The sequence below is a fragment of the Magnolia sinica genome, chromosome 17 (assembly GCF_029962835.1).
Source record: "Magnolia sinica isolate HGM2019 chromosome 17, MsV1, whole genome shotgun sequence".
Lineage (NCBI taxonomy): Eukaryota > Viridiplantae > Streptophyta > Magnoliopsida > Magnoliales > Magnoliaceae > Magnolia > Magnolia sinica.
The window spans coordinates 54,724,998-54,797,086 of NC_080589.1; the positions used below are offsets into that span (position 1 = coordinate 54,724,998).

Below are 72,089 nucleotides of genomic sequence, written 5' to 3' on the forward strand. Positions count from 1 at the left end.
ATTGCTTGGATGATGCACTTGGAGAATCTAGACAAAACCTAGGAAGGGCCCCTCCTTTGATCATATTGATTCACATGGAATAGTTATGAAATGTTGTTGCCTTTCATATGATGGGTACAAATGGATGATTGCATGTACATGTCTTGTTTGGTTTCCTTGTGATGTTGCCCTAAAGTATTTATGATTCATTAACTCTTGTGCATTTTGATTTTATGTGTTATATGAAGTGCTTAGCTATCTCACTAATCCACACAACACACATGCACATTTATTTCATGATGTGGTTAGCCTTGTTTATTAGGAAAATCTAAATGGTATGTTGAGAAATGTGAAAACATGATATTGTTTATATAAGTTAATAACCCTGCTAGTTGGCATGTTATGGATCACCATCCAAACCCTTGGGTTGGCCAGGAATATGAGGAGAGCAAAGGTAGTCTCATTGATAGGACTATCCTGAGGCTAAACCCATGGGTTTGGGTGAGGGCGTGTGGGCGATAGTAGTTAGACTACATGGGTCGTTCATACCTGATGCCATCTGTCATGTGCTCGTCTGAACTCATGCGGTCTAGTCCACTTACTGACTGACCTTTTCTGTTAACCCTGTTTGCTCACATATGTATGGAACCTGGAATACCCTTCAACCATTGTAGTCCATTGATAATCAAATTGAAATCGATCCGCCGCCTCATGAGTCGGGCATGGTGGAATAGGACACTGTGACCGAGTTGTCGGCCTGCGCTGGGGAGACGAGCCTCCCCGTAGTGACCGCGAGCAATCCCTTTTCTCAGCACTCCCCATGTGCTTGAAGTCGGGGATGGAGAACCCGACGGGATTAAGGATCGCGGGGTCTTGGCCTTACATGTTGGGGGCCTTGGCCTCGCAACTAGTTAAGGGTATTGATATCGTGGGGTGTACTAGTTTCACCAACCTACTGGATGAATAGAATTAATTAAGAACTTGGCTAACACTAGCATCGCAACGCACTAGTTAGGTTGGCGACTCAGCAGTCAAGGTCGCGCTGAGGGAGTGTTGGTCATGCGCGATCATTAGACGGAGTCGCTTAAGGGAGTGTCGTGGCGAGGGCATACATCATATTATTTTTCATGCACGTGCATTAACAAGATTAGTTAGGTGTTTATGAATGCTTGTCTTTCATTAAATTCGTAATATAATTGATGCCTGTTATAACTTAAGACTAATAGCACCCACTGAGTTGTTCACTCACTCCCACTCTGGGACGGTGTTTTAAAACACCAACCAGACTCTCTCATAGACATAAGTGATGCAGAGTATGAGGAGCCTGGCGGCATGAGCCTTGAGGAGGAGGACAAGCTGTCCTATTTCCAGTTAATGGACGGCTCCCCGTCAGCCCAGTAGATAGGATTTGGATCGCTGAGCAGTGGACTTAGTTCTTTCTTTTAGACATGATATTCTTTTTTTTGGAATTTTATCGGGCAACGCCTTGTGTGACCCGTTTATATTCTTTTGGACCTGTATATATTGATCTCTTTTCATTTCAGCAAGATTAGTCATGATTGTGCTTCATGTTCCAAGTAATTCCACACTGCACATTTACATCTGATTAAACGCAAATTAAATAAAATCGGTTATAAGTGATACCCGGGAACTTGAGAGTCGAGTATATGAACGACCCCCAAATTTCAAGGCGTTACACATAAAATCTTCAATTTTTCAGACTTTGAAAGGTGGACTAAGGAACTATAGTTTCAAATATCGATCAATGGTTTACTTGAAGGCATATCTACAGTTTGTGTTGGAGAAATTAGTATTTTAGCAATAATGAAATATGAAAACATATGATAAAAATGAAATATGAGGTATAAAAACAATAATGAAATATGACATATAAAAGTAATAATGAAATATGAATTATAATATCAACAAAAGCATGATATGAAAATAAAATAAAAGTCATTGATGCATTGCACTTATAACATCCATCAACATAACATAAAAAAAAAGTACACATTACATCATTTTCATGTTTCATGAAATTAACAATAAATATTAACCTAACTTCATTCATGTGGAAGAAACATATTTGTTGTGGGATATTTATTTTGAGAAATATATTTCTTCCTTAAAATCAAAACTATTACCTCCTCAAATCGGACGCAACCAATCTTATATATAAATTAATGCTTTAACTATATTTGGTAGAAGGGAGATTCGATTCTTGCTTATGACCCTACCCCATGTACTAAAAGTAAATTTTGATGCTACCATTAAAATAGGAATTGACAATATGTCACGTACCATCACCGATAGTGTAAAGTATTTTCCTTCACTAACTCTTATTTTTCATCACTCTAAAACATCGAAGTCTGAATCATGTTGCTTTACGATTGACTCTTCGAGATACAAGTCTAATTCTAATTCTTTCGTTTCATTGTTTGTTTCTTCTTATACTAAGAAAGACATGTATTCATAATTGTCGAGCATAATGTTATCGCTTGTAGAAACAACATGAACTTTAACTTCTTTATCACTTGATGTAGACCGTGTGGTTGTGTACGTATTGTATAACTCTTCGATTGCGTCACGAACCGTCGAGGTTTCAGTTATTGCCATTTTATCAAAATAAATCTTCATAAAGATGAACTTAACATATCTCATCTTGTACTGATGACACTTTTTTTAGGGCTTCATTAATCTTTCAAATAATTGAAATAAACATATTTGTTGTAGGATACTTATTTTTAAAAAATATCTTTGTGTAGTTATAAAAAAAACTTTGAGAAACTTGTGAACTTTTTTCACTTTGCTCCAATCTTCTTCATTAGGCAACCAAATATACGTTGTATCACGCGTTGCATATTTAGGAAAAGCAAGTTCTAATTCCACAATCGAATCTAACATTTTAAAAGTCGAATTCCAACGTGTGCATATATCTAACTTCAACATTTTTTGAGACTTGACATTTGAACGTTGGACTGTGTCACTCTATATATGCAATCTTGAATGTGTGCCCCTTACGTATTTTACACATTCCCTCATATTCTCTATAGTTTGGCCAATTATTTTTAAACCTTATTGTACAATTAGGTTTAGTATGTGGGCACAAGACCGAACTTTTTTTTCCTCAAAAAATAAATTGTTGATTACCTTGAAGTACTGTTTACATAAGAATGATATTATATTGTCATTTGTTAAAGCGTTATCTAAAGTTATTGAAGAGACTTTATTTGCTCCAAGGCTCCCATATTTAATTCCTTGAATCAATTCCTCCATTTATTACTTTCATCCATTTTTTAGATTCTTCGAAATTCAGAGCTCAATATAATTAGTTCGGTCATCAACCTCATCTGTATCAATGGAGTCACCTAGCTGCTTACTCAAGTGTACATAAAGTCATTTAGGTACTACATGAGAGCTCTTGATGTCTATCATCCACTCATCATAAGATGGACTTGTGTCTGAACATTTATAAGCTGTTCACCTACTAATTCACTATTTACAAGCCATTGATCATCCTCCCTAATCACCTTTAGAGGTTTGGTATTATCTAGTGTATTAGTTTCATTGAGTTCTTCCATTAACTCAACATCTATATTTTCTATTCAGCTCTTTTTTTCATAGTAAAACATCCACCGTATTTTTCATTAAGGTAACCTATGAAAATACTCCTATCAATCTTGAGTCTCAAATTTTCAACAATCATTGGGTTAGATCAACCTGAACCATTAATCATGCAAGGCCCACCTAATAGATGTCTTATAGTCTTCCACCTGAGCAACAATGATCAGTATCAATTTTTTTAATCTTTTATAAAACATATTTGTTTGCAACCTCATAATAAGTACCCACTATATTTTGAAATCACTATCATTTGATGATATGAATAACATTTGTTAAATATGATCCATCAAGGTTATTAATATTAGACCATGGTCATCGTCATACAATTAATCTTTTTAAAGTAGGATGAATAATGGTTATTATTATTTATTTATTTTTACACACACAGCCACACCCCACACGCTCACACACCCATGCACACCACATGGGCACTCGATCCTCGGTCTCAGTGTTGAAACATAGTTCGTCTACACTGAGCCATGGAGCTTGACCTGAATGAATAATGGTCATGAATACTAGAAACCCCCAACGGAATAGATCAAATAGATGCAAGTCTGGTATGGAGATTGCATGCTTAATGTGAATACAAGTGCCTATTTTCAGGTGGTCCAATTATCTCTCTTTAGAGTTCCATATGTCTTCAATGAGATCCAAAACTTTAGCTTACGTATAAAAATGTTCATGCATATAAATGGTAGCTATTTGAAATTGGAATGGCTGTTGACATGACACGTGTACCTATTTGAGAGGGCAATAGGTCCTTCCTATATATGGGGATTCGTCCTCATATTCCTGGATTCCCGTGGAAAATGAATTTAACAAACATCGGCAAGCTTTTTAGGTAGTAGAAAATGAATTTAACAAACATTGACAAGCTTTTTATGTACTTAAATCTTGCTTGGACACAATTATGCTTGAAACCAAATGGCCCGGGGCCACCATGATGTATGGATTTGATCCACACCACCATGATGCATCGATTTGATCCACACTATCCATCTATTTTTCCTAATTGTTTTAGGTCATGGGCCCAAAAATGAGGCAGATCCAAGGCTCAAGAAGATCACACTACAGCAGCAGTGCTAATGAGGCCCATAATTGAAACCTTCCTAGGCCCAACGTGGCGTTTATTTGCCATCCAACCTGTTCATAAGGTCACATAGACCTGGATGAAGGGAAAGCAGTTATATCATATTGTTCCGAAACTTTTGTAGCCCCCAAGAGGTTTTCAACGGTAGCCATTTAATTCTCATTGTGTGGTCCACTTGAGTCTTGGATCCGCCTCATTTTTAGGTTTATAACCGAAAATGATATATAAAAAAAAAATGGATAGACGGTGTGGATAAAACCCATACATCATGCACGATGGCCCCTCAGAGCCCCAGCCTGTCCCGAGCTCAGGACGGTCGCGGGTAGAATACCCAAACCACGTCCAAATATAAGTGATCTAAGCCATCGCCTCCCAACCGCAACTATATCATCCACTTCGTCCATCCTACACTTCATAGGCAACCATGGAATGTAACACTGCTGGATGAACCTATCCATCCAAAGTTACTGTTCATTTTTCAAGCAATTGGATTAGATGGTTAGGATAGTCTGATCAAAGTCTTTCTGATTCGATGACGGCCCATAAGGTTCAAATCGTTAGTCAGTCCTATTTTGTACATAAATCTTGGCATTTTGTAGGCTATAATTTTGGGGCCAATAGAATGTCCCCGGTGGTTTTTGTACGTTTCCAGACGAGTACATGGAGTGGGCTGGATCGGATGGACGGTATAGATTGACAGATTGGATCAAATGTCTGCAGGAGTATCTACAAACAGTACTCCTAATTGGGTTCCCTTGATTTGGATGGTTGGGTTAGAACAGCATAAGTGCCACATGTACGGTGAATGTGTGCAATAGTAAGATGTTCCATGCTATATATGCTAGTGTATGGTTCAATAATAAAAATAAGGGTGTTTTAAAAAAAATAATAATAATAATAATTAATATATAATTTGCATTTCCATACCCTTTTCAAAAATATTTTAAATAAGCTACCTCATTACTAATTTATTATCATTCCACTGCCTTTGGTTAAAAATTTCAAGGCATCTGAATAAAGGTGAAAGTTATTTGGTGGGCCTAACCATGATGTTTATGTGAAATTCACCCCAAAAATCAGGTGTGTCATCCAATATTAGGCCTACTACCTAAAAATAGCCCCATTCATGATTTAAGTGAGCTAAATAATAAGAAACAATATATAGAAAAACACTCACTCTCCAAATTGTTTCCATCTATATGTCTCACAGGATCTACGGTTAGCCTGAGTTTTTGGCCCAAAGCCTATATTTTGGTGTTTCATCTAATTTTTGGAGTGAATTTTATATAACCATAAAGGTGGGTCCAATAAAAATCTAGGGTGGATTCTTGCTCACAATTATTTCCTTTGAGGTAGTTCACTTAAATTACAAGTCAATCTTGATGTTTTGTCTCTGCGCCTGACATAGGATTAAATATCCAACTGTCGGAGTGGATCTCACATGCACACCAAGGTGGGCTCCATAAAAATCAGAGGGTGTTTTATAAATTTTTAAATATATCTTATGTTTTTTTAAGCAGTTGGGAGAGCTCACATGCCTTAGATTTTCGGCAGGCTTACCATGATATGTATATGAAATCTAATCTGGCCACTAGATATATAATCCCACCTTAAGCCAAAGGCCAACAAAACAAGCTGATTGTGATTCCTGTGAACCACACAAAAGGAAACAATAAGGAGTGAGATGTCCAACTTTATTTTTATGTGGCCCGCCTAGATGATTGTATGAAATCCAATCATACCATCATGTCACACCAAAATTTAGGTCTACGGCCCCAAAGTTCAATCTCATCTATGATTCAGGTGGGTCACACCAAGGAAACAGTTTAGAGGGTGAACATTGCACTATATACACTATTTCTAATTGTGTAGTCCATCTAAATCGTGGATGGGGCTGATTTTTTGGACCTTCGTTTAACCTAGGGTGATGCACCTCATAATCGGAGTGGATTTTACATAAACATCACGGTGAGGCCCACTCAAGCTCCAAGACATCCCATTTGCTCGGACAAACATACCTAATTAATTGCCACCAAGAAATCTACCAGAAGATAGTGAACTGATACCTTTTTTAACATGTACAGATATATAAATTCTATATTAAGTAGGTAATGGTTTTTTTTTTTTTTTTAGAATTCCAAATGAAATTCAAATCCACTCGTAAACTTGGAACGATTATTAAAGATAACAAGGGCATGTTTGAACGCACTCTCCAGAGGGGCATTTCAGACCTAAATGCCACTTTGATTCAAACAGCAGTTGATGTTAGATGCACTTTGCTAAACTCCATATCTAATTTCACAGTCTATTAAATAGCTTGAAAATACCAAAAGAAAAAAAAAATACTCATTTTTCAAAAATACCCTTTATAAAAAATGCTTCCGAATTTGCCCTAATTGAAGCAAAGTTGTTGATGTTTTATCCCTTCTCATCTTTTAATGAAGGGCTTGGAGGAAATCTCTTTATTCGCAATCTTGGAGATTTCCTAGCTTGACTGAATGTTTGGTTTATGTAATATCAAAATCGAGAAGATGGTTTGTTCTCCACATATTCATGATCCTGAGATTAATGGTCTGAAATTAATTCTATTCGCTATGAGAAAAGACACTTAACGAAATTTGGCGATTCCAGAGGAATATGGATGGTACAACGATTGGAAAGACGTCTCACACCATCCATGCGCCTTTGCATGGGTGGGCCCCAACTGCCTAAATGTTCTTACCAAACCAAGAAAGAACAAACCACACACAAATCTATGGCTGAGTGGGTTTCCACCATATGTTATAAATAACACGAGCCATTCTGAAATAAGCATCAGTCACAATAATCTCTCCATTCAATCATTTTCCAATTCATTTGGCATTGCTAAAACAACAATGAGCTGGATTAAGAAAGCCAGTATTCTCAAGTTGGCCTCAAGGAAGCCACGAACCGTTCTCTCCAAATCCAGAAGTCCATCCCTTGACGGGAACGCATCGGATAATGAAGATATTGAAGATATTCGCCGCAATTTGGCTGTCCCAAGAGCTGTGAAGGAGGGCCATGTTGGAGTAATGGCCGTTGGTGGCGGTCATCATAAGAGATTCGTTGTCCCGCTGAACTATCTCTCCCGTCCAGAATTCTTGAGGCTTTTAGATCAGGCTGAAGAGGAGTTTGGATTGAGTCAGGAAGGAACTCTCACTCTTCCTTGTCGACCCAGTGAGATTGAGAGAATGCTAAAAGGAAAATGCTGAAACATGACGCACGCCTCAATCTCTTGATTTTTCTGGCCCACATTTCAGCAGGAAATCTGTTTCCTAATTCCATCTATCCATGGAAAGCCTGTTTTTTCCACTAGTTAATCATGTATGTTTCTCTATCATTTAGATTGTAATTATTTCATATTTGAGTATAATGGTCCACAGCCGACTAGTCGAGCATTTGAGCATGTGCCATATATGTAACTCAAATTAAACCATCCATGTTATTTAATCCATTTGTAAAATTGGTTTTCCACCAAATTGATGAATTGGAGCATCTATACAGTCTAGTTTTTGGTTTGTGACCCATCTGAAGTGATGTCCTATGGGGATAGGATATAATTCGAGTTGCATTAGCATATCTACAATTCCTACAAAATTCGATAAACAAGGAAGTGGATTGGCTGGTGTACCGCACACCATCCATATGGCTGGTGTGAGTATGTGTCGTGCATAGCAGCATTGCAGCTCCTTTAGCTCAAGTTGTACGAACCATTACTCTCCGAGCCAAAACTTGGGGTAGAGTTGTTGCTGTATTTAGCTGCATAGCCTACGAACCATTACTCTCCAAGCCAAAACTTGGGGAAGAGTTGTTGCTGTATTTAGCTGCATCGCCTACAACAATCAATTCAAATCTAGTCCGAAAAGGAGGCGTTCAACGACCATTCTATTACGTGAGTAAAGCCATAGTTGATGCAGAAATGCTGCGTTATCTAGAAATAGAAAATCTAGCTCTATCATTGATCGTATCGTCCCGACACCTCCAACCGTACTTCCAAGATCACACCATCATGGTCCTGACCAATCCGCCACTCCGTCAAATACTGCAGAAACTTGAGGTGTCAGGACAACTCATCAAATTGGCGATTAAGCTAGGTAAATTCGACATTGTATACCGACTAAGAGCGGCGATCAAAGAACAAGCCATCACCGACTTTATTGTAGAATTCACTCACACCTCACTCCAACAACAGATAGAAGTCAAGTAAAATGAAGGATCACAGGCGTGGACCCTCCACGTAATTGGGTCATCAAAAACTTAGGGAAGTAGAACGGGATTGATCATGACTTCACCCAACCAAGCGAAGGTCGAGTATACCCTGCGATTTGGCTTCCAAGCCTCTAACAACGAGGCTAAATATGTACCACTCCTTGGCACCTTGATATTAGCCAAGGTGATGGAAGCCAGGACATTAAAAATCTAGAGTGATTCCCAACTAGTGGTTAAACAAGTCACTGCAAAGTACCAGGCTAGAGGAGAGAAAATAATTGCTTATATAAAGAAAGCCCAAGAATTACCTGTAGGAGTTGACAAGTACGAGATCATACTAGTCCCTATATCAGAGAACTCTAATGCCGACTCTTTAGCTAAGTTGGCCTCAACTCTCGACGACGACCTCGCTAAAACTGTACAAATCGAATTGCTGCCCATGCCAAGTATTGTCAAGCCCGACCAAAGAGAAGCCCTCCCAATCGACCGTCTACCAAGTTGGATGGACCGAATCACGCGTTAGCTACAACAAACTAAGTTACCTAAGGACAAATTGGAGGCTCGAAAGATCAGGTACCGATCTGCTGAGTATACGATATTGAGAGATGTCCTGTACAAAAAGGATTTCTCACTACCATTCCTAAGATGCCTATGGTTGGATGAAGTTGAATATGTATTATGGGAGATCCACAAAAGCATATGTGGAAATCATTCAGGCTGAAGAGCCTTAGCTCATAAAGTAATCCGATAAGGATACCAGCGGCTCACGATGCATGAAGACGCGATGCAGTTCATAAGGAAGTGCGATAAGTGCCAAAGTTTCGCAATAGTACCGCAAAGGGCCACCTGACCAAATGACCCCAATGAGGGCCATGACCTTTTGCACAATGGGGGGTTGATATTATAGGGCCCTTGCCAACGGGTAAGGGACGGACCAAGTTTGCCATCGTCGCTGTCAAGTACTTCACTAAGTGGGCCGAGACTGAGCCTTTAGCTCGAATCACTGAACAGAAAATGACCGACTTTGTTTGGAAAAATATTGTTTGCAAGTTCGGCATTCCATACACCATCGTTACTCACAATGGCAGGTAGTTTGACAATGCCATGTTCCGAGGATTGTGTGAAAATCTCGGCATTCGCACTTGTAACGTCCTGGATTTTCACTTTTTTGATTTCCAAAATTCCTTAAATTTTTTTAATGTAATTAACTTATATTATCACTATAAACCCATCTTTGGGTCAATCCGAATTCACAATTCCAACAATCTCCTCTCCATCTTATTCTTCTTCACTATTTTCGTTTTTGGAAGGTTTTTTTGAAAGATAAAATTTTTAGGTACTAAATTGTAAATAATTTTTAGGCAGTAAATTACAAATAGTTTTCAGGGGGTAAATTGTAACAGCACAGAAGTTAGGGTTGTACGGTGTACAAGTGTGTTTGGGGTGCGATTTTTCGGTTTTGTAGGTCGAAAACCACATTTCTCCGGTCTTGGAGAAGAGGCTTATTGTATCCTGAAGGCGGATTTGCTGTAACCCTATTACAAATTGGTTTAATCACCAGTATGGTGCGAATATCACCTTAAAGATAGCAACATCGTAACGCGCCTTAAACCTATCTTTAAGTGATTCATTTTCTATTTATCCACCTTCAAAAATTAACAATTTTAAGGTGATATTATGGTCTCTTCTATGGGTTATCCTGACTTTGTTCGAATTACGCCGTTTGACGGCTCAAATTTTCTTCGATGGTAATCAAGGGTCCATCTCTTCCTCAGATCACTTAAGTTGGATCATGTGCTCACTTAAGATCCTTCTTCACTACCATCTGACAATGATATGTTAGAACAAATTCAAAAGAAACAAAGTTGGGAGTGTAACGACTACGTATGTAAAGGTTATATCTTCAACTCTCTTTCTAATTCATTATACGTTGTTTACCATCAAAAGAAGACTGTTAAGGATTTGTGGCATACGTTGCTCACCAAATACACATCAAAGGATAAAGGTAAAAAAAAAAAATATTTCTCATGAGTCAGTTTTTAGAATTTAAAATGTTGGATGAAAAACTTATCCTTGATCAAGTACATAAATTACAGGTCATCATCCAACAGATTATTGCCGATGGTATTAATTTCGACGAATCCTTCCAGGTATCCACCATTATTGCTAAACTTTCATCAAAATAAAAGGATACTAGAAAATCATTGAAATAGAAAAAAGAGAAAATGTCCTTAAAAGACCTCCTAATGTTTCTTCGAATAAAAGAAGAATCTAAGCTCCATGATAAAAATTAAGAACAATAGGAGACCCTAAGTAACCCTAAGATAGTCGAGAATAGTGTGAATCAGGAATTAGAGAAGTCACCTTTTAAGAAAGATGATAAGCTCAAATCTAATAACCAAGTGTTCAAAAAGAACACATCCAAGAAGGGTCCATTCTTCTTTTGTAAAATCCCTGGTCATTTTAAGACAGACTGCCCAAAAATATAAAAAATAAAAATAAAATGCAAGAAAAGAAACGGCAAGTCAATATGATGGAAGACATGAATCTGACAGTTGTCGTCTTTGAAGTTAATATGTTAAATGAGGATGTTGAATGGTGAGTAGATTCTAGCACTATCAGACATGTCTGTAGAAATTACAACATGTTCAATTCCTACAAATTAGTGGGGGCTAATCAAGAACTATATATGGGGAATGCCTCCACATGCATGGTTGTAGGAAAAGGGAAGGTATGTCTTAATCTAACTTTTGGAAAAGTCCTTACTCTGATCAATATTCTGCATGTACCGGATATTAGGAGAAATCTTATATCAACTAATCCACTGATTAAGTTTGGATTTAGACTCTTATTGGAATTTGATAAATTGATTGTGTCTAAAAATGGAGTATATAGGGAAGGACTATGTATCCAATGGAATGTTCAAATTGAACCTTATAAATGAAAATTCTTCTCCCGTTTATATGCTTGATTCACATGATGTTTGGCATGTTAGATTAGGACATATTAATTATTGTAGAATGGATAATATATATAATATTAATCTAATTCCTAAGTATACAAAACCTAATAACAAATGTAGTATTTGTGTACAATCCAAAATAACTAGAAAACTGTTTCCAAGAGTGGAAAGAGAATCACAACTCCTAGACCTAGTTCATAGTAACATATGTGAAATGAGTGGTTTAATAACAAGTGGGGGAAAGAAGTACGTCATAACCTTTATAGATGATTTCTTCCATTATACCTTACTATGCCTATTGAAGAATAAAAATGAGGCACCACAAAAATTCAAGATATACAAGGTAGAAGTTGAGAACCAATTAGACTGAAAGATTAAAATTATAAGGTTAGACAGGAGAGGAGAATATATATCTTTAGAATTCTCGGAGTTTTGCATAACTCATGGTAAAATTCACCAAATTACAGCTCCCTATTCACCCCAAGAAAATGAAATAGCAGAATGGAAAAACAGGTCTCTCATATACATGGTAAAATCTGTGCTCAATAATGCAGGTTTAAGTTCAGGATTTTGGGGAGAAGCCCTATTGACTGTCTATTATCTTTAGTAGGATACGTCACTCTAAGACTTGTAAGACTCCATATGAACTATGGAAGAATAGGATTCCTAACATCTCATACTTTAAGGTATGAAGTTGTAGAGCCTTAATTAGGCTTACTGATCCTAAAAGGCCCAAGATAGGGTTGAGATCTCTTGAATGTATTTTCATAGGATATGCACAAAATAGTAAGACTTATAGGTTTCTAGTTATAGAGTCTAATCATACTATCCCGATAAACACTATAATATAATCTAGAGATGCCGAGTTTTATGAAAATTTATTCTCTTCTATAACTAGAAAAGAGACAAGACCTCAAGATCTTAGTACAAGCAGTAGTTCTCAAATACCTAATCAAAATATCAGCAGTCTTGATAAAGAGGATATAGAACCTATAAGACCAAGAGGATCAGAAAAGGTACATCTTTCGGACCCAACTTTTATCTTCTGCTAATAGAAGGAGATAAAGATAACATAACAAAAGAAATCATGTTGGTTTGTAACATAAAAAATGATCCAGTAACAATAGATAATGCCCTTAAATCTCAAGATGCTTCCTTTTAGAATGAAGCTATAAACGTGAGATGGATTCTATATTATAAAATGGAACATGAAAACTTATGGATCTACTCTCAGGATCAAAACCAATAAGCTATAAATGGATTTTCAAAAGAAAATTAAGCCCAGATGGAATTATAGAAAAGTTTAAGGCTAGATTAGTAGCTAGAGGATTTACACAAAAAGAATATATTGATTTTTTCGATACTTATGGTCCAGTAGCAAGGATATCAACTATTCGAGTTTTAGTTGCTCTAGCATCCATTCATAAGTTAGAAATCCATCAGATGGATGTGAAGACAGATTTTTTTTTTTTAAATGGTGACCTCGATGAAGAAATTTATATGGAGCAACCAGAAGGTTTTATAATTCTAAGACAGGAAAATAAAGTGTGTAAATTGATCAAGTCGTTATATAGACTTAAACAAGCACTTAAGCAATGGAATGAAAAATTAGATAAAGTAGTCACCTCATATGACTTTAAGTTAATGAATCTGATAAATGTATATATTCAAAATTCTCTGATAATAAAGGAGTAATTATATGTCTCTATGTAGATGATATGCTAATTTTTGGTACATGTTTAGAAGTTATAAATAACACTAAAAGATTCTTATCATCTAATTTTAACATGAAAGATATAGGTGAAGCTAATGTAATTTTAGGTATCAAGCTATTAAGAAACAATGATGATATAACTTTGTCTCAATCACATTATATTGAAAAAATACTTAAAAAGTTTGATCACTATGATAAAAATCCAGTTTCTACTCCTTTTGATTCTAATATCAAGTTAATTAAAAATGAAGGTCGTAGTGTATCTTAATTAGAGTATTCCAAGGTGATTGACAGTCTTATGTATGCTATGATTTCTACTCGACCTGATTTTTCTTTTGCAATAGGTAAATTGAGTAGGTTTACAAGTAATCTAAGTTTAGATCATTGGAATATTATTTCTAGAGTACTCAAATACTTGAGAAAAACTATTAACTATGGTTTACATTTTTCTGGTTACCTTAGTGTACTTGAAGGGTATAGTGATGCAAGTTGGGTCACTGATTCTAATGAATCCAAATCTACCAGTGGATGAATTTTTACATTTGGAGGAGCTGCCATTTCTTGGGGATCCAAGAAGCAAGCTTACATATCTCACTCTACCCTGGAATCTGAATTCATAGCTTTGACATCTAGTAGTAAAGAGGTAGAATGGTTAAGAAACCTATTATTAGAAATACCATTATTGGGAAGGTTTTTACTATCCGTCTTTATCTACTGTGATAGTGAAGCGATACTATCAAAGGCATATAACAAGACTTATAATGAAAAATCTAAACATATTAGTACAAGGCATAGTTTTGTGCGGTAACTACTTGATGACAGTACTATAACAACACAATATGTACGATCTATCCAGAATCTAGCGTACCCGTTCACCAAGGGACTGTCAAAGGATGTTGTCAATAGAACACTAAGAAGAATGAGACTTAGCCAATTTCACAGACACCAGATGAGGAAAACTCAACCTAAGTTAATAGGTTCAATGTGCAAAATACCTCACAAGAAGTGACTGAAGCAGCACTGTACGTTTTCTATTTGTCTCATTCTTGAATGTATGTATAGTGCTGGGTACCTGCAATGATAAAATGGAGGATGAGTTGCTGCTCTTAATGAGTTCTTTCAAGGGTGCTATAGTTACAGGGGCATTCATAAGGACTCACCTATATGAGTATTGGAAGTGGGACCACTTCCTGATGTTCGAGAGTTTTTGGATACTCTCATGAACTCATGAATCTAGGACAGCACAAGGCCGTTAATGTGCTATAATGTTAAAATACATGACAATTGAAATATATGTGTGTGTAACATGTTCGGTTGTGTCATATAGAATACTTAATTCAAGACATAGTCACTAAGGATTCTAATTCAACTTTGGTTTGTTCACACTAAGTGAAGGTTCAAGTTCATAAGACACATTCTCCTATGTACATATTTTTCTTACGTACCTTAATCTATGTATTTTGAAAAATAGTGGGGGATTGTTGGGTAACTTGGGTTTTTTCAAAATAAGAAGAAAATGAATTTTATTTTTGGAAAAAGAATGGTTGTGACTTTGGTGATTGTTAGTGTGAATGGTGATACCTCTTAGTGAAGGGAGCATCTTTTGAATTTGAAATGGAGGATGCCATTGTTGGAAAGACACCACCATTGATGAAAAGACATCATGGAAGAAGATGTCTTTTCATGAAAAGGGCCTTAAGCATCTCTTGTGATTCTATATAAACCCATCTTTGGGTCAATCCAAATTCACAATTCCAACAATCTCCTCTCTATCTTCTTCTTTTTCACCATTTTCATTTTTGGAAAGTTTTTTGAAAGATACAGTTTTTTAGGTGCTAAATTGTAAATAATTTTCAGGAAGTAAATTATAAATAATTTTCAAGGGATAAATTGTAATAGTACAGAAGTCAGGGTTGTATGCTGTAAAAGTGTCTTTGGGGTGCGGTTTTTCGGTTTTGCAGGCTAAAACCCACATTTTTTCAGTTTTGGAGAAGAGGCTTATTGTATCTTGGAGGCGAATTTACTCTAACCCTCTTGCAAATTGGTTTAATCACTAGTAAGGTGCGAATATCTCCTTAAAGATAGCGACATCGTAACGCGCCTTAAGCCTATCCTTAAGTGATTCATTTTTTATTTTTTCACCTTCAAAAATTAACACCACGTGTTCCCTGAGGACCATCTGAATCACCTCCAACTATCGGATCGAAAGATATCTCGATGGCCGACAATCTGCCATTAACGATTAGTATTTTGGTTCAGGATCAATTTTAAACCGTTTCTGATTGCACACGGTTCCAAGTGTAGGCATAAATCGCTATTCCACGATATTAGGGCTCTTTACTCCCATTTTCTTCAATCTTGTATCGTCTCTCTCTCTCTCTCTCTCTCTCTCTCTCTCTCTCAACGACGTCCGTCCTCCAGTCAGCCAATAACCACCCAAACGGTAGAACCATCTCAGATGGAAATCTCCCTCTTAAATGGAGATCTGGCATTTTTGTGCACGATTCATGAAGGAAGAAGTTGGAACCCTAGGGTCCATCTCTCTCTCTCTCTCTGATCACCTTGGAATCTTCTTCTCATTGCAATCCTCAGACCAGGTACCTGTTTACAATCCGGGTCATTTGATTTTACCAAAAAACCCGCTCCGATTTTCCTCTCTTGCAACTACTACCATCTCTTTCTGAGATTTTCTTTTCAAATCCTCTATTTTCTGGAGAGAAATGGCGGTTTCTTCCAAAGGAAGAACAGAACTTCCATTTCCGAAGAAATGGAAAGAAAGGGAAGAGACGAGAGACGAGTCCTAAAAGGACAAAGGTGTGGACAGAGCCGAAGCCGAAGAAGATCGAAAGGAAAGTCGCAGCTGTTTATTATCTCTGCAGGAATGGCCATCTTGAACATCTTCATTTCATGGAGGCTCCTCTCTCTTCTACCGACGGTATCTACCTCAGAGGTAAAAACCAAAGAAATTACCAAAACACCCATATTTTCAGTCTAAGGACCGTGAACTATCTCCCTGCTCTGTTAATTCATTCTAAAACTCCCTAATTACAAAAGCCCTGTCTTTTGGAGTTAGTCCACTACTGAAACATGGTTGTGGAGAGTTCATCAGGTCAGCATTACTGTAGATGGGGTTTTGGTCTAGAACTTAAAAATCAGGGGGGTTTTTTTGCAGAAAACTACATGTTTGAAGAAATGCTTCAACGAAGAATCTTCTTGCAAGGAGTGAATTGAGGAGAGATAAATGGTGGGGATTTCAGTGTTCGTGTCTATCCGACTCGCAAGCCCTGTCCTGAACCCAGCCCATCAACAGCCCTAAGCATCCATCCACTATTTGATGGGGCCCATTCACAGCTGTGGTTGGGAGATTGGAGCTACCCATCTACTAGGCACAATGCAGATGGGCCTTGCTCTAGATAACGCAATGCGTGATCGACACTGTTAATTGGCAGCAGAGAAACACTGCAGAGGAAATATGCGTGGGAAGACATGGTAAAACTAAGTTAATTCATTGTAAATGCATCAAATTATGTTATTCATGACAAGAATTCAGTTCAGTTTTTTAATTTTCTATAGCAATTTGTTTAACGAGCTCTACTACCATGCAGTTTTGTTCTTTAACTGAAATACTTGCATTCTGTTTCCAATGATAGTTTGTTGCAGCATGCAAGAAGCCCCCAGTGTTCTGCATCATCACCGAGTATTTGGCAGGGGGTTCTCTGAGACAGTATCTCCACAGATAGGAGCCTCATTCTCTTCCACTAGATCTGGTTTTGATATTGGCGCTTGATATTGCACGTGGGATGCATTATCTTGATTCTCAGGGAATTCTTCATAGGGACCTCAAATCAGAAAATCTACTTCTTGGGGAAGATGTGTGTGAAAGTAGCGGATTTTGGAATCTCATGTTTAGAATCTCAGTGTGAAAGTAGAGAAGGAATCATGGGCACTTACCGATGGATGGCACCAGAAATGATTAAAGAAAAACATCATACTAGGAAAGTTGATGTATACAGTTTTGGCATAGTCCTTTGGGAGCTCTTTAGTGCATTGATACCATTCTATGACATGACTCCAGAACAGGCTGCTTTTGCAATCTCCCAGAAGGTATGCTTGCATTGTTACTCCTGTTCCATGTAAATTCCTTCTGCCATTCCCCATACGCATATATAAATTTATTATCTAGAATGTAAATGTGCCAATCAATGAGTATATATATGCATGTGTAAGCATATGTCATATGTCATTTTAATTTCATAGTTGTGGAGTACCAATGAGTGTATCCAAATTTATCTGCCTAAACAGCTGCTGGTAGGCTAAAATTTTCACTGTCATATGTCATTTTAATTTCATAGTTGTGGAGAACCTCTTTCTCATAGTTGCCATACCTGGAAATGTATGCCAAACGATTCAAATAAAACAGACACATTGGAGCTCCCTAGATGAATGATTAGTTTTTGAAACATGTTTTTGGAGTAAAAGAAAAGATTGGAGAACAATGTTCTCTAAAGCTAATTTTTGGTGAATTCATAGCTTTTTAAAATTATTTTACACCATTTACTTTGGTGTGGCCCACCTGAGTCTTTTATCTGCATAAATCTCAGTATCTAGGGTGAAAATGAGGTTGCACACCTGATTGACCTGGATCTCTGTCACCATATGTTTTTCTTCCTATCTACGAAACACAGCACTGATTTGGGCACTGGTCGGTGCTAGAAAAGTTCTGTTGCCCAGCCATGATGTACATGTTTTATCCACTCCATTCATCCATTTTACCAGCTCATTTTAGGACGTAACCTCAATATAGGCAGGTCCAATTCTCAAATAGACCACACCATATGAAACAATGGTAAATGCAGCTCACCATTAAACTTCTCTTGGGCCTACAAAAGTTTTGGATCAAGTTGATATTTGTTTTTTCCGTTCATCCGTCCTTAAAAACGTAAGGGCTACAAAAGTTTTGGATCGAGTTAAAATTTGTGTTTTTATTTCATTCAAATTTGTTTCCTATAACATGGTCTATCTGAGAATTGAATTTCCTTTATTTTTTAGCCCATGCCTCTAAATGAGCTGACAAAATGATGAAATTGGATTAAACACATACATCCTGGCGGGGTTCACATAGCTTTTCCAACACCATATGCTATCGACATCTCTGCTCTACTTTGTGCTTCACTAAATCGGAGTCTCCTGTCTCTCTCTTTGTGATTACATAAGGCTCATGAGGCCTTATAGAGGTTGTTAAGTGGAAACCTAATACTCACTCCTTTGCAAGGAGCCCTTTTAAAAAATTTTAAAAAAAAAAAAAAAAAAGAAAGAAAGAAAGAAAGAAAAAAAAAACAAAACAAAACAAAACATCTCTCCAAGTCTTGTTATAGGAGTTGAATTTAACATTTTATCAGAGAACCCATTACTGGAGCTCTTTTTATCACTTGCTAGGCTCTCAGATTAACTCATGCAATCTAGCAATATCCTTGGTCTTCGAAACATCCATTCCTCCTAACCAAGAATAGCTCATAGTGATATAAAAATACTCAAATCATCGATACCGAGTCTGTAAGTGCATTCAATTGTGATGTTTCTCCCTCCAGGATTCACCAAATTGTGACATTCACATTTTCTGTAGTGTGCTATTTCAGTTCTTAGAAAGACATTGAAAACTAAGATAACTCTGAACTGGGCATTAGTACTGGTCAAGTGACTCAAACCCAAGACTGGTGGATGCAACTGCAATAGCTTGGCTATTGTGTTCAGTGAATTCGTTTTCTCTTTAGGAAGACTTTTGCACTAATAACTTCATATATGTTTTTTTGTATCCTTATCAGATTTTACAAGTTTTAAAGAACTGTCTAACTTTTAAGTGGGAGCAGAAAATCAGTTGAGTTTGTTGTCCTGGTGTACTTTAAAAAGGAAAAAAAAATAAAAATAAAGGTTGGATTGTCAAAAAGAAATGAGTCATCTGATGTGTATTGTAATCTGCCTGTAGCACCGGATTTGTGTTGATCTTTATTGAATAATAATAATAATCTATTTTTCCATCATGAGCAGGGATTTTGATGTCTACATTTGACATGAAGGATGAATCCAAGGGCCATCTCATTCCAAAAGCATGGTTGATTATTTCTGCGGTTCCCTTTATTCTTCTTTTGGCATGGTCACATCCACATAATCCATGCCCATGTAATGAAAAATACTCCTCAATAATGTTTGACTGACTGTTTTATGAACCTGCAGGAAGTGATTTGGCAAGGTGAGATTGCTGGAGTAGATGTGGCTTTGGATACATTCAAGGCCGAAAAGGCATTTCCTATGTGCAAACTCACACATTTGTTGCATGATTCATTGGGTGGGAGGACTACGACATGTATAATTGGTGGGCCTGTCAAAATTGGACTGGGCCTGTCCTGTTCATTAGGTGGACTTAAAAATAGGCCTGTGTTTGACCTGCAGGCCTAAAATCAGATCAAGTTGGGACCATGGGGGCCAGGTCTGTATAGGACTTGTCTCCATGGGAACTGCGCCAAAATATACGAATTTACTCTTCCTTTTTTTTATTTATTTTCTTGGTGATTTTTATTTTCTCAGTTCTCATTTATTGGATATGTTCATTTGAATCCTTTTCTTACGTATATAAGTGTATATATTCCATGTTTATGGTGGAGATTGTTGGAGACTAGCAATCCTTGATCTCTAAGGAGACTCGTGGGGCTTCAAACCTTTTCTCGACAAACCTTCTTTTGCTACTGTAAAATTCATGCTACTTGGTTAGAGCTGAAGACCACCCTTTTTTCTTTCCTTTTTTTTTTTTTTTTTTTTTTTTTTTTTTTTGATCGACGAATGCATCATATTGCATTTGCACCATCAGGTTTGTTCATTCAGAACTTGCACCATGCTGATCAGCTGCTGGAATGATCTCTTTTTGATTATTTTTATCATTGTCATATTTCCAAGTTTTAAGTCCTTGACTTAATTTCATATGATCAAATGTTGGTAGTGGGAGGAATGCTAATACTGGAAAGGATAATGGGGTCAATCAAAGCACCGACAGAGGCCTTACATCCACTTCTTCACCAGTTTTGCAGGACACAGAAAATAAGGCAACCATTCCAACCATGAGGTAAACTTCATTTATAGATTTTTCTGATCATGGGACCGCCAGCCTTTGTGGATTTTCAGCCCGTGTGATTTTTTATTTTTTTTTAATTTCTAACGCACGCGCACACACCCCACACACACGCCATAGTGGGTTTTCACCACCTATGGATACTCGAACGCTTGACCGGGTGTTAAAACTCCCAAGAGTCTACCACCCGAGCAAGAGTATAGTTTCTATTTGAACTAGTGAATATCTGATTCAAGTGTCATTTAATGTTTATTAAGCCACTGAAATTCGATTGTTGAATGTTGTCATATTGCTTTGTGTTTGTTGATGGTGTTCAAGGCGCTAATTTCCAGCACCTTTATGGTGTGTGCACATTTGGATGATCTATCCAATTGAATTGAATACTAATTTAATAAAGATGGAATGATCCAATTGCAATTAATTTCCTTTATGATACCGAGGAATCAGAGGAACACCACTTGCAGCTTTTTTTTCTATTTCTTTTTATTTTTTCTATTTATTTGTTTTTTTTAGGTTGTTACAGCTTCATCTTCCCATGAATCAATCCCTACTGTAGATTGGATTGGCCATTGAAAGTCACCGGATATGCCCCATGTAAGTTTTGGATTGGAATTTGACCATGTTGCTTATAGTGAATGGGCCCCTCCTTTCATTGACTTGTATGAGAAGGAACGTGTTCTTACTGAGGCGTTGATTGTCATAGGATATGCAATCCAAATGACATGAAATAGTTGAAATGTAATTAATTTTATTATTATTATTTTGTCTTGCAGGTTGCAGGCCCAGATAGATGATATGTGGCTGTTAGGAGAAAACCTTATTATGTCTTGTACGTATAGTTTGTTTATTTACCATCCATATATTAATTCATTTTGAGTTGTTTCATCTTTCTACATTTTGTGTTCGTCGTGTTCTCAGCATCTTCATATAACTGAATGGACGTGTTAGAGGATCAAGTTTACTGGTCCTTTTATGTGACTCCTTGTAACCATTTCCAACACCAACTTGTGTCCACATGTTTAAGTCTGATAGCTTTTAGTCATGTTTGCTAATGCCTGGCTTACCGTATGTGTTCTTGAAGAGTATCTATGGAGCTTTTGAACAAAATGCATTACTTCAGTTCAGTCATAAACACCGTCAATGCTTTCTGTTTTTCACCTCACATCCATGGACCTGTGATCCTGATTTATTCTGTTTTTGTAATTCATGCATACATATTTATGAATCTGTATAGCTTTAGAAGAATGTTGAGCTGACCTTTTTTCCAGCACAATGCTTATATCCTTCCAGTCCATCTTTCTCTGGTAATTCTGAATTCTCTCTCTTTGTTCACAAAAAGGGCAGGCTGTTATTACAGAAAAATATGGCTCAGCTGGATGCAATGTTGGTGATGATGGTGGATTTGCTCCAAATATCTCGAGGCATGTTATTTTCTTTCTTACACTATTATATGCATTCTCAAATTTGTGTTCTTGTTTATGGTTTTTTCATCTTCATTGAGGACCTACGAATGGAATATTTTGGCTTGAGATATAACCATATTCCTTTTTCTTTCCTTTTTTTTTTTTCTTTTTTTCTTTTTTTTTGTATTGGGCTGCAGTACAAATAAATAAGATTATATTTGGTTGTTGTCATCATTAAGATGTACTGTTGCACAAGATCATGAATTTGATAGTATCGTGGAAAACTAATTGAAACAATGAAGTTGCTTCTACTTACTATATCATTGTTTTACTTCCTGTTCACAGTTTCACCGAAGGCTTGGATATCGTAAAGGAGGCAATCGACGGAGCAGGATATAACAATAGAATTAAGATTGGCTTGCAGGCATCCAGAAGAAGGTATTTGATGTCCTCTACCAGATAGCAGACATTCCCTTCTTGGAAGCATATAAGATCAAGATCATTGATGTCATCGAGAAAGGAAAGACGCAATTATGGTTTGATTAGTTCCACTTTTTAAGGCTAGTCTTTGTAATTAACTATATGGTGCATAGCTAAGATTGATTGTGAAATTAGAAGCATAGCTAAGATGCAATGACGGACCAATGGAATCCCAAGTCTTAGGGTTGGCTCCGTCTTCAAAAATGTTCATATTACTCGCTTGGCTCTTGGAAATCCATTGAAAAACTAACATTGAATAATGAGGGAATGGAAAACTAGAGATTTCATTAGTTAATCCGCTCTACTTTCCAGTCCATGAATTTGTCTTTTTTTTTTTTTTTTTTTTTTGGTTTTACGAAATTTTGATCCTTTCCACACTTATAACCATATGTTGCATCTGTCTACAATACTTGCCAGATTGCATTCATGGTATTGAGGTAGGGATGATCCTCTAATACTGGATTTACCAGACATTCTCTTTCAGCATTGCATTTCGATATGTGGATTGGGTATGCCAAAAGTTCATCTAAGCAGCAAAGTAATCCTTATTTTTAATCAATTTGCACCTTCTTGTTGTTTCAGTTTGCTGAAGCCCATTTTCCTGTATGAAGAATGAGTTTTTAGTTCATGGTTTTCCATGAAATGAAATACATGTTGTTTAGATTAGTAGAGTAAGGAGCATTGTTGTCATTCTAGCAGTTGACCTATTGCTAGAAATAGCAATTGACCTACCGTTTATATGTCTATTACACCTGATTTTTTTGCTCATGTTTCTTGAATTGTTGGATTTCAGGTGAAGTGATCAAAGGATGGGATGATGGGATTGCCACCATGAGAAAGGGTGAGAGAGCGATCTTCACCATTCCTCCGAATTTGGCTTATGGGGAGGCGGGTGGTCTACTCATCCCTCCTAATTCAACACTTGTTTTCGACGTGGGGTTATTGTCTTGGAACACTGTTCAGCAACAATTTCTGTCATTTCTATCATTTCAAATTCGTTCTCGGTTGAAGATCAGATATTTACTTTTGATTCTGCAGTTGATTCGGATTTTACCCAGGTTCGGAGCTCAGATCATACACAGTCAACTAAAGTTCTGCATTTAGCTTTATAAAAATTTAGACTATTTAAATTTGAATTTGAATTTGTTTATGGATTCTTTAAATATTTTCACGCTTTTAATTGGATAGTCTTCTGTTTGTTTAATTCATTTCAAGGTTTTTGAGACTGATCAGGTTATTAGCTTTGAAAGAATTCCAAGTATGCTACATTAGCTTTTTTGTTTTTCCTTTATCAGGAATACATGGACTTCAACTCAAGAATACACATGATATACTCATGTATTCAGTTTATAGTAGTGAGATCCATGATTCATTTACACAGAGCATCAGTCTCAGCTTGGAAGGAGGGGAAAACGAAGGTGGGTGACCCAACTGGAAAATGATTCATTTATACCCATTTTTTTGCTTTCACATGGCCTTTACTGTTATGCAACTGTAACACCAGCCAGCTTTTATGTGGTCACAATTCCATTTGCTGATGGGAACATTGTCTCCTGATATGTGCCAATTGACTGGCCTATGGTACTTGTACGGTAGATACTAATGGAACCTGCATTAATGGTTGTCTGGGAATTTATATTTGAGATTTTGTTCATACCCTTGTTTGAACCATCTCTACCGGTGTTGTTGCAGTGATGTGAGGGGCAATAACCTCTCAGGAACCATACCAGATAACATTGGGAATTGTACAAGCTACGAAATCCAGTAAGATAGCTGGCACTCCTTTTGGTGTGGGTGTTGTTCTCGTTCTTTCTTCAATTGTTTATGGTCTATTGACTGTTATGACTTCCAGGGATATTTCTTACAATCAAATCACTGGAGAGATTCCTTAAAACATTGGTTTCCTGCAAGTAGCTACATTGTATGTTTCCATCTCTCAAAAGCTCTGCTGTATCTCTTTTCATCTGCAAATAACTATTCGTTTCATCTACTAATCAACCAACTAGAATCATTCAGCTACTGATATTTTCGAACTCTTCTAGTTAAACTGCTTGCTGTAGTATACTCCATTGAATCTCTATTGCAGCTGATAATTTGCAACTTTTTTCCTTTTATTTTTTGCTCCAGTTGTCATCCATTCTTGTTGCATTTAATTAGGCTGTTTTTCTTGATAATGGTGTGCTGACCCTCATGAAAAAAAACTCTATTATTAGGTCTCTTCAGGGAAATAGGCTTACTAGGAAGATTCTAGAAGTGATAGGACTCATGCAAGCTCCTGCTGTTTTGTGAGTTTTGTACCATCTTCTCAAATTCTTTTCATTTTTTTTTTCAAAATTTCTTTTCTTCTGAAATAACTGCATGCATCTTTTCTTGTGCTGTGAAGAAAACATTTCCAGCAGGTGCCACTTTTGTATTAGTATTAACCTTCAATGTTGGCTTTCCATTAAACTGTCATCATCTTAAGCTTTCATGTAGCAATTTGGGTTGTTCTTTAAATGGTTGGCAGAAGTCCTATGATATGTCTGCTGACCATACCACGCGCTCTCATTTACCTGGCATTGGAATTGGCCATGGCAGAGGTGCATGCCCATGACACAGTGTTATAGATTGAGCTGGGCACTAGGGCTGCAGTCAAGATAGACTTGACCTAACCAGACTTGAAGCCCGAACACTAATGACATGGACTCCGCTGAGCATGACCACTAATGGGAATATCAGATTTTTAGACCCCTCCCAAGATAGTAGAACAACCGGCCAATGAACCCACCTACGCTCAGGAGATTCAATGGTTTGGATTGATGCTATGATCATTCCTACACAAGAACACTATTTCGCTTTTCTTTTATCTAACAGATTGTCCACAATTTGTTATGAATTTAGATCATAGACTTTAGATCTAAAAATTTGTTATGACTTTAGATCATTTCTTTTTATCATTTCTTTTCTTGTAATAAATTCAAATTCAAAATAAATAAATAAATCCATCTATAACATCTCTGTCAGCTTTTCTTCTTAAATGCATCAAAATGTTTTAGAGGCTGCAGCCTGAAAGTGTGACCAGCGGTACTAGAACGGTTTAAAACCGTTCCTAACATTTCGTTTCTAAAATTTCAAATGGTACCCAACGGTTCTGAACCGTTCCTGTTTTTCTGTGATACCTCCTTTGGGAGCGGTTAGAAATTGCTCTTGAAGAATTTAGGAACGGTTTGAAACCGTTCCTAAATGACAAATTGATCTAATCAGACAATGGCCCAACCAAAACCGACACAACTTCCAACGGTAGTGAGAAAGAATCCTATTGGAAGTATGTCCACGTAGCCACCAACTAACACTGGCATTGTTGGTCTTTACACGTTGCAGACAGCGCACAAAATGTGCAGGAAACAAAGCTGCGTAATGGGAGCTACGCCAGAAGAATCTGGAAGCCTTTTACGCCTATAAATACCTTGCATCCGACTGAGGAGAGAAAGAAAGAAAGGGAGGAGAGAAACGAGGGAGAGGGACAGAGACAGAGAAAGGGAGAAAGAAAGAGAAGAAACAAGGAGAGAGAGAGAGAGAGAGAGAGAGAGAGAGAGCAACGTTCTGCTCCCTGCTGGATGGAGCAACCAAAAAAGAAAGGAAAAGAAAGAAAAGAAAATAAGAGAGAGAGGAGAAAGGCTGAGCGTTGGGTACGGTGCATTAACTCGCTGTGTCACGGGTCTGAGTCCAGGTTCAAATTAGTTTTCTAGAGGTAAGTAGGTTACACATAGCAATCTCTCTTTATAATCCTTATAATTCAAGTTTGAATTGTAGAAATCAGTACATAGTTCTGCCGAGTCAAACTAAGTTGACTCAGAAAGAGAGTTTACAAAACTAATAATTGGTCGGGCCAAGAATAGTTGCTAAACAAGGTAAGCCTCTGTCCAGACGCCATTTAAATTTAAGTTTTCTATATAGGTGTAATCATAGATTAAAACCAAAGTTAGATCTTAGACTAGGTCTAACCTAAGATTTGATCCTAATCTTGTAAACTATCAAGTATTGTAACCTAACCGTACAACCTGTGTAATCATGTTAGAATTCAACCTTAAAGCGTACACAATCTTAATGACACAAAAGGGTGATCCGACCTTAAGGTGAGGGTTTTATCCTTTTAGCTTATAGTAATTTAAGTTGATATATTTATCCTACCTTCTACATGTATTATTTATCCTGCCTTGTCATGCCTTCGACGATATGAATTATCCTGCTTTTCATGTTTATATGTTTTTTTTGTGAATTATCCTATCAATTGATTTAGTTAATATTATCGTTTACTTACCCGTTGAGAATGTGGATATTACATGTGATATTTATGAATTTATGTGGGCCCTGGATTCAAGCCTTACCCTTGCCTTTATCAATTTATTGAGTTGGCCCTTGCCACTCTCCTCTTTATTGAGTTGGTCATTACCACTCTCCTTATTACTGAATTGGCCATTGCCACACATTTATTTGTTGAATTAGCCGTTGCAAATATTTTCTATATTATATTGGCCATTGCCACTTTTATCTTTGTTGAGTTGACCATTGTCACTCCTCTTTATTATATTAGCCTTGTGCTATTTACCTATAAGGCTTGGGCATGTCTTGATATTTCATAACCTCCATAATTCAATCTATTTTTCTATAAGTGCAAGTAATGTATAAAATGTATCACAACTAGTGATTCAAATATTCTATCATGGACGTAATATGCTCTGAGTAGAGACCCTCTTAGTTGTCACGTAATTCCATGGGCCTTTGGGTAGCGGTGCACAAGTCGATGTGTGTAATTCACAAATGCAGTGTCACATCATTTTCGGGATTAGATGTCGTAAATAGTCACTTTATGATCAAGTCGTGTCACGTAATTCACCTAGCTCATGTGTTGTGCGCCTTGAGGAGTTCACGTAAATCCACATTAGCGTTGGCTATGCCGGCGAATATCTGTAGTTATAAGATGCGGGTCAAGCTGGGTTCTCTATAAATCGTATTCCACATTGTAATTATCACTACATATGATGTGCCCCACATATTTTGCTAGGCATGCATCTCATGTAAGTTGTTTGTGCATTTTGATATCCTAGTATTGGTGGACTAGGAGACATGTCAGAACCCTTACATTACTTTTATGAATCTCTTGAATTATAAAGATTGATAAAAGTCTTTCTTTATCTTTCTTTTCTTTATATATATATATATATATATATATATACGAATTTTATCAGCAATTGCATTTAGATAAAGATTCGAAACAGATCTCTAATAGAAAGAGTACCTCTTTGATTTTGTATGAAAGGTTCTTTTATTCCCCCGGCCTAGCTAGTACCTATACCTAGCTAGGCCATTCCTTGTTTTGTTCCAATGAATTATATATCTCATTACGCCAAAACGGTGAGAAAAGGACAGCTGAAAACCGTCTCAAATCTCAATAAATGGCAGTTTTGAACCATCGTATGGGCCGTCCTATTTTGCTGCGTCGTATTAGTTAAAGGACAGTCATGGACCATCATTAAAGATGGATGTTAAAAGGACGGTTATGGACCGTCATTTAAGATGGACAATAAAAGGACTGTTATGGAACGTTTCTAATGTTAGACAGTTACAAACCGTCTATATCACTGACGGTCTGTGGCCGTCGTTAGTGTCATTTAACATCTTTTAAAAAGGACGGTTATGGACCATCTCGGATTTTAATATTTGAGCAAAATATAGACAAAAATATGGACGACCTTAAGCCATTGGAAAAATTCTTACATTAAAAAAAAAAAAAAAAAAAAATCAGCAGCAATTTTCTTTTTGTGTTTCTTTCATCTAATAAAAAAATATTCAACTAACAAAACATGGTTGTAATTCAGAATTAAGAAGAATTGTTAAGCTTAAATAGAAGCTTCATTCAAGTAGACAAGGAAATAATAAAGAAAAGTATTCCAATTCAAGTAACTAGAAACAACACTACCTCGTTGATTCTCATGCATAAGAGTCCAATGATGATGAGAACAAGAATTGCAGCACAAGGGTCCATAAATACGACAATGTTATCATGCAAAGAAATAGGATAGTATTAGATGTTAATGCACTTGTAGTAAGTTCCATCAAATCCCTTCGATTACATGAGACAAACTTGTACTGATTGGGACTTCTGATCTGGCAGGCTACTTCATGGATGGGACAGACCAAAAATTACATTCATCACAAAATTCTGACCATCCAAGTGTGACTTTTGATAACTAAAAAAGAAGAGAAGAAAAAAGAGAATCTGTTGCCTACTAATAATGACACAAGAAAAGGAGATGTACCTGTGTCTTCTAAAGGGAACAGAATACAACAGCCTTGTATCCAATCGTATCATGGCTGCCTAACACAACAATGTCAGCAAAAAAATGAAATTAGCTATTTTCCACTAGCTACCCAAGATTTATAACAACACACCCGTACACATGACTCCATGCCAGGTATGGCTAAATTGAAGCATTAAACACCATGTCTGTCTTTGACACCAACACGGCAATATCTAGGAAGTCTTAACAAGAATGTTAGCTTGAGAAACAGTTTTTGGCCAATGAAAAACCAATTTTAGACAATAACCCTGTTACTAAAGTTGTCTGGTCTACAGTAGTGAAAATGGTCGTGTATAAACAGCTTCACCTGATCTCAAGACTAGAAGAAAAGAATAAATGCCATTTACCTGGCAAGCAATGGATGTAGATTGTCTCATCAAGTTCCAAGGAACATGTTTTTTATGACAATGTATCTGTAACACGCGCCATCCGAAAGTGGGCAAACACTGTATGACAGCTGTAATAATTCTCAACATGATGTGCTATTATTGTCCCACATGTACATCCTCATCCGCAACAATGTGTCGGCCACTTCATGTGGGCGGCTGTACAATAGTAGAAGCCAGCCATTGATAGGGACAAAGGGTGGGAAAATGTCTTCCATTTACATGCAGATTGTCTCATCAATCATTTTTGGAAGGATCTGCACCCAATAGAGCATAACAACAACAAATTAAACTGCTAACAGAAGCAAATGTGTGTGTGGCCTATTGTGCCAGGGAAAATAAAAAAAGAATAGACCAACCTCACGAATTCTGCGCATAAGAAATGCCTTTTCAGCCTTGAATGTATCCAAAGCCGCATTTACTCCAGCAATCTCACCTTGCCAAATCACTTCCTGCAGGTTCATAAAACAGTAGGTCAAAAATTATTGAGTAAGAGTATTTTTCACAACATGGGCATGGACTATGTGGATGTGACCATGCCAAAAGAAGAACAGAGTGAAGGGAACAAGATAGCAATGATGTGCTAGCTTAAAATAAAAATAGTATGCATGCATGTCCCTTGATAGTGGAATGATGGAACAAGATTCATATAGCCAGCCCAATTAATTAGGATAAGGCTTTGATCTCGGAAAGGTATCCCTTTTCATGTGTCTCGGGATTCTAAGGAAGACTACTAGTCCCCCCAACAAAGGGATCTTGCTGAAAATATAAAAAGCTTTGTGATGTATTTTATCCAGCAACAAGAGAATATGAACCTTTGGGAGGACCCAAAAGAGCCATACAACTCGTACCCAGACCTTGATGCAAGTACCAGGTCCAGTTGAAGCACTCATGTAACATAGCATACTGAAGCCCATATTCTACCATAAGAAAGAACAAAAATTAAAAGAAACAGGGTAGCATCCAAATCTAATAGAAACAAAAATTGACATGTGACAACTCTTTAAACAATTCTTGCAAAAGATATGCAATTTCAAAGAAAGTGAAGCAATGTACCAAGTAACATGAAAGTGAGAAATTGCCAGTTCTAGGTAATCCTACAAGCATATATTATATTTTAAAAAAAAAAAAAAAACCTGGAGAAAAAGCTTTTGTGAGTTCAGTCTTCCCAACTCTAGTTGGGCCACAGAAGAGCATTGCTGCAATGGGTGTGTCAAGGTCCTTAGCCCAATGCGGGAGAGATGGCATTGACGGCATCATCTTGGCCAATCACACATTTCCTAAGCTACTCATCAAGACACCAAAAGCATCCTTTCATTTGCATTGAGCTGTTGAATTGGGATTCCTGACCATAATGAAACAATAGCTGCTATTTCATCTGGTCCTACCATTACAGGTCTGCAAGAAGACAAAAGGCATATTTAGTATCAAGAACTAGGTACACCATGTGTCAGGTATTGGAGGTCAATAATTAGACACCTAAATGGAGAAAACACAAAAGATGGATATATTCAGGTTGTTGAATGGTAAAATTAGTGAAGCTTAACTTGCTTGAAAAGTCCTATAATTGGGGAAAAGTCCAACCAATTCCAAACATGTTCAACAACCAAAAGTTAATAGTGGCTATGATCATCTGACCAGTAGAAATCCTAACATGAACTGTCGGATACTTTACATGTCACTTCTATGGACGTTGTAAGCTTGATATTTCATTTTGTACTGCTCTTTGATGGATTGTAATCCCATCATTAGTGAATGTCTTTGGCCATAATATTGTTTGAAATGAAAATAAGAGTGGATTATCAGGAAATTCTTTGTGGTGCATGTAGGGGCCAGTGCACACTTATCTGTGCCATTGATATGATGTCTCCATCCAAATTGAAACATCTGATCATCCGATCATTAGCCTTTTTCCCCTTAAATGTGGATAGTTCATCTACATCTCTTCAACCATGTATTTGCATGTCAACGAACAAAAAGCAAGAATTATCTAACTAAGAATATTTTTTGAACATGGTCCATCACACTGGTTCTATAGTCTGGATCATGAGACAATTGGGTTCCTATAAACTCCATGCACAAGAGAGAAGTTTCCTTGTGGAAATTAACAAACTGAGACTTCTATAAATAATTTTTTTTTTTTTAAAAAAAAAGCATCTAGACACTTTGACTATAGTGCAAATTTAAGAAATATGTTCACATAAACAAATCCAACTATAATTTTGACTATAGTGCAATTTTTTTTTTTTAAAAATGAAAATTCTTAACTGACCTTTCAGAGGGGATGGTGTCAATATCATCACTCAGTTTTAGCAATGATGCAACCTCCTCAGCTATCCTTTGCTTCCCAACAGAAGCTGGTCCAAAGAGCAATTATAGGACATAGGCAAGAGACGATGTTGTCAAAGAGTACATGCAGTCTTCTTCTTTTTAAAAAAATTAAAAGGGAAAATGGATAAATAGAAAAAATCACATGACGATATGCCTGACCATATTCTTCCACAGAACGTGTGACTTGAATGAATCTTTTGATAATGAAGGCTACAGACGATCAGCTACCAGAGCTGAAAATCTGTGTAATTTCTGGAAACTGCAACCTTATCAGAATAAGCAATTTCCAAGCCAACAACAAATGGTGACCGAGCCTGAAAACAAAAAGCAGAACATAAGTGTAGTCAATCCACAGAACAAAAGTACTTTTGGATCAAGCTGATATTTGTGTTTTGCCTTCATTAAGGTCTATGTGAGCTAATTAACTCACAACGGGCTTTATGAAGTTTTTAATGGTGCATGTTCAATCATCACTCTTTCCTGCGGTGTGGTCCACTTAAGATTTTAATCTGCCTTCTTTTTGGGCTCATGCCCCAAAATGAGTTGGCAAAATGGATGGATGGCATGGTAAAACACATAAATCATAGTAGGGCCTATAAGTATTTTCCAGCATTGATGTTGGTGCCCAGGGGTTGCTACGGAATCCAAGTCCCTATTCCAATGCGTGAAACATTTTCCAATACCCATTTCACCTGCATTCACAACTGGCACATATCAACAAGTGATGCTTTACAGCCTATTTGGACTGGTGAAATTGGAGGGAAAAGAAATGTCCTCTTTTGATTTAAAGATTTTTGTTGTTTGGATTGCATGAAAAAGGAAAGATTCCTCAAAATAGCATGAGCTGAAACAGATCATATGGAAGGTGGATACAGATCATATGGAGGGAGAGATCACATAAAACATTTTGGGTCATTGAAAAGGACCTGATCTGGCGGCTTGACTCACATCACATGCGGAGAAAGGTGGACCCACTTGTATTCAAATGAGCATTTGGGCGGTTCAAACTCCCAAGCTTTGCTTTGGGTTTCTTCAACACTAATCTTCTCACCTGTTCTCTCATTAAAAAAAGTTCCAATTCTTACTCAATTCAACATCTCATTTTCCTCTAATTCTGGTAATAAAGAGTACCCCAGATTTGTATTACTGTAATACCAAAATCAGAAACAGATGGGTGAAATTAGCAACAACCTGATTTTTACAACAAAAGTTAGTTTCAGTTATGATGTCATATATATAGCAAAGTGATGCTAAAGTAGTTTCTTCATTATATTGGAGATCTAAAGAAATCTGCAAAACATCTATGTGAGTTTCAGGTTAGTAACACATTAAACAACATATGCACTCAACTATTTGTTCATGTACCTACCATTCCACCTGTCTCTTTTTCATCTTCCCTGAAACTAAGGCAAGTGAATGACATAGCTAAACTGCTCAGTGCTGTTCAGTTTACAATTTCTGATTGTTTGCAAGTTGAAGGAAAAAGCATCCTTCATCGATTATCTCCTGTTCTTATTAAAATATTTAGTTGTTTAGCATATCAACTCTGTTGTATTTTGGTTTTGTATGACTTAATTCTATCTTCATATCTGACAACCATTATCTGTTTCTGCTTGGTGCTGTAGTTGACTGATAGCATGCCAACAGTCTCAATCGCCAGTTGTGATGTGGTGACATTAATTAGTACTTGAAAAAGAGTATAAATGCATAAATACATCCATGTGCCTGCATACATATTGGATTATTTGGTTGAAACCAAATCCGATTGTGTTTTTAAGATTTGTTGGGTTCTGTTTTTTAGTTTAGATCCCACCAATTGTTTGGTTTTTCAGCCTTGTTTGGATAGAAGTTCTACAACTCAGGGGTTGTGTTGGCTGGTATGGTGTGGTGGTGCTGACATTTTAGTGGAGAGAGAGAGAGGGTGAGATGGATAGAAAATAATTCATGTGGTGGGCAAAGGAAAGCAGAATGATAAAAGAAAGCTGGGCTTTTATCAAGACAAACAATAAAAAGGCAGCAGCAAAACTCTACTCTCATGGTTGAATGATCCTAGCTTTTCAGTTGGTGGCCTGCAAATAGTTAATGAGAAAAATACATCCAGTCTACATTGAATGAAAACTATGCAAAAGATTGGATAGTGAGGACCTTCCAAACAGGTAACAATTTTGCAGTGTGGTCCACGTGTGGAGCATGTTAGATCTATCATCCAGATGCCATGTGCCCACTTGCATGGACTCTGGGTTCAGGACGCTACAAACCTTGAGGCTTACAACCCAATAATTCTTATAGAATCAGTTCATGGAATGTATTTGAAGTTTTGCGAGCAATACGAAAAGATTATGATCAAATGAGAGCCATATATGAAGAGATGCTGCCATGTGATTTTCCTGGCAGCATTGTTGTTGGTTTTTTCTTATTTTTTGACCTGGTAGGCAATGGGCCCACAGATGAAGTGGACAAATCCATGTGAGAGGATCCTTATAGACTCTATTTGCATGAATTTCCTTAGCCAGATTAGATAATGAAACTAAGCCACATACATCACAACATGGTGCTTGAGACGTCCAATTTCAGACGACCTGGCTAAAATCAGACCAGCCTGATGAGCTTAATGTGGACCATTGCCATTTTTTAAAACCATCAGTCGTTTCCAGAATTGTTTGTCACCTTGATGTGCAGGCTGGCCTGTTTTTCCACACCAGCCCAAATATTTAGAACCTGGAGACATGAATTTAGGGCTCTTTCCACACCAGCCCAGGCTTCTGCTCTTCTGGTTGTTGTCTCCTGTTAAGATTACAAACCAACCAGATTCAAAGCTCAGTTATGACTGAAATTCAAAAAGTCTTCATGTGATTTCTTTTTATCAAGGGCAACACATTCCATGCCAGGGTTGGCACAACTTAATATAGCCCAGATTTATCCAACACATTGCCTAGGCACAAGACTTCACTCCCAATTGCATGCAGTTCTAAATCAAACAATTCTATGAGAACTGATGATGGGGATTTTATAGGGCTTGACTACAAAATGAACTTCAGGCATGCATGCATATCATAACATTTCTACTAAAACTTAGAGACAGGGAAGAAAACAAATGAAGGGGATATAATAATTTGATTTTTCTAGAGCTCAAATGCTCATTACTACAACAGCAACTTCACATGGAGTGGAGGTCCTTTTTCCTGAAGCTATGTTTTGCCAAAATAATAATAATAATAATAAAGAGTGTAAGATAATACTCCTAGTTTGTGATTTCCACACAAGATGCAAAGGTCATTAGAACTGACATAGAAATCCTAATGCTCAGATTGAAACAACAGAAGGTTAAACTGAAAATTACTGAAAATTTGCCCGATACCAAACATCTGACAAGGGACCTTAACAATTGCACCTCTAACAGTATGAAAGGTAATATCAAAATGAGGAAAAACTGAGAAACACCAAAAAATCAAGCAGAAGTGAATGAAAATATATTGTAAGAAACTTCACTAGAACAGTTTTGTCAAATATGGAATTTGAACTGGATTCGAAGCCTTTAAAACATTTCAAATGACTGGATGGAATTTCATGCTTGCCAAAAAAGACAACAACAACAATGACTATGGCATTTGTACTAGATTTGAAGCCTCCAAAACATTTCATGTCCTAAGTAATGTGATACTACATCAGTGTCACATATTAAAATAGAGATATCATTGGGTGAAAAATAGCTACAGAAAACAAAGTTCAATTCCAACAATTTGTCCTAACATTCTCACTCCTTTCAAGTTCAATAGGTGCTATACATTGGATATGATGAACCTGAAATGAATTAATTGATCTACACTCAACCAACATCACCAAAACTCCTGCAAAATGAGCTAGCAGAGAATCTGAATAGAAGTAACTATAAGAAACCCTTCTAATCTCTGTTAAATAAATTCATTAAATGTCATAGTAGCAACTTAGAAAAGCTCATGAACCATCCAGGCCCCCTCTCCAACATATTTTTGAACAAGCTCACTTCCAATAACACAAATAAAGCAGGCATCAATTCTTTTGGCTACATCTCTAGCTAGTAAAGTTTTGCCTGTTCTTGGAAGACGATAGCAGAGTACCCCCTTTAGAGGATCAATGCCAAGCTTCACAAATTTCTTTGGATGGAGCATGGGGAGTTCCAAGACCTTAAAATAAAAATAAAAATAAAAAATAAAATAATAATAATAATAAAATAAAAAATAAAAAAATGAAGACAACATCACAACAAGAAGGAAACATACATGCAAGAAAGTGTACCTGGATTCATCATCGTCGTCTAAGCCTTATCCCAACTTAGTGGGTTGGAAAAGTACACCTGGAGTGGTATCTATAAAAAAAATAGTGGTTGCTTGATCATTGCAAGGAAAATATACCCTGGTAAAGACAACCATACTGAAATTTTTATGTCGTCTAGCAACAAAACCATGGTGAGAAAAAAATCAGCAAAAAATTGTTCCTTCTCTACATCGGGGAGTGATGACCAATGCACCCCTTAACTTACTAGGAGCTCAGTGATTTCTGCCTCAATATGTAAACAAATGGAAGCTCATATCTTGCTATCAAAATGTAGCACTAACTTTGAACATTAAACAAAATTGCAATTCTTCTTCTTCCCAAGGATTCAAGAATCTTGAGTGATTCTGATCCTAAACCAGGCATCGACATGGAAAACTAGGGTGAAATTTGCCCTGATCTTAGAATCGCTGGTTACCCGACCCAGCTAGTCAATGACCAAGTAGTATGGACATGGAAAACTATGGTGAGATTTAGGTTGAGCAGCATAGTTTGAGAACTATGCTTTTTCAGTAATCTTCATGTCAAACCATCCACATCAATCATTTGTGCATGAGATTACTCGATTACTTAAAAGTTTATTATTTGCTCTTTTCTTAAGAATGATAAGATTCTGTGCAGCAATAGCGTCTTAATTCTTGTATGTTAAAATCTTGTCTAGAACATCCCAAAGGAAGATCTGTATTAGTGGCCATCTTTTGAGACAATGAAATGCCTCAATCACAAACTAACTATGCAATGATCCTCCATGTTCCCTAATTTTTCTAATGCCATTAATAAATTGTTTTTTAAAAAGTGCCAAAAATAAAACTAAGAAACATACCATAGAGTCATTGACCTTCTTGGCCATTTTGTTGATTTCTTTCTCCACTTTCTTTTTATTGGCAGAGTAAGGTCCCAAACCCTTCTGTAAGAACCTAACCCAAGTGTGCACGCCGTTTCTTTAGGTCACGCGGTCCTATCGGTCGAATCTCGGTGGCCCGCGACCTTCGGATAGTGTTTGCGGTCGTCCTTGAGTTCGGTCATATTGACCCGACTCGGATTGACCCGAATCTATGCCATCTTGTTCGTATCGGCACTACGGTTCCAACGCCACATCCTGTGCATGAATTTGACATGTACATCATGAGTTATGGGCAACGTTCAATTTGGGCCTTTAATGTGTAATGGTGGACCCCACCCCACACGTTCTCCTAGGTCTTGTACATGGATGATGTCACCCTATAGTAGATTTGCTAGAAAGCCTACTAGTCTACCACCCTAAGACCTACTAAAGCCTAGCACATTGTTATTATCACCATAGGCCAATGATGACTTTTCTCTTATCTAAGAGAGAGAGTGATGATTGCACTCCTACAACTCTCTACCTCTCTCTCTCCCTCTCATTTCTCTCTTACTCTCTCTTCTCTCCTCTCCCTAGCAACTCCCCAAACCATTTCACCTTCCCTCTAATTCTAGCCCTCTCACCTCCCAACACCTCCTAATCCACCCTTCATCATCTCATCTCAACCTTTGATCTACTTTCCTTGGAGCTTGTATATGCTAGTGGTGAAATTTTGAAGTTTGATTGCTAGGTGGGTGTGCTTCCATTGTCAAAATTCAGATTTCTTTTATTTCCTTCTTGATCTACATTCTTCTTCCATTGATGGAGCTTGTGGGACCCATCAAGTGATAATGGTGGCTCCAAGACTCCATGGATATGGCTTGTAGCCTATCTTACATTGCATTCATGTGCATGCAAGGGACCATTCTCCATGGATCCCTTCATGCTTCTTTCTTCCTTAGATCAGGGATATTTGGGTCATCTAGACCCTTGATCCTTGGTGGAGATTGGATCTCCACCATAGATCTCAATAGATAGCCTTGATCATGTAGATTATACATCTTATGGTAATAAAATGTCTATGTATGTGTGTGATGAAGGGAAGAGCCTCATTGAGGCGGAGACCCTTCTCTTGTAGCCATTTTCTTCTCCTTTTCTTGTTAGAAGTTTCTGATCAAGAGTGTGTGGCCCACCTTGTGGACTGACAAGATCCAAACCGTCCATAGAGGAAAGACGTTTTTCACAGTCCATCCCTTAGACGTGTGGCCCCTAAAATCACCAAAATGGGGTGCATGCAAGGATGATTTGGATAATGGGATGGTTTGGATGTTTGTGGGGCCCACTTGGGTGGACAACACCATGATTTTCTGGGGTTAAATTCCCATTTAAATAATGTTTGCAATTTATTTTTATTAGACATGTTGCTGTCCAGACTGTCTGGACAGATTTTGGGCCATCTTGGGGCCTGTTTTTTATCATTTGGTGGGGCTATTGATACCATCCAATATATGATTCTTGAAGGTGTATGTCCCATCTATAAACCTACCAAATTTCAGCTCCAACTGACCTTATTTGAGCCTCAAAAGAGTGGGCCAACATGAGTGTTCAACCAGATTTCTGCCATAATTTCTAGCAATATAGGCTGTTGTGACCCTATATTAAAAATATTTTCTCTGATGGTGGGCCACCTTTCTAGGTCACACCTTGTTCTAGACTTGATAAGGGACCTTGTCCCCCAATTTTAGAATTTTTGGAGACCCTGAACCCACTCCATTGGGGAGCCCAAATTGGTACAACAACATGAACATTGCTGGAATTTTTCTACATTGCTGTATTTTTGTGATTGAGGAGATAATTGGGCCCAGTCCATTTGGGATTTTGTGTATGTCTTTGGGGCCCACCTTGTGATGATCCAAAGGCCACAATGGGCCATTTTTGTGGGGCCAACCAACTAGACCAGCCATCCATAATGGATGTCCAGCTGGTGGACGTCCACCATGGGCGGGCTGTCCTTAGCTAGGCCCACCATGATGTATGTCTTTCATCCACGCCGTCCCTCCATATTTATGGGGTCCATGTGGGTTGGGTCCACCCTAGGTGGACATCCCATGTGGGGCCCACTTGGGACATGGGAGCCCACCTTGTTGCATGTGTATGGGGCCCAGACCGCCCAGGCCTGGGACGCCCTTGCCCTTTTGGGGCTACTGCTAGGCTTGTTGCCTTTCTGAGTGCCAAATCCCTATCTCCAAATTAGTGGGGCCCCTATGATGTATTGATGGATACTATGGGAGTAACTTCTAAGTATTTTGACATGTTTCTAGGCCTCAATAGGCCCAGAAGATCTGATGGACTAAAAGTCCAGCCATGGCCATTTAAATATACATTGTATGGCTAAAGTTTTATTGGAAATTGGGGGCCCAACACATTGAGGGGTTATGGGTATTTGTTGCTCACCTATTCCTTGGAATATTTTGGGCTCGATTGATGCATGATTGGGCCACCCTTTGATGACCAGTTGTGGGACCCAAACTCATACCAGATTTTGGGACTTTCTAGCGGGCCTAGATTGGGCTAGAATGTCCCACCTTGGCCAACCATATGTTGGGCTGACCTTCTACCATTTGTTGGACTTATGGGCCAAGAAAAAAAGGTAAATTTGGGCCCTTGAATACCCACTTAAATTGCTAATTATTGGGCTAATGTAGTGGGGCCCATTTCACCCAACTTAGAAGTATTTTTGGGCCATGTAATTGTGTACATGGGCTGCCCATTAAGTCTATCTAAATGCTTGGATTTTATGGCCCTTGGGACTTGGGCTTTGGGCCTGATTTTCCCTCTTTGTGCCCGTGTGGTTGGAGTTTGTATTGGACCCATCTTTTATGCCTTTTGGGACTTATGAATATGTAGATGGATGTTGGGCCTTAGGCCTTGTAGCTTATGGTTTGTGGTTAGATACCTTGGGGAAATGGTGGTTGAAAGTCCCCATTTGGACCCCTTTAGGCCCATTAGTATCTAAGGGTGGTTGAATGCCCACCTTAGTCCTTCGCTAGGCCTGTTTCTATATTATCTAGGTCGTAGCCTTATATGCTTAAGTCTTGTAGGCTACCCCAGGTAAATGAGCCCCCACTAGATAGTGTACCTTCTCATTTCACCTCATCGGTACATTATTCATCTTCATAGCCCACTCCTATACGTATCATATACATGCTTGGTTGAGGTATGATTGGCCATGGTAGTGCCATTGTGTAAGACATGTTGGTATCTCCCTGAGGGATGGAGTTTACCCTCTTGAACACGGTGGATGCTTGGGATTGATGCATGGTTGATTGTGTGATTCATGCATCTGGCATTGCATAGCATGTGGATATTCATCCTTACTTCATCAGGGCCGTAGCCTCCACAGAGATAATGTATATGGTTGTGTGTGGACACTGAAAATGATTCTTGAGCATTTAGGGCGCATAGGATGTCCCTGGGTGAAAGCCCCAAAACTTCCACGGTACCAAGGAGACGCCTCAACGCAGAGACCGAATGGAAAACATGAGCGCCAAGGGCTTTATACCGTTAGGCTACGACTCCCACTGTTGCGAGGTCGATTGAGCTGGAGTTTGGCCTTACCCGCCTAAGTGAGGGGGCATAGCTAAGCTGAGTTTGACCAGCTTGTGAAATGGGTCCGCTACTGTTGAGCCTCGCTGGTGATTGGCTGTCCACAGGGGGGTAGTGAGGTCTGCTATGCTCGTTTGACTGTGCAGATCTTGCGAAGTGGCAGTTATCCAGCAGTGTACTTGACCCCGGTGGATTCCTTATGATGGAACTGTACTTGATATGTGGATTGAATATGAGGACTGACATTACTTCGAATTGCATTTGCATCGACTGTATAAGCCTTATATTGCATCACCTTAGTATGGCGCCTAGTGCTCATGTATTGCATTGCATAGCCTTTGTACAGCTTACTGCATTCATAACTTAGCCTCGATACGGCTGGAGGCGTTGTCATTGTTCATTAGCTCCTTCTACATTTTACTTATTCTTTACACACCATTATCACACACTTATTCCGCCCTCTAAGCTTTCTATAAGCTTATGCACGATTGATGCGTGTAGAAAATCTTAGGTCAACACAGTAGTGGAGCTGTGGATTGAATTGGCGCGAGCTGAGGACCTATTGCAGACCTTTCCTTCCCTTCTTTTTATATTATGTATTTCCTTTTTAAGCCTTGTACCTATAAAGTTTAAATTCTTAGTGGATTTTACAGTATGTTTCTTATTTATTTTCTAAGAATTACTTGCTATGATCTTGGGTGTGCTCAATTGGATTGGAATTGTGATATGTTTCTTATTTATTTTCTAAGAATTACTTGCTATGATCTTGGGTGTGCTCAATTGGATTGGAATTGTGATATGGAAATCCTCTTTGTACGATCCCAGGATCGGGACCTGAGCCAAGGATCGAGAATGGGGTACTACGGAGGTTGTTCCGGCCGGAACCGGCTATCGGGTCCCTTGTGGGTCCGGTCACCGAGTCTGGGGCATGACATGAGTTGGTATCAGAGCATAACAAGTAATCTCAGAATGACTTGGGATAACATTGTATATCTGCTGTGAGCTTAGGATAAGTAGTGTCCCAAGGGTGTTCCTTTCGTTCCGTTGACCCTGTAAAATTCTGATCCCTATGTGTCTATCGTCCTTGTTGTTGTGTAGACGATGCCGCCTAGACGTGGCACCCATGGCCGTGGTGCCCGTGGTCGAGGCTCAAGAGGTAGAGGCACCGGTGATACTCGATCGACCCGAGCACATCCTACTCCTCCCATTGTCGACCCTAGTCCCGATCCTATACCTGAGGTTGTGATTCCACCCCTAGTGGCACTTATTCCCCTACCTAAGCCTGCTATTCCAGTTCTAAGGCTCCTACCTCTCTTATGCCTCCACTTGAGGCTAGTGCCACCCCCGCACATCCTATGGTTTCGGTCGGGGTTGAGCATTTTCAGTAGATGATGCAGGCCATTCACTGTTGTCCTTCAAACCCGTCAGCCTGCCGCCGAGGTTCATGTGTAGTCTGACTTGCTGCGTACGAGCACGATATTTCATGAGTTCTGGCAGCATGATCCCCTGAAATTCAGGGGTGAGCCTGACCCTTCTCCCGCCGAGTTGTGGCGTACCGAGATCGAGAGGATATTCGACACTATGCAGTGTTCGACCGATCAAAGAGTCTCATTAGCTACTTTCCTTCTGTAGGGAGAGGCCCGTCATTGGTGGTCATCAGTGTCGAGGATGGTCGAGCCTCAGTTTATTTGGACTTGGGAGGAATTCGTGGTCTGCTTTGACCAGAAGTTTTTTTCTGAGCATGTTCAGGAGTAGAGGCGATTGAGTTTGAGACCCTAGTTCAGGGTGATATGATGGTGTCCCAGTATAAGGCTTGTTTTGTAGTGCTTTCCCGATTCACTCCCTACCTCGTCAATGACGAAAAGCAGAGGTCTCGTCATTTTGTGAGCAGCTTGCGTCCTGCTCTTTATAGCCGTGTGGTGGGACATTGCTTGACGATGTTTGATCAGGTTGTTCACAGAGCATTGGTTTATGAGGACTGGGCCCTGTCCTAGATGACCCGAGATCAGAGTTTCGGTGGAGACCGGAAGAGGAGGGCACCTTCCAGCAGCTCCAGACAGCACCGTCAGCAGAGGTGGAGAGGCATATCTGAGTTCCAGCAGCTTCATCATCAGCACAGCCAACCGCTCCTTCCTCCAGGCCATTTTCCGGTGTTTGCTATGGATGTGGGCAGACAAGGCATCAGAGGCGTGATTGCCCTCTCCCCTTGCAGTAGCAAAGGCCACCACAGTTACCTCCTCCCCATCCTCCTCAGCAGCAGCAGCATCAGGGAGTGCAGCATCAGGCTCCCACCCATAGGCCTCCTCCTCAGCAGCAGAGGCAGCCAGGCAGGCCTCCACAACAGCAATAGAGACAATAGCAGCTAAGGGGACACGTACCTCACCCACAGTCCCTTAGTCGAGTTTATATTTCCGCACAGCAGGTGTAGAGTCAGGATCCACAGACTTCAGGCTTGTTACCCTTGCCAGCTAAGGGCAGATTCTATTCCGCGCAGCAGGCGCAAGGCCAGGACCCACAGTCTTCTACCAGTGGAGTTGTTGAGGGTATTCTCCTTGTTTCTGTTTGTGTTGCTTATGTTCTATTTGATTCTAGCGCTTCCCATTCCTTCGTGGTCAAGAAGTTCTGCCGATCGACCGATATTTCATCAGAGTCCGTGTCTGAGGCTTGGGCCGTTTCGACTCCCTTGGAAAAGTCCATTGTTTTAAGTCGTCGTTGCCCTTCTTGCCCGGTTTTAGTTGGCAATATGTTCTTACCGCTGATTTGTTATTGTTGCTGATGGCGGAGTTCGATGTTATCTTGGGTATGGACTGGCTTGCTGAGTACCATGCTATCTTGAACTGTGCTACAAGGATAGTTATGCTTCATATTCTCGGCTTGCCAGTATTCCAGTTCGTTGCCGAGGCCAGATGAGATCCATTGTCCAGTTTATTGGCCTGTATTGTCAAGGACTCTGTGGCAGGGTGTATTGAATAGCTACCAGTAGTCTGCGATTACCAGGATGTGTTCCAGGAGATCCTGGGATTACCGCCGCGTCGGCAGATTGAGTTTCATATTGATTTGGTGCCCAGTACCACGCCTATCTCGAAGGCCCCCTACCGGATGGAGTTCGGGAACTGTAGGAGTAGTTGGATGAGCTCCGGGATTTGGGTTTTATTTATCCCAGTAGTTCACCATGGGGAGCCCCGGTATTGTTCTTGAAGAAGAAGGATGGCTCATTGAGGCTCTATGTGGATTACCACGAGCTCAATAGGGTCACTATGAAGAATAGATACTCGCTTCCCAGGATAGATGATTTGTTCGACCAGCTGCAGGGTGCTCAGTTCTTTTCCAAGATAGACTTGCGCTCTGGTTACCATCAGATTCGGGTCTAAGAGGAGGACATTCTGAAGACAGCATTCTGGACGCACTACGGTCACTTTGAGTTTCTGGTCATGTCGTTCGGACTGACCAATGCGCTCGCTTGTTCATATAGCTGATGAATGAGGTCTTCTGGCCCTTCCTCGATCAGTTCGTGGTTGTATTTATTGATGATATTCTGGTGTATGCGAGGACTCGGGAGGACCATGTGATGCATTTGCAGTTGTATGTGAAGTTGGAGAAGTGCGAGTTCTGGCAGGAGGAAGTGAAGTTCCTTGGTCACGTAGTGTCAAGGGAGGGTGTCGTTGTGGACCCCTCAAAGGTTAATGCAGTGCTTCAGTGGGGCTAGCCTGCGAACGCATCCAAGATCCGTAGCTTCCTTGGTCTGGCGGGATACTATTGATGATTCATTGAGGGTTTCTCTCGTATTGCAGCACCGTTGACCCGGTTGACACGGAAGGGTGCTAAGTTTTTCTGGAGTGATGCCTGTGAGGAGGAAGTTATGGAGTTAAAGGACCACCTCGCGTCTGCTCCTGTCTTCACTCTTCCTGATAGGAGTGATGGTTTTGTTGTGTTTACCGATGCCTCCAGAGTTGGCTTGGGTGCTGTCCTGATGCAGCATGGGAAGCCTGTGGCGTATGCCTTGCGCCAGCTTAAGGTCCACGAGCTGAACTACCCACCCATGATCTAGAGCTAGCAGCAGTTGTCTTCGCACTGAAGGTATGGAGGTATTATCTTTATAGGGCTAGGTTTGAACTCTTTTCAGACCATAAGAGCTTGTATTTGTTTTCGCAGTCCGAGTTGAACATGCGACAAAGGCGATAAATGGAATTGTTGAAGGATTATAACTTCGACCTCCAGTACCACTTAGGTAAGGCGAACGTGGTGGAGGATGTGCTCAACCATCAGCTACGAGGCCTGGTGGCACAGATGATGGTTCGAGAGTGGCAGATGCTCGAGGATGTTTCAGAGTTTAACTTTGAGTTCGGTCTACAGTCTTCCATGGTTCAGCTTTCGAGCTTATCGATTTAGCCCTCTTTGGTAGCTAGGGTGATCGTGGCTCAGCAGACAGACGAGTCACTTTAGGAGTACTGAGCAGAGGCAGCATCCATGGAGCAGTCAGACTAGCAGATTGGTTCCGACGGTAGATTACCCTTTAGAGGCCGATTGTGTATCTCGGACGTACCATAGTTGCGTCGTGATCTTATGATCGAGGCACATTGATCGAGACTTACCATCCACCCTGGCTCCACGAAGATGTACAGAGATATAAGGAGGCAATACTCTTGGTCGGGGATGAAAAGCTAGATGGCTACCTTCGTGGCCGAGTATGACACTTGCCAGCGTGTCAAGGCCGATCACTAGATACCCCTGGTCCCTTACAGCCGTTGAGCGTTCCAGTTTGGAAGTAGGAGCATGTGTTGACAGATTTGATCATGGGTTTGCCGAGGACTCAGCGCGGTCACGATGTCATTTGGGTTGTCGTTGATCGTCTGACAAAATCGGCATACTTCATTCTAATGCGTGCTTCCTGGACTATGGATCGGTTGGCAAGGATCTTCATCGAGGAGATAGTGAGACTGCACGACATTCCGGTTTCGATCGTATCTGACCGAGACCCCAGGTTTACATCTTAATTTTGGAGGAGTTTCCAGCAGGCGATGGGGATAACTTTGCATCTCAGCACCACTTATCATCCGTAGATGGATGGGCAGATCGAAAGGGTCAACCAGATCCTTGAGGATATGCTCAGAGCTTGTGTGATTTACTTTGCGGGTAGTTGGGATGAACATTCGCGCCTTACCGAGTTTGCGTACAACAATAGTTATCAGGCGACTATTAGCATGACTCCTTTTGAGGCACTCTATGGTAGACCGTGCAGATTTCCTAGCTGTTGGACCGAGGTTGGAGAGCATCGTCTCCTAGGTCCCAAGCTTGTGCAGTAGACGTCAGAGGTTTTGGATGTTCTCAGGCAGAGGATGCGCACAGCTCAGAGCCGACAGAAGAGTTTTCTTGATTGTCGGCGTCAACCCCTCGAGTTTGCAGTTGAGGACATGGTATATCTCAAGGTCTCGCCCTATGAAGGGCGTGGTTCGATTTGGAGCGAAGGGTAAGCTTGCCCTGATATTCATTGGACCTTTCGAGATTACCGAGCATGTGGGCGCTGTGACTTACAGGCTTGCCTTACCTTTAGAGTTGTCGGGGATCTATGATGTGTTTCATGTATCTATGTTGAGAAAGTGTAAGTTGGACATCATTCAAGTGATTGATTGACAACCCCTTGAGGTTCGTGAGGATGCTTCCTATATCGAGCAGTCGATTCGTATTCTTGATCGGAAAGAGCAAGTTCTCAGGACCAAGGTCATTCCCCTGGTAAAGGTAAAGTAGGGTCATCATTTGAAGGCTGAGGCGTCTCGGGAATATGAAGCCAAGATTAAAGAGCGTTATCCTCATTTGTTTGATGCATGATTGACTATATGATTGTATGCATTGCCTTCTCTATTGATGATTACTATATATGATGATGGTGTTTGTGCATTTTCATTTTATCCTGGATTTGGTAAATTTTAAGGACAAAATTTCTTTGTTGGTGGGGAGAGCTGTAAGACCCTAACCCAAGTGTGCATGCCGTTTCTTTAGGTCACACGGTCCTACCGGTTGAATCCCGATGGCCCGCAACCTTTGGGTAGTGTTTGCGGTCTTCCTTGAGTCAAGTCACGTTGACCCGACTCGGATTGACCTGAAACCTATGCCGTCATGTCCGTATCGGCCCTGCGGTTCCAACACCACATCCCGTGTGTGAATCCAACGTGTACATCATGAGTGATGGGGCAACGTTCGATTTGGGCCTTTGATGTGTGATGGTGGACCCCACCCCACACATTCTCCTAGGTGTTAGTGTATGGATGATGTCACCCTATAGTAGGTTTGCTAGAAAGCCTATTAGCCTACCACCTTAAGACCTACTAAAGCCTAAAACATTGTTTGTATCACCATAGGCCAATGATACTTTTCTCCTATCTAGGAGAGAGAGTGATGATTGCACTCCTACAACTCTCTCCCTCTCATTTCTCTCTTACTCTCTCTTCTCTCCTCTCCCTAGCAACTCCCCAAGCCATCCCACCTTCCCTCTAATTCCAGCCCTCTCACCTCCCAATGCCTCCTAATCCACCCTTCATCATCTCATCTCAACCTTTAATCCACTCTCCTTGGAGCTTCTAGATGCTAGTGGTGAAACTTTGAAGTTTGATTGCTGGGTGGGTGTGCTTCCATTGTAAAAATTCATATTTCTTTTATTTCCTTCTTGATCTTCATTCTTCTTCCATTGATGGAGCTTGTGGGACCCATCAAGTGATGATGGTGGCCCCAAGACTCCATGGAGATGGCTTGTAGCCTATCCTACATTGCATGCATGTGCATGTAAGGGACCATTCTCCATGGATCCTTTCATGCTTCTTTCTTCCTTAGATCAGGGATCTTTGGGTCATCTAGACCCTTGATCCTTGGTGGAGATTGGATCTCCACCATAGATCTCAATAGATAGCCTTGATCATGTAGATTATACATCTTATGGTAATGAAATGTCTATGTATGTGTGTGATGAAGAAGGGCCTCATTGAGGCGGAGACCCTTCTCTTGTGGCCGTTTTCTTCTCCTTTTCTTATTAGAAGTTTCTGATCATGAGTGTGTGGCCCACCTTGTGGACCGACAAGATCCAAACCGTCCACAGAGGAAGGACGTTTTTCACAGTCCATCCCTTGGACGTGTGGCCCCAAAAATCACAAAAATAGGGTGCATGCAAGGATGATTTGGATGATGGGATGGTTTGGATGTTTGTGGGGCCCACTTAGGTAGACCAGACCATAATTTTCTAGGGTTAAATCCCCAAATCCCTATCTCCAAATTGGTGGGGGCCGTATGATGTATTGATGGACACTGTGGGAGTAACTCCCAAGTATTTTGACATGTTTCTGGGCCTCAATAGGTCCAAAAGATCTGATGGACTAAAAGTTCAGCCATAGCCGTTTAAATATACATTGTATGGCTGAAGTTTTATTGGAAATTGGGGGCCCACCACATTGAGGGGTTATGGGTATTTGTTGCTCACCTATTCCTTAGAATTTTTGGGTTCAATTGATGCATGATTGGGGCACCCATTGATGACCACTTGTGGGACCCAAACTTATGCCAGATTTTGGGACTTTTTAGTGGGCCCAGATTAGGTCGGAATGTCCCACCTTGGGCAACCATATGTTGGGCTGACCATTCACCATTTGTTGGACTTATGGGCCAAGGAAAAAGGTGAATTTGGGCCCTTGAATACCCACTTAAATTGCTAGTTATTGTGCTGATGTAGTAGGGCCCATTTCACCCAACTTAAAAGTATTTTTGGGCCATGTAATTGCGTACATAGGCTGCCCATTAAGTCTATCTAAATGCTTGGATTTTATGGCCCTTGGGACTTGGGCTTTGGGCCTGATTTTCCCTCTTTGGGCCCGGTGGTTGGAGTTTGTATTGGACCCAACTTCTATGCCTTTTGGGACTTATGAACATGTGGATGGATGTTGGGCCTTGGGACTTGTAGCTTATGGTTTGTGGTTAGATGCCTTAGGGAAATGGTGGTTGAAAGTCCCCATTTGGACCCCTTTAGGCTCATTAGTATCTAAGGGTGGTTGAATGCCCACCTTAGTCCTTTGCTAGGCCCGTTTCTATATTATCTAGGTCATAGCCTTGTATGCTTAAGTCTCGTGGGCTACCCTAGGTAAATGGGCCCCCACTAAAGAGTGTACCTTCTCATTTCACCTCATCGGTACATTATTCATCTTCATGGCCCACTCCTATACGCATCATATGCATGCTTGGTTGAGGTATGATTTGCCATGGTGATGCCATTGTGTAAGATATGTTGGTATGAGGGATGGAGTTTACCCTCTCGAGAATGGTGGATGCTTGAGATTGATGCATGGTTGATTGTGTGATTCATGCATCTGGCATTACATAGCATGTGCATGTGGATATTAGCCCTTGCTTCATCAGGGTCGTAGCCTCCACAGAGATTTTGTGGATGGCTGCGTGTGGATATTGGAAATGATTCTTGAGCATTTGGGGCGCATAGGATGAAAGCCCCTAAACTTCCATGGTACCGAAGAGACACTTCAACGCTGAGACTGACTGGAAAACATGAGCGCACGAGAGCCTTATACCGTTAGGCCACAACTCCCACTGTTGCGAGGTCGATTGAGATGGGGTTTGGCCTTACCCGCTTAAGTGAGGGGGCATAGCTAGGCTAAGTTTGACCAGCTCATGAAATGGGTCTGCTACAGTCGAGCCTCGCTGGTGATTAGCTGTCCACGGGCGAATAGTGAGGTCTCCTATGCTCGTTTGACCATGTGGGTCTTGTGGAGCGACGGTCATCCAGTAGTGTACTTGACCCCGGTGGATTCCTTATGATGGAACTGTACTTGATATGTGGATTGGATATGAGGACTAACATTACTTCGCATTGCATTTGCATTGACTGTATAAGACTTATATTGCATCGCCTTGGTATGGTGCTCAGTGCTCATGTATTGCATTGCATAGCCTTAGTATAGCTTACTACATTAATAACTTAGCCTCGGTATGGCTAGAGGCGTTGGTATTGTTCATTGGCTCCTTCTGCATTCTCCTTATTCTTCTAAACACTATTGTCACACACTTACCCTGCCCTCTAAGCTTTCTATAAGCTTATGCATGATTGATGCGTGCAGGAGATCCTAGGTCAACGCAGTAGCAGAGGAGCTGTGGATAGGATTGGTGCGAGCTGAGGACCTGTTACAGACCTTTCCTTCCCTTCTTTTTATATTATGTATTTCCTTTTGAGCTTTGTACCTGTAAAGTTTAAATTCTTAGTGGATTTTGTAGTGTGTTCCTTGTTTATTTTCTGAGATTTACTTACTATGATCTTGGGTATGGTCAATTGGATTGGAATTATGATATGGAAATCCTCCTTGTACGATCCCAGGATCGGGACCTAAGCCAGGAACCGAGAATGGGGTACTACGGAGGCTGTTGCTGCCGAAACCGGCTATCGAGTCCCTTGTGGGTCCAGTCACCAAGTCTGGGGTGTGACACCTACCATAAAAAAATTCTAAATATTAGAAAACATGATGCAGGCCCCTAGTGAGCACTAAACACAACACCGATAATCCATATGACCAATAAAGTGAAAGAAAGAAAGAAGCAAAAGCTCAATGTAGTTGAAACCATAATAAAAAGCCTTTATGAGTGACACGGATCCAAATATAAAAATACTAGATTCGTAGATGTTTTTTTTTTCTCCCGATATGCAAATGCAGAAATTAGACTTTTGAGAATATTCTCATTACTCAAGGGATTCCGACACTTGGGCTTGCCCAAGGGACATGAAGGAACTGGATCCTGTTCAGCAACAAACTAATATGGTTGAAGCATTTCTTCAAACGATTAAAATACACATGTAGGCGGTCGTGGCAGCAACTGATATGGCTGTCGTTGCCATGGCTGCTGCCTAATTTTTGGCCATCAAAAGAGGAAATGAGAGAGAAAGAGAGAGTACCTTCGACTTCCTCCTCTGATTTCTTCTATTATCTTCAACTGTTGGAGAGAGATTAATGAAACTGTGTGTCGAAGAGAACGAGGGAGAGAGACATCGAGAGAGATCGAGGAACGGAGAGGGAGAAGCGCGCGCGCGCGCGAGAGAGAGAGAGAGAGAGAGAGAGAGAGAGAGAGAGAGATGAAGGGAGATGGAGAAGCGAGACGAGAGAGAGATTGAGGAAGGAAGAGCGAGAAGAGAGGGAAAGAGAGAGGGAAATGAAGGGCGTGCGGAGAGATCGAGCAAGGGAGAGCAAAAAAGAGGGAAATGAAGGCCGCGTGGAGAGATCGAGGAAGGGAGAACGAGAAAAAGAGGGAAAGAGAGGGAAATGAAATGAAATGCACCCGTTTTTTTTTTTTTTTTTTAAAGTAAAATCTTTTACTGGTGCCCACCTATCAAAATCAGGGGCGATTTTTTACGACTGCCGGTGATTCCCATTATCACTGGCAGTTAGAGATGGCTGCCGGTAAAAAATGCGTAGTGAAAGGGCATTTTCTTATAGTGTACTATCTACAAAACTCATTTTAGTTATAACATAAGCACCATGCATGCATAATTCAGATAAAGGCCAGTTAGTGTGTTTGTGTGTGCAAGTGGGGGGATAGACAATGCATTATTACGTGGTAAATTTCAAACCCACACTCTTCACATGTGTAGATAACAACCTGCATCAAGGGCTTAACATCAGAATGACATGTTAAAGATAGAGATTTGTAGGAAGGATGTGATGTGATTCTCTCTCTCCATTGATGAAAACTTCAAGATAGAGATTTGTACAATCGGGAACTGATATTATTAGCAGACTATGGAACCTCGGATCAGAACCTTGCCCCTAGTAACATCCACACATTGTCGAAATGATTTAGACTTCAGTACTGCTTTAGCCCACTGAATGTGCATGGTTGGGATCGGTTGACTCTAATTTTATAAAAAAAATAAATAAATAAACAAAAATAAACAAACAAACAAAGCAACGAAAAGGGAAAAAAAAAAGAAAGAAAAGAGGGGCCTATTCCTGTAAAGATGCTCATGTGCTCTCGGAGCTATAGATCTCCTAGTTGCAGTGGGGCACTTGGACTGTCCAATCCATTGATCTACACTCTCCATTGGCTCATCTATAAAAGGTGCATTTGGTTGCACCATATATCATGAAATTTTGCACTTAATGACGAAATCAAACTGAAGTTTCTAGAAGAATAAGTGAGAAATCCCCAATTCCAAATATCCTCAAGATGCCTAAAATTCTAAAATCCTCAAATTCCTAATTTGTAATATCAGAAAATCCCTAATTCGGGGTCCACATTCAAATCTGTAAGCCCTAAAATCCCCAAATCTCTAAATGGGGGTCCACATCGAATCGGGAATCCACAAATTACTAAATCTCCCAAATCCGTAAATCAGCATTGAGATTGAGAGAGATTGGTACCTCTTTGGATCTTAAGGAGGGCATGCGCGGGTAGGGAGGGTGTCGTTTCGGCTTCCTCCTTTCTTTGGATCAAACATAAAGAGAGAGGGAGAGAGAGGTTAGGGGGTGGAGAGAGAGAGAGAGAGAGGATGGAGAGGATTAGGGCGTGAGAGAGAGGAGGGTCGAGAGGAAATCGGATACTCAGTACATTTTTATCGTACTGAGTAAACTCTGTTGGTCCCATCGTGAATGTATGTGGTTTATCCACGTCGTCCATCCGTTTTCCCAGCTCATTTAAGTGGTCGAGACCAAAATTGAACTGAAAATGGATTGGCTGGTGTACCACACACCAGCTATGTAGCTGCTGTAGGTATGTGTCGTGCGAAGACAAGCACTGACTCTCCTCGAGCTCCGAGCTGTACGAACGGTTTAAAGGAGATCAAAGTTTTATGGGCCCCACAGTGATGTATTTATTATATCTACATCGTTCATCTATTTTTAGAGATCATTTTAGAGCATTATTCAAAAAACTAATCATATCCAAAGTTCATCTGGACCACACCATAAATAGCAGCGGAGGTAATGATTTTCACAGTTAAAAAATTTGTAGGGACCACCATAATGTTTATTTTCCATCCAATCTATTTATGAGGTCACAAGGACCTGAATGAAGAGGCAAAAACAAATTTCATATTGATCCAAAACTTCTGTGACCCCAAAAAGGGTTTCAATGGTAGACGTTCAATCTCCCACTGCTTTTTGCAGTGTGGTCCACTTGATAGTTAGATCTATCTTATTTTTCTTCTCAATCCTTAATAGGAGCTCGCCAAATGGATGGACGGTTTAGATATAACACATGGCTCGTGATAAAACCCACAAAACTTGTTGTCGGCAATACAACAGCTATATCGCTGGTTTAAAGTACACCAGTCAATCCGCTTCCAATTGAACCATATCCAAAGCTGAAGTCGACCATACCATAGGGAAATAGTCGGAATAATGATTTCCACCGTTAAAACCTTGCTGGGCCACATAGATGTTTATTTGTCGTCCAACATGTACATAAGATCATAAAAACATGAATGAAAGGGAAAACACAAATATAACCTTGATTCAAAACTTCTGTGTCCCTCAATATTTTTTCAATGGTAGATTTTCACTTCACACCGTTTCTCTCGATTTTTTACCAACTGAGGTAAAATGGTAAATTTTTAGCCTCGTTTCTTAACAACCAAGGCAAAATATTAAACTTTTAACCTTTGTTTTGCAACAACCGAGGTAAAATAATGGACTTTTAGAATTGAAACAAAAAACAAACTTTTAGCCTCAGTTCCTTAGCAACCGAGGCTAAAAAAAAAAAAAAAACACATTTAGCCTCCATTTTTTCAACTGAGGCTAAAAAATTGTGGCTAAAGGCCTATTTTCTTGTGGTGATCATGGTCGACTCTAAGAAGGTTTCAACGGTGGGTGTCATTATCCCACTCTTTTCTATTGTGGGGTCCACTTGAACTTTGGATCTGCCCATCAGTCAGAACCATTCCATTGTGGCCATGGGCTTAAAAATAAAGTACATTGACTTGAGTGGGCCACACCACATACTATAGTTGAGAGGGGTTACCCTCCCATTAAAACATTCATAATCATTTATTGGACCCACCTAGATGTGGTTCACCGATCCAACCCATTCATCATGTAGGATGATGGGTAAGACCAAGTTTTAACGACATCCAAAACTCATGTGGGCCCTGCCAACTGCTTTTATAACCTTTAGGGATATCTTCACATAGTTTTAAATGTTATAGCCCACCTGAGTTTCGTGTATGACAAATTTTTGGGATATCCCATAACCTAAAGGGGACACATCAAATGCAGAGTGTTAATGTTCTACACACATGATGGTGGGGCCCACACAAATTGACCTCACGGAAAGTTCCCATGAAATCGACCTTATAGTACCATTTCACTATTTAGGTAACTCCTTCATGGGTGTTATCCTAGCCGTGTAGAGCCTACCTTAATATATTGTATATTGATATCGTCCATATATTTTTCCATCATATTTTAGGATGTGATTCCAAATCATAAGAACTCAGTAATCTCAGGTGGGCCATACCAATCAAAACAGTGATGAATAACCATTAGAAACCTTTTTAAGGCCACAAAAGTTTTGGATCAATTTGATCTTTGTAGTTTCCCTTCATCCAGATCTTCTTTACATTATCAACAAGTTGGATTGCAAATAAACACTATTAAAACCTTATGACGAGTTCTTTATAATTTTTAATGGCAAGGCACTATATTACCATTCTTTCCAGTGGTGCGGTCCACTTAAGATTTAAATCTACACTTTTTTTATACCCCGCCCAAAAATGGGCTGGAGAAACATTTGGACGGCATGGATATACAACACATCATCGAAATCTCACTTTTGTTATCAAACTTTTCAATTTTTTTTTGAAATACAAAATCTCATTTTCTTTTTTGAAATATTTTTTTTTTCAAAGTTGTCAAATGTTTCACAAATTTTCTTTCAAAATTGTTAAAATTTTCATAAATTTTTTAATATTTTCAATTTTCTTTTTTAAAATATCAATTTTTTTTTTTAGAAATCTAATTATTTTTACAAATTATCAACTTTATTCAAAGTTCTTATTTTATTTTATTTTTTCAAAATCTAGATTTTTATTAAATCACGGTTTTTTTTTTTCAAAATCTCAAATTTTCTCAAACTTTGTTAATTGTTTTTCTAAGCATCTCTACTTCTTTTTTTTCAATTCATAATTTTTTTAAACTTCTTAATTTTCTTTTTTAAAATGTCAATTATTTATCAAAATCTTGATTTTTTTTTTTAATCTTAATTTTTTAACAAACTTCATTTCTTAAAATCTCGATTTTTAATAAAATAAGAAGGATGTAGAGTGAGAAACTAATAGATGGCCTGGATACGTAATACATACATCAAGGTGGCCCCCACAGTAACCCTACATTAAGGCATGCTCTACTTTGCATGAGGGAATCATAGCAGTGGAAGGGTAAGGTAGTTTTGGGCCTATAGGACAGTCAATGACCATCTTTAATGCAGACGGTCTCTGACTGCCTCAAATGACCACTATAAGACAGTTAAAGACTATTTCTAATACAGACGGTCTCTGACTATCTCAAATGACCACTATAAGATATCTAAGGACCATCTCTAATGCATACAGTCACTGACTGTCTTAGATGACCATTATAAAACGGCTAAGGACCGTCTCTAATGCAGACGGTCTTTGATAGTCTTAGATAACCACTATAAGACAGCTAAGGACAGTCTCTAATGTAGATGGTCTCTGACAGTCTCAGATGACTGCCTATAAGATAGCTAAGGACCGTCTTTTATTCTAGACGGTCGATAACCGTCTTTTCTCCGCAGTTACCAACGGATTTTGATGGTCTTAAATGATTTATGGACGTTCAACATTTATAAGATGATTTTAGTTCATATTATAGATGGTTAAGAGCCGTCTGAAATTTTAAAAATGGTGCATAGCCATCTTTAAATTAAGGGATTTTAGAGACAGTTCACAACCGTCTCAAAATTTAACTTATTTTTCCCGTTTTCACGTAATGTCTTAAAGGATAACCATCACTGTAAGACCTGTATCCTAGACCGTACCATTCCATATGCTTCCGCGGTCCTCCCGGTTGAATTCTGGCAACCCTCGACCCGTATCCAATGTTTGCGTATGATCCTAAGTCGAGTCCTGCATACCGAAGCCAGCTCGAACCGAAACCTGTACCTTAGCAACCGTGTCGTTGCTGCGGTTCCAACGCCGTGACTTGCGCACCGAACCGATACCCAGGCCAAGAGATGTGGGCCTGTGTTCATTCCAAAGAACGCCGCTTGTTGCGAATATTGAGGGAATCTCTACGATATGTCCCATCAATCAATGTCAAGTTCAAGCCATACCCCAAGTACAACAACCCATCCCTACCTTTTCAAAAGTCAACTCTCTCTCTCCCCTCACCATTCGTCTTTTTCCCCATTTTCAACCACAACCATACCTCCCATCACCCTTTCCTTACAACCACCACATCACCCCATCCCTTAAGCCACTACTTCTCTTTCTCTCTCTCATTTCATCTCTTCACTTCCCAAGCAACACACCATCCCACGTCCAAGCTCTCTCCCTCCCAAACAACCAGTGTGGCCCACTTTCCCTACCCTCTCATCTCACATCTCAACCGTTCATTCATCATCTACCACCATCAAACTTAAAGGCAAGGAGCTAAGGAAGCTAGGGGAGCAAGGAGAAGGCCTAGAGGTGGGTGATCCACCGTTAATTTTCATTAAGGGCCCACTTATGATGGGACCCATTTTGATGTATGTGTTTGTGATTAAAGAGGGACCCATAGTGGCGGGGTCCCTTCACTCCATCGATCTCTATCTATTTTTCTCTCTCTCTCTATCTTTCATGGTTGATGGGCTACACGATGATATGTGTATTGTATCCATGCTATCCATTTAGTGGACCACACTATAACCCACTGGTGGAGCCCACCTTGTTGTCCAACGTCCAGGGACAAATATCATGATGGTCCAGATCAAGTGGGCCACGTTCCTGTGGGACCCACCATGATGCTTGTATTGTATCCACTGTCCAGCATCCAGGGACGCTGGACGTGGGTCCAAGTGATGCTGGACACTACATGGGGTGCGTGCACTGACATGGGTGTGTACTAACAAAGCTAACCAAAAGAAAAAAAATGAGGCAGCAGCAGGACGCAGCAGCATCTGCGTGGACGCTAGGCGGGCTGGGACCCACGGTCCCAGCTGTGGACCCCACCATGATGTGTGTCGACCATCAACACCTTGCATTTGGTGGGCCCTCCTCCCAGTTGTGGGCCGCTCAAAAATCAGCCACATGTGGCGCTCAGGTGGCCCACATCACAGGGAACAGTTGGATTGGACACCTACCATTGAAACCCTTTTGGGTTGCAAAAGTTTTGGATCAGATATGATATTTGTTTTTTTTCCTCTTCATATGGTCTGCGTGACCTCATCCACAGGTTGGATGGCATATAGACAGTACGGTGGGCCCCAGGTTGAGTGGCCTTATCAACAGTTTGGATGGCAAACAAACATCACCGTGGACCCCAGGTCCACGTGACCTCATAAACAGTTTGGATGTCATATAGACATTACAGTGGGCATAGGTTGGGTGTAAAGTAAACATTACTGGGGGCCCCCAGGTCTGAATGACCTTATCAACGGGTCGGATGGAAAACAAACACCATAATGGGCCCCCATGTCTGTGTAACCTTGTCAACAGGCTGGGTAGAAAATAAACGCTATGGTGGGCCCCACATGGGACCCACTAATGTATGCACTGCAATCCACCAATCCACACCTTCCATTAGTGTGGGCCCCACCATGGGGTATGCACCTCATCTATGTCATCCATCCTTTCCATCCCTATGGGATCCACCATAGTGCATGGGTTGCATCCAAACTATCCAACCACTTTTAAAAGATCAGTTTAAGGCTTGAGACTAAAAATAAGGCAGAACTAGGATCAAGTGGACCACATTATAGAAAATAATAGGTTTAAATGTCCACCATTAAACCCTTAGAATTTTAATGCCGAGCACCCTTATCACCACTTATAATTGAGTGTGGCCCATTTGAGATACGTGAGGTCCACTTGCCATATGAGGGTCCATTGTGATGTATTCAAGGCTCACTGGTGCGGCCCACTTGACGAATACAAGACCCATGTTCATGATGCCCATTTGATGTATTAGAGGCCCATGGGTCGAGGCCCAATGGGATGTACATGAGGCCCATTATAACGTGATTCCACCATGGTTTATGTGTTGACCTTTATAACGGCAGTGCCTTGGGAGCAATGTTGGTTTGATGTCCACATTATAAGGTGATGTTGGTTAAATGTCCACATTGTCACTCTCCTTAGGGCCCATTGATAGGCCCATACTTATAGTGTGTAGGCCGTCTAGGCCCATCTTCGCTATGCACAGAGCCCATCATTATATAACATGCTTAGTATAGATCCATGATTATACGCATCATATGTATGCTTGATATGAGGAGTGACTGATCATAGCATATGCCCTCGGGCAAATTGTTTATGGGCTCCCTAATATGTGGAGTTACCCTTCATGAGCGCGCGATATGCGCAAGATTTGTTGCATGTCTGGTAGAGTGATTTATGTACTTACATTTATGCGATTATGATTATTATATGCTCTAGCGACATCAGGGCCATAGCCTCCACAGACACATCGTGGATGACTGGATTGGATACCAAAAATACTGTTTCTACCATCGTGGCGCCATAGATGTCCTTGGGTGAAAATCTCTAAACCCGATGGTACCAGAGGATGACTCCAACGTCGAGACCGAGTGGATACACGAGCGCGCGAGGGCCGTATACTAGTAGGCCGCGTCTCCCACTGTGTCGTAGTCAGTTAGAAAGGGGTGTAACCTTACCCACCTGAGTAAGGGGGTAATTTCTAGGTTGAATTTGACCAGCTTGAGGAATGGGTCCGCTATCGATGAGCCGGGCCCGATATTGGCAGGCGAATAGTGAGGTCTCTTCCACTCTCCCAATTATGGGTTCGGATAGGGGCGGCAAGCTGGCGTAGAGTGTACTAGACCCCGGTGATTATCCGGACTGAGAACCGTACTGATTTGATGCTCTAGTGAGGAGCAGCATTGATATGTGGATGTGAATTGGCATGCTTGACTTGCATCTCGCATCGCATGGTCTTGATATGGCCGATAACATTCATATCTTACACCGCATAGCCTTGGTATGGTTGTTTGCATTCATGTAATCATCAGCATGAGTCCACATTACTCTGACCTTGCATTCTGAGCACACTCATATTGCACACATACTTACAATACCCTCTAAGCTTTCTATAAGCTTATGCACGATTGATGCGTGCAGGTGACGCCAGGGCGCAGCCATAATCTTGCCTCAATTGGAGCATGCAGCCGAGCTTCTGGAGTTTTTGTTACTTTCAGTATATTATATTTCCCTTTCATACGCCTTGTACTCAAAGCTTTTTTTTATTATAGTGAATTTTGTGATGGTGTTCTTGTGGTTATTGTTCGTGGGTTATGCTTATGATTATGCTTGTATAAAATCATAATCATATTTAAAATCCTCCTGGTAGGATCCCAGGATCAGAACCTGGTGTATAGATGCTGGGAGTCGAGAATGAGGTACTGCGGAGGCTGTCGGGGCCGGATTCGGTGACCGAGAATTTTGTGGGCCCAGTTTTCGAGTTCGGGGCGTGACAGAAGTTGGTATCAGAGCATAACTTGGGAATAACCAGGAACAACATCATATGTTTACTATAAGGTTAGGACGAATAGGTTTCGAGTGCGTAACCTTCCGATTGAGTTCCCTAATGTGTGATTCTCAAGGTTGATAGGCGTCCTTATTCTTCTTATAGGACATGTCGCGTATGTGAGTGACCCGATCGACTCCAGCTCCACCACTTGAGGCTCTAGCTTTGCCACCTGCGGCTCCCGTTCCACCTCCAAAGATCCCTGCTCCGCAGCACAAGGATGTCATTCCTCCACCTGATGCCGGTGCGGATCCAACCATGCCTGTGAGTGCCTCGTAGTTATAGCAGATGTTGCAGGTTGTGCCTGCTGTGCTTCAGGAGCTGGGCAGGCGCCCAGTTGTTTCTCCATCCCAGGCAGAGCAGGAGCACGCGAGCACCCTTCTTCGTGAGTTCAGACAGCTTGATCCTTCGTGTTTCCAGGGCGAGCCAGATCCGACCGCAGCCGAGAGATGGCGCTCCGATGTGTAGAAGATCTTCGATACTGTGACATGTACGACCCAGCAGCAAGTCCGGTTGGCCATATTTCTTCTTCAGGGAGAGGCCGAGCACTGGTGGACCTCCATTACCCGTGTCGCAGGACCTAATTATGTCTGGATATGGGAGGACTTTATCGATCGATTCGAGGAGCAGTACTTCCCTGACCACATTTGACGTCAGAGAGCATTAAAGTTTGAGACTCTGGTGCAGGGGGACATGACTGTGGCGCAGTATGCGGCCCATTTTGTGGCACTATCGAGATTTGTGCCATATTTGGTTAATAATGAGGGGCGGAAGGCCCGCCGTTTCGAGAATGGCTTACGTTACGGTCTTCGAGGCCGTGTAATTGGGCACGAGCTCCTGACTTTTCAGGCAGTAGTGCGGAGGGCTCAAATTTATGAGACATAGTGGCCAGCACACAGAGTGATCGAGATCAAAGGAGAGGTCAGAAGAGGCAGGCCCCCTCCATTAGCTCCGAGCAGCATCGACGACTGCAGAGGTACAGGAGCCACCCATCCGCTCGAGCACCAGCAGCACCATCGATACCTCTAGCTGCACCACCTCAGAGGTAGCTTTCTGATACCTGCTATGGTTGCAGTGGGATAGGACACCGTAGGTGGGAGTGTCCCCAACCTCATTAGCAGCAGCCGAGAGCACTACAGCAGCCTTCACAGCAGCAGCCAAGAGCACCGCAGCAACCTCCGCAGTAGCAGCGACAACAAATTCCACCACTGAGGCCCCCTCAGCAGCAGCAGCAGCAGCACCACCCTCTGAGGCCACAGCAGCAGAGACAGCAGTTTCGAGTGCCTCAGCGACATCAGCAGCAGCATCCTCCGAGGGGACAGGCACCTCCCCAGCCAGCTCAGGCTAGATTCTATGCAGCTCAGCAAGACCTACAGTCATTCGAAGGAGTTGTCAAGGGTATGCTTCCAGTCTCTTCATGCATTGCCCCAAGTATTATTTGATTCTGGTGCTTCGCACTCATTCATGTCTAAGGATTTTTACCGATCAACTGGATTACCGACAGAGTCTGCTAGTGAGGGATTGATCGTATCGACGCCCTTGGGGAAGACCATAGTATTGGGCAGTTTCTGTTCGTCTTGCCCTGTGTTAGTAGGAGAGATCTTTTTGCCCGCTGACTTACTCATGTTGCTGATATCAGATTTTGATGTTATCTTGGGTATGGATTGGCTTGCCGAGTACTACACTTTCTTGGACTGTTCCGCGAGGACAGTCACATTCTGCATACCAGGCTTGTCACAGTTTCAGTTTATCGCTGAGCTTAGAGGAGAGTCGTTGTCTTGTTTGATGTCCTACGCAGTCGAGGAGCCTGTTGCCTTGTGTATCGATTAGTTACCGGTGGTCTGTGATTTCCCTAATGTTTTCCAGGAGATTCTAGGATTTTCACCGCGTCGTCATATTGAGTTCTAGATTGATCTCGTGCCTGGTACTGTGCCTATCTCGAAGGCCCCGTACCGTATGACACCGATGGAGTTGCGGGAGCTACAGCGACAGTTATACGAGTTGCGTGAGTTGGAATTTATTCGTTCAAGTAGTTCGCCTTAGTGAGTGCCGGTACTCTTCGTCAAGAAGAAGGATAACTCGTTGAGGCTCGACGTGGACTACCGCGAGCTCAACCGGGTCACGATTAAGAACAAGTACCCACTCCCAAGGATAGATGATTTGATTGATCAGCTGCAGGGTGCACAGTTCTTTTCGAAGATTGACCTACGTTCCAAGTATCATCAAATTTGTGTCCGAAAGGAGGACATCCCGAAGACGGCTTTCAGGACGCGTTACGGTCATTTTGAGTTTCAGGTCATGTCCTTTGGACTGACCAATGCACCGGCGATCTTCCGTCTATATCTCGATCAGTTTATTGTGGTCTCCATCGACGATATTCTGATATATTCGAGGACCCATGAGGATCATATGCAGCATCTGGAGATTTCATTGTAGACCCTCCGTGCCCACCAGATGTATGCGAAGCTGGAAAAGTGCGAGTTTTGGCAGAAGGAGGTGAGATTCATCGGTTAGGTGGTGACGAGGGAGGGTGTCGCAGTAGACCCCTCGAAGGTTAAGGTAGTGTGTCAATGGGGCCAGCCCACGACTACGTCCGAGATCCGCAGTTTTCTTGATTTAGCAGGATACTATCTGCATTTCATTGAGGACTTCTCCCATATTGCAGCCCCGTTGACCAGGTTGACTCGGAAGGGCACAGATTTTATTTGGTCTGACGCATGTGAGCAGGCATTCATGGAGCTAAAGGACCATCTGACGTCCACTCCTGTCCTCACTCTTCCCTCTGGGAGTGATGGATTTGTTGTATTTACCGATGCCTCACGTATTGGTTTGGGTATTGTCCTAATGTAGCACGGGAAACCAGTGGCTTATGTGTCTCGTTAGCTCAAGGTCCATGAGCTGAACTACCCCACGAACGATTTGGAGCTGACTGCAGTCGTCTTCGCACTGAAGGTGTGGAGACACTATCTCTATGGGGTCAGGTTCGAGCTCTTCTTTGACCACAAGAGCTTGAATATCTATTTTCTCAGTCCGAGCTGAACATGAGATAGAGACGCTGGATGGAGCTTCTAAAGGACTATGATTTTGACCTTTAGTACCACTCAGGCAAGGCGAATGTGGTGGCGGATGCCCTCTGCGGTCAGCTACGAGGCCTGGTGGCACACATGATGATTTAGGAGTGGAAGATGCTCGAGAATATAGCAGAGTATGACTTCGATTTTGGTCTGCAGTCTTCTATCGTTCAGCTATCGAGCCTGTCGATTCAAACCTCTCTTGTCGTAAGGGTGATCGAGGCTCAGCAGACAGATAAGTCGTTACAGGATTACCGAGCTGAGGCAACATCTGAGAGTCAGACAGATTGGCAAATTGGTTCTGATGGTGGACTTCGCTTCAGAGGCCAATTGTGTGTCCCGGATATTCCTGAGTTGCACAGAGATCTTATGACCGAGGCACATCGATCGCGGTTTTCTATTCATCCTGACTCGACGAAGATATACCGTAATATGAGGTGACAGTATTTTTGGGCGGTGATGAATCACCAAATCGCCAGCTTTGTGGCTAAGTATGACACATGCCAACGTGTTAAGGCCGATCATCAGAGACCCCCTAGGCTATTACAACCGTTGAGCCTTCCGATGTGGAAGTGAGAGCACGTATCTACCGATTTTATCATGGGCTTGTCGAGGACTCAGCGCGGTCATAACGCCATCTGGGTCGTCATTGATCATCTGATGAAGTCGACACATTTTCTTGCGATTCATACAACTTGGCCTTTGGACCGGCTTGCGAGAATATTTATTGAGGAGATTGTGAGACTGCACGACGTTCCGATCTCGATCGTTTCTAACCGAGATCAGAGGTTCACGTCTTAATTTTGGGAGAACTTTCAGAGAGCGATGGGCACTGATTCGCAGCTCAGCACCGTGTATCATCCGCAAACCGATGGCCAGATCGAGAGGATCAATCAGATCCTTGAGGACATGCTTCAGGCCTGCGTGATTGACTTCTGGGGTAGCTGGGATGAGCATCTGCGATTGGCTGAGTTCGCATACAACAACAGCTATCAGGCGACCATTGGCATGACTCCTTTTGAGGCATTGTATGGCAGACCGTGTAGATCTCCGAGTTGTTGGGCCGAGGCTGGAGAGCGGCGTCTCCTAGGACCCAAGCTTGTGCAGCAGACGTCAAAGGTTATCGATATCATCAGGCAGAGGATGCGTACAGCTCAGAGCCGACGGAAGAGTTTTGCTGATTGCCGGCGTCGTCCCTTAGAGTTTACTGTAAGGGACCATGTTTATCTAAAGGCCTTGCCCATGAAGGGCGTAGTTCAGTTTAGAGCGAAGGGTAAGCTTGCCCCGAAATTCATAGGACCTTTTGAGATTACTGAGCGCATTGGCACCGTGGCCTATCGGCTTGCCTTACCATCTCAGTTGTCTGGCGTCTACAACGTTTTCCACATCTTTATGTTGAGGAAGTGTGGGTCAGACGTAGTTCCTGTTATCGATTGGCAGCCATTGAAAGTTCGTGAGGATGCTTCTTACATTGAGCAGTCAGTTCGTATCCTTGATTGGAAGGAGCAGGTCCTCCGGACCAAGGTCATTCCCTTGGTGAAGGTTCAGTGGGGTTACCATTCTGTTGATGAAGCGTCTTGGGAGCGCAAGGTTGAGATTCGAGAGCGCTATCTCCATCTCTTTGATGATTGATTATATGTTGTATCCTGTATGTTGTCTTCGATTTTATATGACGATGCATTACTTCCTCTTCTATTATGAGTTATGTTTACTTGCAATGATTGTGTAAATTTTGAGGATGAAATTTTTATTTGGAGGGGAGAGTTGTAAGATCTGTATCCTAGACCATACCATTCTGTATGCTTCCGCGGTCCTCCCGGTAGAATTCCGGTAACCCTCGACTCGTATCCAATGTTTGCATATGATCCTAAGCCGAGTCTTGTATACCGAAGCTGGCTCGAACCTAAACCTGTACCTTAGCGACCGCGCCGTCGCTGCGATTCCAACGCTGGACTCGCGCATCGAACCGATACCCAGGCCAGGAGATGTGTCTCTTCGTTCATTCAGAAGAACGCCACGCATTGCGAATATTGAGAAAATCTCTACAATATGTCTCATTAATCAATGTCAAGTTCAAGCCATACCCCAAGTACAACAACCCATCCCTACCTTTTCAAAAGTCAACTCTCTCTCTCCCCTCACCATTCCTCTTTTTCTCTATTTTCAACCACAACCATACCTCCCATCACCCTTTCCTTACAACCACCACATCACCCCATCCCTTAAGCTACTTCTCATTCTCTCTCTCATTTTATCTCTTCACTTCCTAAGCAACACACCATCCCACGTCCAAGCTCTCTCCCTCCCAAACAACAAGTGTGGCCCACTTTCCCTACCCTCTCATCTCACATCTCAACCGTTCATTCATCATCTACCACCATCAAACTTAAAGGCAAGGAGCTAAGGAAGCTAGGGGAGCAAGGAGAAGGCCTAGAGGTGGGTAATCCACCGTTAATTTCCATTAAGGGCCCACTTATGATGGAACCCATTTTGATGTCATGTTTGTGATTAAAGAGGGACCCATAGTGGCGGGGTCCCTCCACTCCACCGATCTCTCTCTATTTCTCTCCCTCTCTCTCTCTCTCTGTCTCTCTCTCTCTCTTTCATGGTTGATGGGCCACCCGATGATATGTGTATTGTATCCATGCTATCCATTTAGTGGACCACACTATAACCCATTGGTGGTGCCCACCTTGCTGTCCAACATCTAGGGACAAATATCATGATGGTCCAGATCAAGTGGGCCATGTCCCTGTGGGACCCACCATGATGCTTGTATTGTATCCACTGTCCAGCGTCCAGGGATGCTGGACGTGGGTCCAAGTGATGCTGGACGCTGCATGGGGTGAGTGTACTGACATGGGTGTGTACTAACAAAGCTAACCAAAAAAAAAATGAGGCAGCAGCAGGCAACAACGCAGCAGCGTCTGCGTGGACGCCGAGTGGGCTAGGACCCATGGCCCCAGCTGTGGACCCCACCATGATGTGTGTTAACCATAAACACCTTGCATTTAGTGGGCCCTCCTCCCACCTATGAGCCGCCCAAAAATCAGCCACATGTGGCGCTCAAGTGACCCACATCACAAGGAACAGTTGGATTGGACGCCTACCATTGAAACCCTTTTGGGTTGCAAAAGTTTTGGATCAGATATGATATTTATTTTTTTTCCTCTTCATATGGTCTTCGTGACCTCATCCACAAGTTGGATGGCATATATATAGTACGGTGGGCCCCAGGTTGAGTGGCCTTATCAACAGTTTGGATGGCAGACAAACATCACCGTGGACCCCAGGTCCACATGACCTCATGAACAGTTTGGATGTCATATAGACATTACAGTGGGCCTAGGTTGGGTGTAAAGTAAACATTACTAGGGTCCCCCAGGTCTGAATGACCTTATTCAACGGGTCGGATGGAAAAAAAACACCATAGTGGGCCCCCATGTCTGTGTAACCTTGTCAACAGGCTGGGTGGAAAATAAACGTTATGGTGGGCCCCACATTGGACCCACTAATGTATGTACTGCAATCCACACCTTCCATTAGTGTGGGCCCCACCATGGGGTATGCACCTCATCTATGCCATCCATCCTTTCCATCCCTATGGGATCCACCATAGTGCATGGGTTGCATCCAAACCATCCAACCACTTTTAACAGATCATTTTAAGGCTTAAGACAAAAAATAAGGCAGCACTAGGATCAGGTGGACCACATTATAGAAAATAGTAGGTTTAAATGTCCACCATTAAACCCTTAGAAATTTTAATGCCGAGCATCCTTATCACCACTTATAATTGAGTGTGGCCCATTTGAGATACGTGAGGTCCACTTGTCATATGAGGGTCCATTATGATGTATTTAAGGCCCACTGGTGCGGCCCACTTGATGAATACAAGACCCATGTTCATGAGGCCCATTTGATGTATTGGAGGCCCATGGGATGTACATGATGTCACGCCCCAAACTCGAAAAACGGGCTTACAAAATTCCCGATTGCCGAATCCGGTGCCGACAGCCTCCGTAGCACCCCATTCTCGGCTCCCAACGCCCATACGCCAGATTCCGATCCTGGGATCCTACAAGGAGGATTTTCAGTATGAATTTTTTTTTGTAATGGAGCATAACCAAGTCACAAAACAACAACACCACATATCCACTATATCAAAAACTTTAAATACAATGCGTAAGAAAGGAAAATACAATATAATGAAAGTAAAAGAAACTCCAGAAGCTCGGCTGCACGCTCCAAGCTCAACGCTGCTGCAACCTAACGCCACCTGCACGCATCTATCGTGCATAAGCTTATAGAAAGCTTAGAGGGTGGTGAAAGTGTGTGTAAGGCGAGTGCCAAGTGTATAATATCAGAGTAATGCGGAAATATGCGGTAAGTCCATGAATGCTATCATCTATATCAAAGCTATGTGATGCAAGGCATGAATGCAATCGGCCATACCAAGGCCATGCGATGCAAGGCCTATGTAGCCAAATGTCATATGCGAGATGCAAAACAAGCGTGCGAGTACTCATCAAGTACCCATATCAATACAGTTCCTCTCTGGATATCACCGGGGTCTAATACACCTCACACTGACTGCCTCCTCCCTAGCTGCACAGTCAAGCAAGTGGAAGAGACCACACTATCCGCCTGACCAGTAGTCTGCCAATATCTACCCGGCTCGTCGATAGCGGACTCATTTACGAGCTGGTCAAACTCAGCCTAGCTTATAGCCCCCTCACTCGGGCGGATAAGGCCACACCCCCTTCCAACCGACCACGACACAGTGGGAGACGCGGCCTACTGGTATTCGGCACTCGGGCGCTCATGTATCCACTCGGTCTAGACGTTGGAGCATCTCCTGTACCAAAAAGGTTAGGACTTTCACCCAAGGACATCCTAAGTGCCCACGCTAGAACCAAGTATTTCCTGATCCGATACGGCCATCCACGATGTGTCCGTGGAGCCACGGCCCTGGTCGCTAGGGCGTGCGGTGATCATGACACACAATGCGAGATGCATGAGTCACACTGCACAATCATGCAACAATCCCGCGCGTACCACGCGATCATGTGGGACACTCCGTCTTATAAGGAGTCCAGTAAATGTCTCACCAACGGCTTATGCTATGATCAAACATTCCTCATCTCAAGCATACATATGATGCGTATGGGCATGAATCATGGAAGTGCACTAAGCATGTTATAAAGTGATGAACTATCAACAAGTATGGGCCTATCAATGGGCCTTAAGGAGAGTTACAATGCGGACATTTAACCAACATTGTACTTACAATGTGGACGTCAAACCAACATTGCTCCCAAGGCATGGCCCGCCATAAAATATTTACGCAAACCATAGGGAATCACACATTGCAATGGATCCTAAGGACATCCCGTTGGGCCTTGACCCATGGGCCTTGGATACATCAAATGGGCCGTATCACATGGGCCTTACATTCATCAAATGGGCCGCATTAATGGGCCCCCACCAACGAGCCTTATGTACATTGCAATGGGCCATATCCCATGGGCCTTTGAGAACATCACAATGGGCCTTGCATATATCAGGATGGGCCTCAACAACAGGCCCCAAATACATCAAGGTGGGCCTCAACAACGGACCATAAATATGGGCCATAAATACATCAAGATGGCCTAATCACATGGGCCTAATGCATGCCAAATGGGCCTCATCATATGGGCCCTAGATATATACCAAGGTGAGCCTCAATGGACGGCTATAAGTAAATCAAGATGTGCCCCAAACATATGCCAAGGTGGGGTCCATTTGAACTACAGATCTATCTTATTTTTAGTCTCAAGCCTTAAAAGGGGCTTTCAAAATGATTGGACATGTATCATGGTGGGGGTCCACATGAAGGCCCACCATTAAGTATATTAAAAATATAATATATATAATATATATAAAATGCAATATACACACACGTACGCACGCACACACACACATGGAGCAGCTGCAGGGGGGTGGGGGGGGTCCCACTGTCCAGGGTGGACAGTGGACGGTGCTCATGAAACGGACACATCCCTGTGGGCTCCAACCGTCCACTGCCTGTGGACGGTACCAATAAAACACATGCATCATTGTGGGTCCCACGTGGGGCCCAGTATAATGTTTGTTTCCCATCCAACCCGTTGATAAGGTCACCGTGACCTGAATGAAAGGGAAAAAAACAAATTTAAGCTTGATCCAAAACCTCTGTGGGCCCAAGAAAGGTTCCAATGGTAGAGTTCAATTCACACTGTTTTCTATAATGTGGGCCACCTGAGCGTCAGATCGGCCGAATTTTCGGCAGGAGCATACTGCAAGGAGGGGCTCACCCAATGGACGGTTTGGATATTAAACATACATCATGGTGGGGCCCACGGCTGGAGCCGTGGGTCTGCTGCATCCGTCCGTCCGCCCGCCCGCACGCAGCAGGCGCTGCCTGCGTCTCTGACAGCAGCAGCGTCTGCTGCATGTATATATTGTTATTTTTTTTTTTTTTGAAAAATGCTAAATGTCATGGTTTTTCACGTATGGGGCCCACATTAGGGGAATCTGACCCTGCCATTGGGTCCCATGGCTTAATACAAGGCAAATGAGCCCAATATTGAATATATTTTGATGGATAAAAATAGTAGTTGATTTTTCAACGGCAACCATCACAATTTCTCATACTATGGCCCACCAGATACTCGGATCAGCTTTATTTTTTGGTCCAACGCCTAAAATGAACTCGAGAATAGAATGAACGGCATGGATTGAACACTTACATCAAGGTGGGGCCTACATGAATGGCACACCCAATAAGCTTTGGAAAAGCTAATATTTGTGTTTTCAATTAACGTCCAGGGACGTCCCTGGACGTTTGGACGTATCAAGTGCATTGGGGTGGGCCCTGCTTAGGCGGGCCATCACATGGTGGGGTGGTGTGGATCACATACACATGCAAGATGGGCCTCACCCACAAATGGATTGGGTCCAAACCATGCTTCATAGTGGGGTCCATTCGGGTGGGCCATATGGCCATTCTATGATACATAAACTACATACATAACAAGAGAGGGAGAGAGAGAAAAGAGAGTGGGACACGTGTGATGGAGGGACCCCGGCACTATGGGCCCTCCCTTACAAGCAATCATACATCGAGTGGGTCCCATTGCATGTGGGCCCACCAAATCAAGGATCAACGGTGGAGATCCCTTCTCCACCAAAATGAAAGGTCTAGATGACCCTATGCATGCAAGGAAGATAAACATCATGATGGGGTCCATGGAGAATGGCCCCATCATGGAATGATCATGAGCATCAAGGTGGGCCATCGGCCACACCTAGTGGTCCAAAGTGAGATCCATGCCATTGATTCGGTAGGCCTCACTCTGTCCATCACAAAGCATGAAAAATCTAGTCTAATAAGCACCCACCGGTCGATCTTCTCGGTCCGTTGGAATGCCCGCCTCCTTGAGCTTCACTTTAACGGTGGAAGATGAAAAATGAAAGGCTAGGATGGAAGGTTTGGGATGGGAAAGTGGGCCACCAAAAATCTCATTTCTCTCACATGGAGAAGCTTGGACGTGAGCTCACTTGGTTGCTTGGAATTGAGTTGAGAAATGAGAGAGAGAGAGAGAGAGGGAGATGGGATGTAAAGAGAGAGAGTGATGGATGTGAGTGATGGGTGAGGTGATGTGTACTTGACTAGCATGGGTGTGTAAGAGAGAGGGTGAGAATGGGTTGACTTTGGAGAGAGAAAGCATGGGTTGCTTGTACTTGACATGAGGTGATGGATGGGATTGATTGATGGGATTGATTTGACATATTGTAGAGATTCTCTTGGGATTGCAAATGCGCGGCGTTTTCTTCGAAATAAACGCCGGCTCACATCTTCCTGCCAGGGTATCGGATCGGTACAAGAGACGCGGCGTTAGAACCGCGACGACGGTGCGGTCGCAATGGTACAAGTCTTGATTTAAGCCGACTCAAATCTACAACATACGACTTAGGGTCGATCGCAACGTCAATTATACGTCACGGGATGTCGAAATTCGACAGGAAGGATCGCGGGATTCGACGGAACAGAACGGATTAGGATACGGGTCTTACACATGAGGCCCATTATAACGTGATTCCACCATGGTTTATGTGTTGACCTTTATAACGACAGTGCCTTAGGAGCAATGTTGGTTTGATGTCCACATTGTAAGGCGATGTTGGTTAAATGTCTGTATTGTCACTCTCCTTAGGGCCCATTGATAAGCCCATACTTGTAGTGTATAGGCTGTCTAGGCCCATCTTCGCTATACACAGAGCCTATCATTATATAACATGCTTAGTATAGATCCATGATCATACGCATCATATGTATGCTTGATATGAAGAGTGACTGATCATAGCATATGCCCTCAGGCAAATTGTTTATGGGCTCCCTGATATGCGGAGTTGCCCTTCATGAGCGCTCGGTATGCGCAGGATTTGTTGCATGTCTGGTAGAGTGATTCATGTACTTGCATTTGTGTGATTATGATTATTGTATGCTCTAGCGACATCAGGGCCGTAGCCTTCACAGAGACATCGTGGATGACTGGATTGGATACCGAAAATACTGTTTCTAGAATTGGGGTGCCATAGATGTCCCTGGGTGAAAATCTCTAAACCCGATGGTACCAGAAGATGACTCCAACGTCGACACCGAGTGGATACACGAGCGCGCAAGGGCTGTATACCAGTAGGCCGCGTCTCCCACTGTGTCGTGGTCGGTTGAAAAGGAGTGTGACCTTACCCGCCTAAGTGAGGGGGCAATTTCTAGGTTGAGTTTGACCAGCTTGAGGAATGGGTCCGCTATCGACGAGCCGGGCCCGATATTGGCAGGTGGATAGTGAGGTCTCTTCCACTCTCCCAATTGTGCGTTCGGATAGGGGCGGCAAGTTGACGTAGAGTGTACTAGACCCCGGTGATTACACCGACAACTATATGAGATTCATGCAATTCATTTTAGAAAAACCTAGGTTAGTGTTCACTCCCCAAGTATAGGGTTGTGATGTAGTAATAAACTCGGTGAGACCGAGGTCGAATCCCAAGGGACTGAAACTTGTACATTATCTGAAACTAGGTAGAATTAGAACTAGACTAAGATGAAATCTAAATTGATTATAATTTGAGGAATAATGGTGAAATATTAATGTTAAACTTAAGAAATTTAGAGGTAGAAAACTAGGGATTCAGAGGATCCACTTGTAGAGATCATGGAGATCTTATGTCTGTTTCAAGAACTCAACTGGACTTAGAGTCTCATGTTCATCCAGTTGAAGGGTTTAACCATGAAAATCAACTGAACTTCCTTTGATATAGTTTTAAAGAGATGAAAGGTATAGGAATTAGAATGGATTCTATCACCAAACCATACCCAGGAGACAAAGTAAACAACAGAATTAAACTAATTAAAAACCAATCAACATGATATGAAGGTTAGGAAGGGTACCATCATCCGACCATACCCAGGAGATGATGGTGAACAATAAGGCTTCCTAACTTCATAAACATAAAAGGGAAAAGGAACATTTTTAAAGCTATCGTAAACCTATTGTAATTTTAGTCACAATAGACCATTAAAACTAAAAACATTCCCTTAATTAAAACCAAAAATCAACATCGGTTCAGTGTAAACAAAAGGCACAAGCAACAAGTTCTCCCATCACGCTACAAGCTTCACCTCTTAGCCCTAGCTAAGAGGTTTAGCCCAACATGATGGGACTAGATCACATAAAAGTAATAAATAAAAATAAACAGCAATTAAACATAGAGAATACTCTGTCTCCCCCTGATGTCCAACTTCTCTTCTCAGCTGTCGATCCCACCCTGGTTCTTCTTCCTGTGTGTCTGCCTCCTCC

General features: G+C 41.3%; 1 protein-coding gene and 3 long non-coding RNA genes across 4 annotated transcripts; 3 read left to right on the forward strand and 1 right to left on the reverse strand.

The window, feature by feature from the left end:
• The first annotated feature begins 7,569 nt into the window (after positions 1-7,569).
• On the forward strand, positions 7,570-7,926 carry LOC131230530 (protein SMALL AUXIN UP-REGULATED RNA 12-like). The gene has a single exon (XM_058226440.1). It carries the CDS (start codon positions 7,570-7,572, stop codon positions 7,924-7,926), a length of 357 nt encoding a protein of 118 aa, XP_058082423.1.
• Positions 7,927-17,076: 9,150 nt separating this feature from the next.
• On the forward strand, positions 17,077-20,210 carry LOC131230828 (uncharacterized). Its single transcript, XR_009164103.1, has 3 exons — positions 17,077-17,703; positions 19,645-19,708; positions 19,831-20,210. It is a non-coding gene; the product is annotated as an uncharacterized LOC131230828 (long non-coding RNA).
• Positions 20,211-24,131: 3,921 nt separating this feature from the next.
• Positions 24,132-24,941, forward strand: LOC131231950 (uncharacterized). The gene is made up of 4 exons (XR_009164578.1): positions 24,132-24,189; positions 24,295-24,366; positions 24,455-24,523; positions 24,816-24,941. It is a non-coding gene; the product is annotated as an uncharacterized LOC131231950 (long non-coding RNA).
• Positions 24,942-29,332: 4,391 nt separating this feature from the next.
• Positions 29,333-30,435, reverse strand: LOC131231758 (uncharacterized). The gene is made up of 3 exons (XR_009164528.1): positions 30,187-30,435; positions 29,689-29,781; positions 29,333-29,586 (listed from the first exon to the last, which is right to left on the reverse strand). It is a non-coding gene; the product is annotated as an uncharacterized LOC131231758 (long non-coding RNA).
• Positions 30,436-72,089: the final 41,654 nt, after the last annotated feature.

Excerpts from the sequence above, each read along its gene's own strand:
- LOC131230530 (XM_058226440.1), top strand. The coding sequence starts at position 7,570 with ATGAGCTGGATTAAGAAAGCCAGTATTCTCAAGTTGGCCTCAAGGAAG.